The 67,455-nt window shown below is 66.0% G+C and overlaps 1 protein-coding gene across 1 annotated transcript; it reads left to right on the top strand.

The window, feature by feature from the left end:
• The first annotated feature begins 7,892 nt into the window (after positions 1–7,892).
• On the top strand, positions 7,893–45,720 carry KIF26A (kinesin family member 26A). The gene is made up of 16 exons (XM_060003835.1): positions 7,893–7,993; positions 8,348–8,593; positions 20,179–20,613; positions 27,124–27,314; positions 33,142–33,331; positions 37,594–37,806; positions 38,349–38,442; positions 38,724–38,986; positions 39,100–39,283; positions 39,419–39,581; positions 39,905–40,067; positions 40,687–43,561; positions 44,486–44,691; positions 44,798–44,818; positions 45,186–45,336; positions 45,532–45,720. Exons 1-16 carry the CDS (start codon positions 7,952–7,954, stop codon positions 45,711–45,713), a joined length of 5,619 nt encoding a protein of 1,872 aa, XP_059859818.1. The 5' UTR covers positions 7,893–7,951; the 3' UTR covers positions 45,714–45,720.
• Positions 45,721–67,455: the final 21,735 nt, after the last annotated feature.

Here is a 67,455-nt window from a genome sequence, read left to right as displayed (position 1 = left end):
CCCCCTGCCCCCATGTGTCCCTCTACCCGGGTCATTGCCTGTCCTCGAGCTAGAGGTTGAGCCCAGGTCTTTGAGGGGTAGGGGGAGACGGAGCAAAAACGGGGGTGAGGGAGGAGGAAGGAGTCGGGGTGGGCTGAGGCCTGTGGGGGTGGGGGGGACACAGGGAGGCACGTGGAGGGGATGCTGAAGAGGTCTCAGGGCTGGCACCTCTCACTCTCAGGGGTCTAAGCAAGCCCCTGCCCCTCTCAGGGCCTCAGTTTTCCTATCTGCATAAGAGGGAAACCAGACGGTTTCTCTCTTAAATATTGATGCATTCTTTTTCACCAGAGACTGTGGCCAAGGGGCGCCATCTGCCGGCCACAAGTGGCAGTGTCCCCATTGCAGCTGTGGCTGTGTGGACACAGGGGATTGGCTTCCCAGAGTCCTGGTTCCTGCCCTCTGACCCCATCAACCAGGGAGTCGGGGAGGAGGGGTCTGCTCCTGCTCCTTGGTGACCTTCCTGACTGGTTTCCTGTCTTCCTTAAACATTCACTGACACCTGGGAATCAGTGACACCTGTGCCCTGGAGGGGCACAGGAACATGCCAGGTGCGGCAGGAGTACCAGGACTGGGGGACTAGTTCTGCCTAGGGCTGGAAGCCTTCCTGGAAGAGGTGGCATCTGAGTGCACCCTGAAGTTGGAGTTTGTCAGCTATGAGGGGGAAGTCCAGGCAAAGAGGACAAAAGAAGTTGAAGGAGCGGAGCCCAAAGAGGAGGAGGTCCAGGCTGGGTGCCTTGCGGGCTGGCTGAGGGACCACCACTTTCTGTGGGGCACCTCAGAATTTCTACTGGGGCTGGGAGCCTTGCAGGCTGGGCTGGAGGGCCAGAGTGCTGCTGTCATGGTGTGGCCACTGATTACAGGGTTTGGGGACCACTCGGTGCCACGTACATTTCCTCTCGGGAGCTAGGGAGGTGCAGACAGATCAGGAATGCTTCCATCTGGGCCAGGAAGTGTCCTCAGGCGGGTCAAACCCGCTGACCTAGGGCTGGGCTGGGCGGGTCTGGGCAAGTCATCCCAGGGTCGGGGTCTGACCCTGCAGCCTTGCTCTGGATCGGGTGGGAAGGAGGGCCAGTGTGAGGAGGCCAGAGCAGACATCCAGGTGGGGGGCCAGAAGGGCTGCACCCAGGAAGGGGATGGAGGGCAGGGGCCCCTCTGCAATGGGACTTCACACAGGAATTAGCAACAGAAAGGATGCCTGGGAATCACGCATGCCTTTACTTCTTCAACAACCGTCAGTGGGTGTCCACCCTGTGTCGGGTATGAGAGGAACAGCCGATTTTCTAACGGGATCATGCGCAGTAAACAAGACAAATAAGAAACATTCATAGTAACACAGGGTAGGTGCTGAGGAGGAAAACTAAAGCATTGCAGTGCTGGGGAATATTGGGAGGGTTTGGGGTTTTAGGTAAGGTGGGTAGGGAGGGCTTTGCCAGGAAGGTGACCTTCCAGAAAAGAGAGAGAGAGCAGAGTGGCTGTCTGGGGAACAGCGTCCCCTGCAGAGGGAACAGGAATGAGCCCCTGAGGGGGCCGTGCTCAGCAACAGCAAGGAGTCTGTGAGGCTGTGGGACGCTGGGGCTCCCAGGGCATGAGAAGGGAAGCAAAAGTCCTGAGCAGAGAGGTGGTGTGGTATCACCCACCGGCTCGAAGGCACCCCTGGCTGCTGTGTTGAGAGCAGACCCAAGGAGGTGGCAGTGGTCACAGAGCCTCCAGTTAGGGGCCCCTGCAGTAAACATGACGGTGGCCGGGACAGGGCATGGGCAGGGCAGGCTGTGCAAAGCAGTCTGACTCTGGTCATTGTGTCAAGGGCGCGGGAACAGGAAATCCTGATGGATAGGACCCAAGGGCGCCGAGAGCAAGCAGGAGTCAAGGATGACTCCAGGGTGATTGAACTGAGTGAACGAATGAGCGAGTGAATGATGGAAAACCCAGCACCCAGGAGGCCCCTCCTCCACTGCCCTTATCTGAGCCCATCCCCACGTGACTTGAAGAAAGGGCCAAGGGGCGGGCCCTTGCGCCACGGCGCTGGCCGAGGTGCTGAAACCACGGTGCTGGAGGTGGTCCCATCTCTCTGGACCTGGGGCTCCTCCTGGCGTGGGGTGCTGGGCAGGGGTGCGGGGCAGAGGGCGGGGGGGGCTGGCTCAGTGACCAGTGAGGGTCCCTGTTCCACAGGGCGCCGGCCTGACTCTGCTGGTCTCTCTCTCTCTCTCTACTTGACACACCCTTATCCTGCAGCCCACTGCGGCAGGGGTGGGGGTGGGGATGTGATCATCCTCGCCTCCTGCTTCTGACCCCCGGCTGAGAACCCCCAGGTCAAGGCCATGTCCTGCCCTCCACAGCTGCCCTACTGAGGCCAGACGCTGGGGGTGAAGGGGCTCCTGCACAGACGCTGGATCCAGACGGCCTGGGATGCATTCTTAGTTCCCCACTCTGCCTGTTTCCTCATCTGTGTGCTGGGGGTCGCAGTAACACCCCCTGCTAGAGTTGTTGTGAAAATTAAATGAGTGGCCCCCAGCACTCAGCCACCCCTGAAGGAGAACTGGGAACATGGCTGATCTTCTCCTGACCTGAAGCCTGCCCCCCCAACCCCCCCGGAGACCCTGCCCTGAGCCGAGGTGGGCTTCCCTTGCGGACACGGTGGGGCTGTCATCACGGGCCGCCCTCCCGAGGCGCCCCTCACCCACCCCAGACATGAGCCCAGCCTCTTGGAGAGGTGCTGAGGGGGCGCCTGGCGAGCTGACCAGACTTGGAGAAGCTGGGAGGGTCCCAAGCCCCCCTTGAGATAAGGGGGAAGGTTTCTTTCCCTCCCCCACCCTGCCCATGGAGGGGAGGGAGGGGCTGCTCCATGCTGAGTGGGGTCCTAGTTCGAGGACCTCAGATCATCTTATCTCTGGCAGCTTAGGCACTGCAATCCTTTTTTTTTTTTTGCGGTACGCGGGCCTCTCACTGCTGTGGCCTCTCCCGTTGCGGAGCACAGGCTCCGGACGCGCAGGCTTAGCGGCCATGGCTCACGGGCCCAGTCGCTCCGTGGCATGTGGGATCTTCCCGGACCAGGGCACAAACCCGTGTCTCCTGCATCGGCAGACGGACTCTCAACCACTGTGCCACCAGGGAAACCCTGCAATCCTTCTTGAACTCTTTATTAAACACCCACACTCATGGTTTAAATGCCCTGCAAGAGTTAAAACCACACGGGGGGGGGCGGGGAGAAAGTGGAGAGAAGCCTCTCCCCGGCCCACCCTCTCCTCTCCGCAGAAGCAACAACTCCTACCTGTCCCTTGCGTCTCTCCCAGGAAAGGTCCAGGCCTTTATGGGCATAAGTGTTCTCTAGAAACGCAAACCTGACCCTGCTGCACACGGTGTCTGGGCTTCTTTCCAGGATCCCCTGGTTTTTGACCTGTGTCTACTGTCAGCGAGGATCGAGCATTAGGATCTGTTGGCCGTTTCCCTACTGGTCCCCTTTGCCACCAACATAGAGGCTGCTGCCAGGCATTCATCTTCCAAAGTGCAACGTGGACGCATGTCAGGATGCCGGCCCAGCTCTCAGATTGCTGGCTGGAAGGGCTTGGCCCCTCTTAGAAAGGCTGGCTGGGGGAGGGCTGGAGACCACCCACGGGAACTTGGGTTGCATGTGGAGCTGGGGGCGTTTCCCAATGTTCCCAGCAGGTCGTGGTGAGGTGGGGGTATGGCTCAGGCTCCCCATGCCCGGTCCAGGACTCTGACCACTGCATCCTGGTGTCCTCCCGCTGTCCTGAAATACTGCCATGTGGGGTCTGATTGGAAGCCGAGTCCAGCAATTAATCCTGTCAGAGCTCCACTCAACTGCAGGGGTTTCTCTCCTTTGCTCCCTTGGCCTAGATTTCCCCGGGGACAGCTCTGACTGGCCGCGGCGTGCTTGGTAAATTAAATGTTAAAAAAAATCCCCACGATGGCTTTAATCAATCCACTGAGAAGGTGGCAGCCCCCTCCCAGAAGAGCGGGGTCCACCGGAGGAAGCGCCCCAGGATCAGGGTCTTGGAGAGGTGGGGAGGGAGGAGGGTGGGAGGTCCCCAGGGTGGCCTCCAGTGGCCGACAGGAGGGGCTGAGGAGGGGGAGTGGGCGACTCCGGGCCTCCTTGTGGCTTTTGCCCTGATCTCTGCCCCAGGCCAGGAGTGGCCACGGGGATGGGGAGGCGGGCAGCTCCTCCCGGGGTGTCTCTCCTGACGCGAGGCCTGGGTGGGGCAGAGCAGTGGTAATGGCCAGCCCTGTGCCGGGCAGATAAGGTGTTTATGATGAGTCCTTCGGGTGCAGTCAGGTGGAGACAATGTCCTCCAGTTGCCACTGGAGTGTCAGGGGAGGAACGCCGTGAAGCAGGAGGGTCTCCCGGCGGCGGAAGAGGGGTGAGTAGGGAGAGTCCATGGTCCTTTCCAGGGGGCAGAGGGGGCTGCGGGGCTGGCCCAGCCCAGCTGTCATTTCAGGCCATCTGCGCACCTGTGCCTCTGAAAGGGCCCAGCGCTGTGACGTCCAGGCCCTCGCTTCTCTGGTCTTCTCTCCATGCCTGCTTACCTTCCGCATCCTGTTCAGGTCCATCTCCCCCGGCAGTGTTGCCTAATACCCACCCCGCTAACTCCCAAAGACCTCGCCGTGGGCCTAGGTTGTTTAGGAAACCCTGTCCCGGGGCTCCACCCTCCCCAGGCAGGCGTCCCGCCTCCTGGCCTGCGCCCACAGAGGGCGCCCGTCAGCTTGCGAGGCTGGGGGGCTGCGCACTGAAGGAGCGCGGGATTCGGGCCTGAGTTTGTATCCCGGTAGAACCCAGCCCCTGATCCCCGAGCGTCCCGCCACGGACTCCGAAATTTGGTCGCGCCTGGCGAATAGCAGGGATCCTCCAGCCCGCAGGAGTTCCAGGAACGGCCGGAGGTTCAGTTCAAGGGCAGAGAAGGCTGCAGGTGGCTGCGGAATGGGGGTGCTGGAGTGGAGGCGCTCTGAGGTCCTGGTGGGACGGGCCTTAGGAGTCCGTTGACCGAGGCTGGGGTGTGGGATGGGGAGCTTCCGAGGAGGGGCCCCAGACAGGAGCGCTGTGGAGCATGGGGAGAGGGGGGAGCGCAAGGTCACTGGGCTCCCTACACATGTCTAGGGACTGGGACCTCCAAGGCGCGGAGTCCCCAGGGCGGATTGGAGTGGGAGGGGTCACGACACGCCCCCTGTCCGCCGGGGTTTTGCGGAATCCCGCTAGGCGCTGCCGCCCGGACCCTGTGCTTCCCGGCCACAGCACCCGGTAGGAGGCGCGCGAAGCAAGGGGGTGCGGACCCAGGCCGGGTCCGGGCCCCCATCCTCCGCCCCAGGGCCAGCAGGGTACTCGCCCCCCGCCCCTCCTCCTCGGGTGTGCGTGTCCAGGAGTCTGGCTCGCCGCTCTGGCGGAGGAGGCGCTGTCGGCGCGGGCGGGCGGGGCCGGAGCGCGGGGGCGCGCGGCGCGGAGCCAGCGCAGGGGCCGCCGACGCGGGCCGCGGAGGACTGGGGACCTGGCGGGCTGCCCTGCGCGGTGCGGAGCGCGGCGGAGGCGGGCGCGCGGCCAGTGAGCGCGCGGGCGGGGAGGCGGCGGCGGCGGCGGCGGCGGCGGCGGCGGCGGCGGCGCCGCTGCTCCCCGCGCTCCGCTCTTCCATGGCGCTGCCGGGGCCGCCCGAGCCGCCCCGCGGCGCGCCCCGCAAGGCGCCCAGCCTGCTGGAGATGGGGGCGCTCTGCCTGGACTCGGAGATCATCCTGGGGTTCACCAGCCACCTCCTGCGGCGGCGAGCCAAGGTGAGGGCCGGGCGGCTGGCGGCAGAGGCGCCGTCCCGCTACTTTGCGGCGCGGCTCCCGCGGCCCAGGGTGCGGCGCCGGGAAAGAGGCGGCAGGTCCCGAGCAGCGTCGCGCAGGCCGGGCCGCACTTTTCCCCCTTAGTGCTGTCCTATCTCTCTCTCTCCCCTCAGCGAGGCGTCCTGAGCGGGGGACTGTCGGCGAGGGAGGAGAGCGCAGCGCAGGGACTCCGAGTCCCACCGCGCGCCTTGCTGGGGAGGGAAAGGCTGGGGGCCGCGGGTCTCGCGGCTGATCCCGAGTCCCGAGGTGGTCCAGGTTCCGCGGCACCGTGTCTGGCCGTCCCCGGGAACCCGGGTGTAGGGTGTGAGCGTGTGCTTCTGGAAGCGCCGCAGCCGTGCGGACAAACGAAGTTGCGGGTGTGGCCGGCCCCGGGCATAGGACAAGGGCTCCTGGGGCCGATGTGTTTCCGGAGGTGCAGGTGAGGAGTGTGTGCGTCGGCGTGCTATAGAGTCGCGCTTCCCGGGCCTGCGTATGTGTGTGTCTGTGTCCCAGAGCAGTTGAGGGGCGGGGGCTGCGATGTCCCGCGGTACCCAGATCCGGACGGGGGTGACGCCCCTTTCCTTCGCGGAGCTAGAAAAGGAGAAGAGCTTCGGCGTCCAGGCCGAGTGGAAAGGGGCTGGACGACGTGGGACCGTGGAGTGAGAGTGGGGACCCTTTGCCCACTTTATGCTCCCCTCGCCGCTTTGCAGGCCAAGAACAACTGGGAGAGCCAGGAGGGGCAGATCACCCCGCTCCACTCTTTTCTGGGGAGTGAGTGCGTAGGTGGAGAGGACCTTTCTAGTGAAAGGGAGGGTGGGCAAAACATAAAGGAGGAGTCGTTTTGAGGGGCTCAGGAGAGGCGGGGAGCGGCTCGAATCTGTGTGAGGGTCGCACTGCGTGCCGGGGAGCTGCGGTTGGGGTCTCCGCCTGGGCCGCGGTTTTCCAGCCGCCCTCTGCTCTGGCTCCGCTCCTTCTAGCCCCCCTCCCCCGGCGTACCTCTTCGCCCCGGACGTGTGGCGCGAGGCCCCTTCCGAGCCTCGCGGCGGCGGGTGCGCGGCGGCCAGCAGGGGGCGCTCGCGTCGCGAGAAACCGGGTGGCCGCGCCCGCGGAGCCCGACCCTGGATTTCTGGCTGACCCAGAGCCGGACCCGGATCCGCCTGCCGCCTCGGATAGCGAAGACACTTAGGGCTGAGCTGGAGCGGGAGCAACTGGTCGCCGGAGAAGGGGGGCGACCTCCCAGCCGGAGACTAACAGGCAATTAATTCCGGAGCTAAGTTCCCATCTGCCCGGCCGGCTGACAACAGGTCCCGCGCACACCCCCAGGGCCACCTCCTCCCTCTTCCCGGGCGCACGGCGCGCACACCGGCCTTCTTGCACACGCGCGGCTGCAAAGACTCGCGTGCCGTTTGCAGACACGCCTAGGCACAGATAGACTGGCATGGGCGCTGCACGTTCCGAGGCACAGAGCCCGGCGATGCTCACCCATGCGTGACAGTTAGACCCAAAGTGTGGCCACCGACACGCGGAGTGCGCTGGATTTTCAGGAAAAAGCGATCGGGAGCCTGGGGGCCGGGGTTCCCTTCCACTTTGTTGTGTGACCTTGGGCAAGACCTTCCCCTCCGCGGCCTCAGTTTTCTCGGCTGTAAAGTGACGAGTGGGTTGGGGCCTCCCAGGAGACCCCAGTGTCCCAGGAGAGGAGCAGGAAGGCGCATACGCGCGCGTGTACGGGGTATCTCATCGCGGCCCCCAGCGCCCCTCCCTCGGGCTGGGACTCGCCTAACAGGTTGGGGGCCTCGGAGTGGGTGCGGCCGCGGCGCTGCGGGACCCCCTCCCCCACACACTGCCGAGCGAGGGCTTGGGCGGGGCGGGACAGCTCTCCCGGAGCCCCGCCCCTCCCCGCCCCCGGAGTCCCCGGCCCCGCCCTCGTTTCCGAGCGCGCTCGCCGCCACAGCCATCGCGCTCTCCGCCACTTGCCTGCTCCGCGAACTTCGGAGCGGCCGGCCTCGCCATGGGGCCGTCCTCAGGCCGGATCACGTAGCCGCGGCGACCCCGGAGAGCCCTCGTGGCCCCAAAGCGACGGCCCAGCCCTTCCTGCGTCCCGGCCATGGGCAGCCGCGGCGCCCCCCTGTGTGCGGCGCAGCCCGCGGTACGCGCAGCGGGGCACGAGAGGGAGGCGGGCGACGGGGGGCCGGCGGACGGCCCGGGACCGAGCCCGGGACGCAGAGGACACTGGCAGGGTGCGCGGCGCCCCCTGGGGGCCGGGCCTGGAGCGGAGCGCGGGTGGCGACGGGCCTCCTGCTGGGGGGGGGGGGGCGGGCAATGAAGCCCTCCCGGGATGGAAGAACACGTTGCGCTGCAGGTTCGTGCCCAGCGCTCGTAACTTTGTCGAGTGAGTCACTCGGCCTGGGTCGCTCTGAGGTCTGGAGTCTCCGGTGCTGGGTACCGGGGTGGCGCCGCCCAGCGGCCCAAGCTCACTGTCCCCTTCTGCCCCCCCCACCAGGTGACAGAGGGCGGCCCGGCCCGCGAGACGTTGCAGCTGCTGGAGGTGCCCCCCCGCAAGAGACTGACCGCCGGGCCCGAGGAGGATCCATGCGGCAGCCGCCCTGCGCCCGAGGGCGCCGGGGCGGGCGCGGAGCCGGGCCGCTCGGCTGGTGGCGGCGGCTGGTGCCGCCACTGCCACACGAAGCTCGCCGAGCTCAAGCGACAGGCGTGGAAGCTGGGCGGCGGGCCCGGGACGCCCCTCCGGGTGAGCGACCCTTCCTCAGGCCGGCCCCTGGGACGGGGTCTATGCGGACACTTGGGAGTCTTCGGGGCCCGGAGGGAGGCGAGGTTCCACCGTGGATTTGGGGCCAGTCCCTTCCCTTCTCTGGGCCTCGGTTTCCCGTCTGTTAACACCTTGTGTGTGAGTTGGGCATTTCATCCTAAGAGGGTCCCACCGTCTGATGGGAGGGGCTGGGTGGGCGTTTCTGCTGCAGATGTCCCACAGCTGGAAGCCGAGTGTGTGTTTGGGAGAGGGAGAAGAGGGGGAGATGGCGGGGCCTCCACCCCGGGCGGGACAGCTCCTGCGTTGCCAGCGGCAAGAGGTTATTTGGTGTGTTGTTGCCCTTGGAGCACCTGGGCCCCCAGCCAAGTGTCTGGAAACTGCACACCTGGGGCAGGAGGGCTTGGAGGGCCAGAGGGTGGGCCAGCTGCTGCGAGGGGGGGGCCCCCTCCCTGTCCCCTCCCAGGGCCATGGCTAAGAGTTGCGTGTGGCCCACAGCCTGGGGCTCTGCCACTTTAGGCAGTGGCCACCCATCTGGCCCCCCAGGCTCCAGACCCAGCTGCCAAGGTGTTGGCCAGGGGAGGGCGCTCTGCCGACTTCTGTAGCCAACGGGCTTGCCCTGGTCTTGGAAGGAGCAGGGACCATTGTTCCAGGAACAATGCGCTCTGGAAGTTTGCACAGCCTGGGAAGCTGGGGGCTGGGGGGGGGGTTCTCCAGAGGAAGCCCTTCCCGCCCGACCTGCAGCCTTTCTGAAAGCTGTCCTGGGAAGTAAGCCTGCATAATCCCCATTGAATCTAAATATAGTTCTCCGAGGAGGCCCTGTTGTCTGGGCGAGACCCCGGCCTCCTGGGGTCCAGCGGTGTTCCCGTGGCACTGGGAGTGGGGATGTGAGTCTGGTTTGTGTCCTGGGCACCCTCGCTCTGCGGTCAGGGGAGGGGGCCTGTGGCCCGTCCTGGGGTGGGGCTGCACGCTCCCGCATCTGCTGCCCTGAGTAGGGTGCAGCCTTGCCACGCTCTGTGCCCCACGTGGCCTGAATCTGGTTGAAAAGACGTGAGAAGACCTTCACGGCCCCAGGAGAGGGTGTTCTGGGCTAGACGCCTGGGGGCCTGACAGGGCCACAGGGCCATCTTACTACCCCGTTAGGGGAAATTGAGGCCAGAGAGAGGAGAGGCTTTAGTGACTGAACTGGGCTTTGCCTGGTGGTGCTGGACATGTGGCCGGTGGGTCGCAGGTGGGCAGGGGATACTGGGGGAGAGAGCTGCAGGTCACACCAGTCGCCGGTGGATTCGGGGTCCCTCATCTGGAGCTCTCAGTGGTCGTTTCCTGCAGACAGCTCATCAGGGAAGGCCCTGGACCACCCACAGTGCTCACCTTCCACCTCCCCTGGCCTCCCCGAGTTTGGCGTTTGACACTGGGTACCCCTCAGTGCCAGGTGAGGGCTCACCCCCTTCCCCAGCTGTCCCTGGCACCCAGCGGCCTGTTCACGCAGCACACCAGGGTCTCTGGCTTTGTTGGTCTCTTTGGCCCCTTCCCCTGCTGCATTTCCTCCTTTGTCAGATGGGGGTAGCCTCCAGGGGCCCTTCTGGGGTGCTGTCCAACCTGTAGGGCGCTGTGCCTGAGGAAGGGAGGGCCCCGTCATCCACTGCTTCTCCAGAGAGGGTGGGAATGGGCCCAAGGGGGCTTCAGGCCCTTGGACTGAGCCACCCGGGCCGTGGGACATGGGACAAGGTGGCTGGGGCCTTGGCGGGTGTCATTGTCCTGTGTGGCCCAGGCTGATTCGCGCGCAGCCTGCAGCCTCACCCGGCCTGCCCCAGAGCTTCCTGCAGGGCAGGCTGGGGAGACGGTGCCCGGGCTGGGCTTGTGCAGCTGCTTCTGCTTTCAGTTTGCGAAGGAGGCTGGGGCAGCCGGGGGGACCCGCGTGTGCCCGGCTCTGGGTGAGCCCCAGGGGGGCCTCCCAGGAGTCTGGCCCGATGGTCCAGGGGCACTGGGCTCTGCTCTGAGGCTGACGAGGCACTGGAATGTAGTTTGTGGTCTAGAATTTTCCCTAGGGCCCTTTCTTGTTTCTCGTCGTGAGGAGATGAGCTTTGTGAGAACGGTACTTCACGGTTTACAGAGAACTTTGCTGGCTGTCATCTCACTTAGTCCCGTGCTTGGGGCATCTGGGGACGCCCCGGTCCGGAGGTGGCTTGCTGGGCTCCCATGGCCTGGGATGAGGGTGGAGCTGGGACCCCAGCCTGGCTGAGAGGCCCTTGCCCCAGGTGGGAGGGAGCCTTGCAAGGGTCGAGGGATGTGATGTTTCACGGCCACCCCATCCTCTGCCTGAGGCATCCCTGCCGGGGCTCGACTCCCCGCTGGCTTCTTGCCCACCCTCCTGCCAGCTGCCAGCTCCAGGCTGGGGCCTTGGGCAGGTTTGCTGAGAGCTCGTGGCCTCGGTTTCCCTCTCTGTACCTGGGACCACCTTCGCACCCCTTTCACAGGTGTGCTGGGCCACGTCTGGCACGGGCTGGCCCGTACGCCTCAGCCCTTGTTGCTTTTGCTGGGATGTAGGCTCGGGGGTCATGCTGTGCCCAGGTCTTTGGTGCCCATGGGAGGTGGGCGGGCGGCCTGGGTGGAGGGCCCGCCTCCCCCTTGCTGCCTCTGCTCCCTCCTCCCTGTGCCTGCCTCAGTTTCCGCACCTGGGCAGTGAGGATGACCGTGGTTCCCGCCCAGGGACCTCATCCATGCGGAGCAGATAGGACTGTGCCCCCTGCTTTGGAGCCCCAGTGTCCCTGGGGGCCGTGGGGGAGGGAACATGCTCTGCCTGCCCAGCTTGGAGCCCAGAGACCATCCTGCCTGAACTGGGAGGGGTGGTGGGCCTGGTTGTGGACGGGATGCCAGGCTGGGGCCTCTGGGCCTCCACGGAGCCACCTCTGCTCTCACCAGGGTCCAAGGCCTTGTCTCTGAGTGACCCCTTCGGACCCCTGCGTGGCCTGGAGCACGCCCTTCGGACTGTCCTGTGGCCTCCACGGGCCGCTCCTCCCGTGGGCCCCGCTGCAGATGCCCTGCTTCTCCCCAGGCCCCCTCCCCCTGCCCCAGCCTCCCCAGGTGGTCCTGCCAGTTCCCTGCTCTTCTCTCCCTGCCCCTGCCTCTGAGAGGCCTCTGCTGGGAGCTCCCAGAACCCCCCACCCAGGGACCAAAGCCAGGCCTTCCTCTCCTCCACGACTGAGCGCCCTCCAGCTTAGTACTGGCCACTCTATCCCCCGAGTCAGAACCTGAGGCCCCAGCCTTCCCTGGCAAACTGGTCACCAAGTTCCTGCAGGCCCCTGTCATTGTCCCCCGGCCCAGCCCACCCACAGCTGCCCGCCCTCAGGGCAGCCAGAGGGGACTCTCTGAACTGTGGAGCCCTCAGGAGGGTCCCTGGCCAGTCCTGGGTCCTGCTGTCCACCTGGACCCTGCCAGACTGAGCCCAGACCGAGGCCCCCCGAAAGGCACAGCCCCTGGGCACGGGGCCCCTTCTTCATTGCATGGTGGTCTGCCACAGCGCCCCTTTGGCAGACCCCCCCCCGTGCCCCTTTGGCAGACTCCCCCCCCCCCCGTGCCCCTTTGACAGACTTACCCCCCCACCCCCACCCATACTCATTTGGTGGAACTGTACAGCCTGAGTTGCCCTGAGCCCTGCTTGGGCAGCTGACAGTGGTGGGGGACTCGGACCTCACTGAGTGGCCTCACTTTGAGCTCCTGGCACAGAGCCTGGTGGCCCTCCATGTGCAGTGAACCTCTCCTCCCCTCCCCTCCCCCGAGCTTTCCCTCCCCCACATCTCCACCGTCCTCCCAGAGGCTACCCCTGCTGCCACCTGGCCCCGCCTTTTCTCAGCCCTTCCCACACTCCATGGCCACTGTGTGGTCTCTGTGGCCAGCGTGCTACCCCCAGGCCAGGAGCTCTGTCAGGGCAGGCATGGGGTCTGGGTCACCCAGAAACGTTTGTTGAACGACTGAGTGACCAGATCTTGCCTCCCACACCCTGCTGTGTTCACCCCGAGGGCTGCTGGACTGGACCTTGGCTCTCCCCGCCGCCCCATATGAGGCCCTTGTGGAGGATGGCGGTCCCCAGCCCCTTGCAGCTGTGGGGGGCAGGGATCCTGCTTGGGGATCTGCTCCAGCTGCCGCCCAGACGCATCGCGTGGAGGTGGTGACTCTTCTGGAACCCGTGACGTCCCCGTGTCAACACGGCACTGAATTGATTAGTGCTCAGATGGGGGAAGTGATCAGTTCTCCTTTCGATCTTGGGAATCTCTCGCTCACCCGAACAGGGGGGTCTCGTCCTCCCTCACCCTGCGAATTCCAGAACCACTGCCCACCCATGCAGCCCCAGCACTGGTTCGTGTTTTTCGCCAAGCTGGACAGCGAGTCTGAAGGCTGCCGGGAGGCCGTGGGCTCACCCCGGGCACAGCTCGGGGTGAGTGACCAGGCTTCTAAGGCTAGAGGCCTGGAGACCCTCCCATCTCTCTCTGGGGCCTCGCTCAGGAGTGGTGGGCCTCTGTCACCACCCCCAGCACGCCTGCGTGGTCTGTCCCCACCGCCCCCGGCTCTGACCGCACTGGTATGCCACGGTGGGGTCCCGGGGCGGCAGGGGCTTGGCCCTGCTGGTGCTGGACATCTGCCACCTGGGGTCACAGTCCCTGGGCCCGTGTCCCCCATGCTGTTTGGAGCCTGGCCTGAGCTCCACCAGCTTCTGGGGGGGCTCCCCGGGGCGGGGCGCCTGGTGTCAACAGCATTCTCCAGCTGAGCCAGGTGTTGGCAAGCCCCAGAGGCAGCTGGGAGGTGTGAGAGGGGCCGGTGCTCCCTGGGGCTGGCTGCTGGGCACTCTCCCAGCTGGTAGGGGACTGATGACTCAGCCGGGGAGGGATCAGGCCGTGGGGACCAAGCCTGGGCGGGAGGAGGGAGGAGGCCGGTCAGGCCTGGCCTTGCCACCTGGCCTCTGCGAGACCTCGGCCGGCCCCTCCACACCCTGCCCTGGCCCCCTCCTCCCTAGGTGGGCGGTGGTCTAGCTGGTGTCCCCTGCTGTCCCTGGGAACTTCCTCTGGTCCCATCCGTGTGCCCGTCTTGGGTCCTTGCTGGTCTGGGGCTTCGGGGAGTGAGGGTGGGCAGTGGGGGCGGGACTGAGCTTCGGGTCCTGAGCACCTGTCCTCTGAACGTCAGCCGGAGGCGGAGATGGCGCTTTGGGGGCCGGCTGGGGTCTGGGGTAGGGAGCTTCTTGAGGGGAGTCCAGTTGCAGTCAGCACTGGGGCTGAGCAGGGGAGTGAGTTGTGGTGACTTTCCTCACTGCCTCTCTGCTGAAAGGGGGAGGGTCAGGGTGTCACCCCTGTACCTTGGGCTGCTCAGTGCCTTTCCGGGGGCTTGTCTTGGTCTGGCATGGCTTAAGGGAGGGGGTCTGGGGCCTTCTCAAGGCTCCCTCGAGTGTCCTGAAGGGATCTTTTACTTGGCAGTTGGAAGAGCTGGTTGTCATCTTGAATGGCAAGGAAAGTCTAGTTTCCTTTTTCCTTTGCCTGCCAGGAAGCTCACAGCAAATGCAGTCTTCAGCTTCCGCCAACCGCATGGGCCCTTTCTCACACATCTGTGGGAACTGATCGTTCCTAGCTGCTCTAACATGACTGTCTCTAGTCACGTGGTTTCACTTCCAATTTATGCCGAGTAATTCCTGGAAGCCACCGCAGTTTTTGTGCAAGAAGGTGCGGGGTATGAATAAACAAACAGAATGGAAGTGGATCGAGTGTCCCTCAGTGCGTCTGGCCTCCGTCCACTCGTCTGCTTCCTGGGGACGGGGAACCCGTGCGGTGGGGGGTGGCATTCAGGGCCAGGCTGTCCCCTGTCAGGTTTCTGGAAGCAGCCAGTCTGGGCTGTCTGGGACCCTCTGGGAGCTGCTCTCTGGTCATGCACCCCTGAGCCCTGACCTCTGAGCCCCGTGATCTTCATTCCCGCTGGGTGGACGCGTGGCGGACAAGCCTCTCTCCCCAGCTCCTGTGGCCCCCAGCTCCTGTGGCCCCCGTTCCCGTGGCCCCAGCTCCCGTGGCCCCAGCTCCTGTGGCCCCAGCTCCTGTGGTGTGGTCGCTTCTTGGCAGGGCCTCAGCTGCCCTGTCTGGGAACAGCATCCTTGGGCTGAGTAGACTCTCTGGCCCCCTCTGCGTGAAGGGGCGCTTTCGCTTCTGGTGCTACGTTTTGTGGCCGAGGGACCAATGTGGACTGCAGGGCTCCTGGGAGGGCTCCCCGGACTCATCTGGTCTGGTCCCTGCCCCCCTGGGCAGCCTCCCAGGCTTCGGCTGTGGGCGCTGGGCTGGGGCAGGGGTGGGTGGACTCAGCTGGGTGCCTGGGGCTGGTGGATTTATGGCCCTACACGGCCCCGTGACAGGCTACTGTGTCCGCCTTGGGTGGACGTCCTTACACCGCCGTGTGCGTTCACCTCTGATCCCGTGTGATGGATGCTGGCCTGCGCAACTGCCTCCGTTTCCGGGTGGAGCGTGCCGGGTGCTGGCCCTGCCCCGTGCCCTGCTCGGGGGTGTGGGCTGCAGAGTCGGCTCCTTCCGAATTGCCCCGTCCTAGGCTCCCCGTCACCATCCTCCCCCACACAGCCTTGGTGCGAGGCCACAGCCCAGTTTTGCTTCCTGGAATCCCCGCCAGCCCCACATACTTGGCCTGTTCAAAACCCGTCACCAGTGAGCCGGCCTCTGGGAATTATGTGCTTAGCTCCACCACCCCACGTGCCAGGGGAGGAAGTAGCGGACACACGGGTGTGAGTGACTTGCCCGAGGCCACGCACCCTGGCTTCTCCACCTCTGAAGTCTGTGCTCTTAACCAAAGTGCCCTGGGAGGGAGGGCTCTGGAAAGGGGCACCCAGGAGGACCTCCTGGAGGAGGTGGTATTTGATCTGGGCTGGAATTAGCCCAGAGGTGGGGTGAGGGTCTCCAGGGGCGGAGCATCAAGAGCTCGAGGGTGGGGTTGCCCGGAGCACATGCGGAGACCGTGTCTTGGGTGCCCTGTAGGGTGACAAGGGGAAAGCAGGATGAGGTCGAAGGTAGGGAGGTGGGGTGGAGTGCAGTTGTGCTCCAGCCCTGGAGTAGAAGTGGGGCCTGGGGCGTCCTGGGAAGCCCTCCGATAAAGAGCCGTAGTTCCGGGCTCTTCTGGCAGCCTTGTCGGAGGGGCTGGTGGGCGGGGGTGGCCCTGTGTGCCGGAGAACACGGTATCTGGGGCCACCTGGGGGCAGGGGCCCCATTCAGCTTCTGCACCTGCCCCTTTTGCCGGGACTCAGAGCCTCCCACGGGGCATTGGGGGCCCTGGCCGTGGCTGGGCTTGCGGGGTGCGATCTGCCACGGCCCGTTGTCCGGAAGAGGAAACTGAGGTCCACAGGCTGTGCTCGCATCCAGAGGTGGACAGTCAGACTGAAGGCTGTGTCCGGCTGGGCGCCAGGCACCCCCTCCCACCCTGCGGCGGTGGACAGTCAGACTGAAGGCTGTGTCCGGCTGGGCGCCAGGCCCCCCCCCCCCCCCACCCTGCGGCGGGTGTCCTGGTGGAGCTGCTTCTCCACCACCCTCACCCGCTGAGGCCGTCCTGCCTGTCTGGCCTTTAGCCCCCCGGGCCCCCGCCACCCTGTGTGGCCTCGTGTGGAGGATAGAGAGGCCGTTGAGGGGAGGAGGTCTCAATGAGCTAGTGTGTGCCCCGAGCTGCCCAGCTGGCCGGTGCCTGGCACAGGGTCTTGGGGATGGGTGCTGGGCAGCGCTGGGTGGGCCAGGCTATGGCCCCCCTCCCCTCCCCCTGTGTCAGCTTGGGGCCTCAGAGCTGCAGGCCTGCAGGCCGGGGTGGTCTCTGGCGGCCTGGCTGGCAGAGGGAGGGTTGGGTTTGGGTCTCCAGGCATCCCACTGGACCCAGCAGGTGGTGGGGCCTGGGGCTGGGGGCCGGGCCCCTGGTGAGGCCCTGGCTGGGTGGGAGGGAGGGAGGGAGGGCCTGGGATGGCTGTGGTGTGGCTGGAAACCGAGCCCGCTGCACGCGACCTGGGAATGTCCTCGACAGCAGAGCCCGGGAGGGCAGCGCCCGGCCCGGCAGCCAGGGGTCCCTTCCTGGACCTGTTGTCAACTCCGGAAAAGGGGGCCGCGCGGGGTCACGGCCCAGCTGCTTTGTTTGTGGAGAGAAGGGAGGATGGGGCGGAGGGAGCTGTGGCTGGTGGGACCTTGCTCAGCGCCTGCTTGTCGAGCCTGACCGTGTGGCTGGCCTCTGGGCCCATGTGCTCTCCTGGCCGCCCTGCCAGCGGGTGCCCAGGCCCCCTTTTAAAAGACGGGGTGATGGGGGCTCAGAGAGGGTCGCCTCGTAGCCCTGCGGCCTGGGGGCTTTTCTGAATTGGGGAATAGAGCCCCTCCCCACCCCCTCCCAGGGGGGCATCCGTGGTGGTGGGGTGGGGGGCTTCTGGTCAGCTCCCCTCCTGCTGCCCGAGCGCCGCTTTGGCCCCTGTGGCGGCCCAGCCGCTGCTGCCTGGCCTGTCTGAGGGGCTCAGGGTCCGCTGGGCTCTCCGTGCGGTCACCCCAGGCGGGTCCCTCCCCCTGTTGGCCTTTGCCATCTCACGTGTGTGACAGGAGACGGGTTGGAGAGACGGGCCTGCCCCACGCCGGGAGCCCCTCGAGGCCCGGGGGATCAGCCAGCCTTCGGCAGTGATGATGGGAGGGTCCCCCAAGGGGTGGGCTCGGCTGCCATTGCTGCAAGGGGGTACTTGGCCCCTCAAGGGGGCTTTGGCCATGGGGTGGGCCAGGGTGTGTTGGGCCTGGCCCTCCTGGGAACTTGTGAGGCAGGACTCGGGAGACCTGGGGGGCCACGAGCGCAGAAACCCCCTCAGTTGGCTCACCGAGCAGGTGGCCGGGCAGCCCTGGGCTTGTCTCCCTGTGCGGGGTGTGCTTGAGCTAGGGGGGCCCTCTCCCCCCGGAGCAGACCCCTGTGGTTCCCACGTAGGGCTTTGATGCTCAGAGCCTGAGGCCTGGGGCCGCTGGGGCCTCCCTGGCGCCCCACCTGAATTCCTCGGGACCGGCTGGGGGCGGGGCTTGGGCGGGGGGGCTGCCGTGGCCGCGCGGTGGGGATCTGGTGGGGGCCCAGGGCTGTTAGCAGCCCCCCATGCCCTGCGCTTCCCACTTTCCTTCCGCCTCCTCTTGTGCAGGCCGTGGAGGGGATGCCAGGGCTCCCCGGAAGCAGAGGCCCTAGAACAATGGGCAGCTGGGCCTGGGCCGGGCGGGGCCTGGGCCGCCTTTCAAGTTGGTTAATGGCTCTAGCGGCCGCCCTCCCTCGCCCTCTCACCAGCCCACCATTAGCTGCCTCCCGCTGAGTGGAAAAACCAGAGTCATCAGGGCTGGGCCTGGAAAACTGGCGGGGTTGGGGGTGGGGGATGGAGTGACAGCCGGCCCGTGGGAGCCAGGCGTGGCTGGGCTGCCGTCTGGATTCCATCTGTGGCCCACGGGCAACACGAGTGGGGTCCCCGCGGCGTTTCCGGGCCTCCCCGGGGCCCCACGGGGGAGCAGCAGGCGGGGGTGGTGTCGCTGATTGGGACCCGACACGCTGGGCGCTTCCGAGGCTCTGGGGCCCGCCAGCCCCTGCTGGAGAAAAGCCAGGCCTTCCGGAGCGGCCCGTAAATCAGGTAGCTGGCAAGGCCTGGCCTGGCTGGGGTCACGCTGTCGTTCGACCGGGCCTGCCCGGGGGCACGTGAGGGGGCAGCTCTATGGCCGAGCCTGCCGGGAGCGCGGGGCGGCGCAGGCTCACCCGGTTGGACGTGCTTTGCTTTGCTGCGCTTCACAGGTGCGCTGTTTTCTGCGAGCCGAGGCCTCGTGGCAACCCCGTGTCCAGCGAGTCTGTCAGCGCCGTTTTTCTGACAGCGTCATTTTTTAATCCGTGCTCTTTTTTAAGATTGAATTGTTTTGTTTAGACACAATGCTACTGCACGCTGAAGATTACAGCGTGGTGTAAACATAGCTCTTATAATTGGGAAACCAAAACCTCACGTGACTAGCTTTATTTCAATACTCCCTTTATTGCGGTGATCTGGACCGAAACTGAAATATCTCCGAGGTCTGCCTGTCCTGGGGACACGGAAGCAGAGCGATGCCCTCTGATGCTGGACCGGCAGAGTGGACTTTCACGGCAAGCCACCCTGTCCCAGCTGTCACCCTCTGGAGCCCTCCCAGGCGTCTGTGGACGCTGGTCAGGCTGGCCACAGCTCAGGCTTGGGGAACCCTGCTGGGATGAATGAGGCACCCCCTCCTGCACGATGCTTACGGCTTCTGCATCTGAGGGTTTGGGGAGGTCGTAGTCCTTTTTTGGCCAAGAGGGCCGCTGGACTGGAGCCAGGCCTTGCCTAGAACCTTTTGGGAGAAGTGTGGCCAGGGAGGGGGGAGGGCCCCGGCTCTGCAGACTTGCGGCGGGTCCAGGCTGTGGTGATGGGGAGGGATGGGGCCGGCTGAGTCCCCCAGCTGGCCGAATTGGAGACCCAGGCCCGCATTTGGGGTTTGCTCTGTCAGGTGACACTGGGGAAGTCCTGGGTGGTCACAGCCACGGCTGGGCTGGGCTCATGCTCTGCTCAGGGGGTGTCCCAGCCAGGCACCTGTGGTTGGGGCTTGCCCCTCGGGGAAGGGGCAAGGATGCTGAAGGGCTGGTCCCAGCATAGACCCAGAGCCCTGCGGGGCTGCCCCGGGGAGAGGCAGAGGCAGAGCCTGGTGGGGGGTCGAGGTGCAGGGGCTGGGCCCTGGGAATGGGACTCTTAACAGCTTCCCTCCAGTGAGTTTCCTTCTGAGGATTGGCTCCCTCCTCTTCTTTCTTCCAGAGATGTCACCTCCTCCAGGAAGCCCTCCCTGACCTCCAGGCTAGGCGAGGACCTCTTCTGGGCTCCCCTGGCTCCTGTTCTTAGCCCTCTCTGGTTACCAGGCTTGCAGTTAGACCCGTGTGTCCCCCTCAGTGCAGGCCAGGGGGTGGGCTGCAGGGACCAAGTCCATGCCCGGGATGGAGCGTGGAGGCCATCGAGCCTTGCCTCCTGTCTGTGCTGGCCGCGCTTGGCCTCTGTTTTCCCGTGGACTTGGAATCACCAGCTCGGCCCTGTGGAGCAGGGCTAGAGATGCCGCAAAGGCAGGGGGAGGGTCTCCAGCCCCCCGGCCCCACCTCCACTGGCTCTGGAATAGACGTTGCTTCCAGCCGGGGCCCTGGTGCTGGCCGCCCCCAGCCCGCCGTGGATGCCTTGTTCTGCCGGCCCCCTGGCTGCTCCTCGGCCGGGCGGCCGCGGCCTTGGCTGCACGTCGGGGAGCGTGCAAACGCCTCCTTAGCTGTGAGCGAGCGTGGTGGTGACGGCAGGAGGAGCTGGGCAGTCGTCAAGGGCGCCGCAAGCCTCACCCTCAAGCCCCGATGATTATTTCCTGCTGGGTGTGTGCTGACGACACAGTTCGGGGCTTATTAGTCAGCTACGGATGGTGCGGCGGCCGCCACGCACGCTGGCCTGGCGCCGTGGACGTGAGGGCCAGGCGGTGAGTCCTGGCACCCAGGCGCTGATCCCTTTGTCCCTTTGTCCTCTGTTCCCCCAGGACCCGTGCCTCTCCGCTCTGCTTCTTGACGAGCTGCCTGCGTGTCGCCCGGAGGCTGAGCGCCGCTGTGACGTCTGTACCACGCACCTGACCCAGCTCACACGGGAGGCTCTGCGGCTGCTTCAGGCGCCCGCCAGCCGCGAGGACCCTGACGCCCCCCATGGAGGCCCCGGACTCATGCCCCCCAGCCCCGGTGCCGCCACCGGCCCGAGGGATGGACCGGCGCCGGTGGGCCCGGTGGGGCGGCAGCTGGGCCGAGTGGGGCCGGGCAGGAGGAAGGGGCTGGGCTGGCCGTCCGGGCCCAGCGTCCAGGTGTCAGTGGCACCCGCCGGCCTGGGCGGGGCACTGAGCACGGTCACCATCCAGGCCCAGCAGTGCCTAGAGGGCATGTGGAGCGTCTCGAGGGTCAACAGCTTCCTGCCACCGACGTGCCTGGTGAGTGCCCGGGGCGCAGTGGGCCGTGGGCCCCCTGGGACACCAGGCAGGACGCTTACAGCCGGTCAGGGCTGGGCGCTCTCCGGGGCTGAGCGCCCAGCTCAGTGGGTGCCCTGCAGCACGGCTCCCCCTAGAGCAGGGGGGCTGTGCCTTTTGGAGGAGGCCCCAGACATTCCCAAGGCCCTCGTCAAGTCAGCCTGAGGTCACTGGGGGGCAGGGTCCTCTTGTGTACCGTGGAACATCGCTTCCACCTGGCACAGGCCTGTGGTTGGGGACGGTTTGGCCACTCTGAGAGCACGCGTGGCGCCGTGGGCTGATGGAAGGGCCCTGGGGGCTGCTGGGGCAAGATCAGAACGTCATCCAACATCTCCTCCTGGTGACTCCCTGTCCAGGCTCTCCTGCCTGGAGCGCAGCAGCCCTGGGTGACACAGCCCTGCCCCCTGGACAGGTGACAGAGCCTGGAGGGTAGCGGGGGGCCTGCAGATGGTAGGGACCCCGTTCCCACTTACACGGGGTCTGGCCTCTCAGGAGCTGCCTCTTTTTGGGTGACTGCGGGATACCCCCCTCCCCGCTCCGGGGCTCCCCTCCTCAGGCCCACCAGATTGTCACCCACAGCAGTGGCATAGCTTCCGTGGAACCAGCTCTGGGCACCAGGGGTGCCGGGGGTGCCCCAGACCTGGGCTGGGTGTGCCCAGGGAGGGCCCCGCGGCCTGAGATGACCCCAGCTCCGGAGGGTGGAGCTGGGGGCCCGGCCCCGCCTTGGTCACAGGGCTTCTCTGGTGGGAGTTTCTCCCAAGTGGCTTCTGTGTCCCCCCAGTCTTCCTTCTAAGAGAAGGCGTACCAGGGTGGGGGGGGGGTCGGGAGAGGGTGGGTTATTGGATCAGGGGTCTCCTGGGACGCTGGAGGGAGTTGCTTTGGGTTTGGTGGTACATGGGACTAGGTGTGCTGGGCGCCGGGAGGGCCTTTCCCCAGGAGGCCCAAGCCCTGCACGACATGAGGGGGGGGGGGTGCCTTCTCCTGGGGGCCCAGCCGTGCCCGGAATAGGGGCTCACCAGGCGACAAAGTAGAAGGGACCCTGTAAGCAGAGGGACTGGTCTGTGTGCATGGAGGTGGGGAGGCCTTACTGGGAGACAGAGCTGGGGGTGGGGTCGCGGCCGGGGGGGAGCAGGTGGCGGTGCGGCACAAGTGTGGCTGTATCGTCCGCCCCCCGTGGATCCCCAGGGGCAGGGAGACGGGTGCGTGGCTGTGAAAGCCTTTCCAGTCGCCACAGCGCCAGCTGCACCAACTCGCCCAGCAAGTGTCTCTGAAATAGAGCACGAGGCAGATGTCTCCTGGGGTCTCCGTGCCCCCTGGGGCTGTGGGACATGGAGGCACGAGGAGGGCCCCCAGCTCTTGGGGCAAAGTCCGTACAGCCCCTGGGCGGGACTGACCCCCGCCCTGCCCCCGCCTCTGGGCTTGCTGGCCCCTCTGACGGCACCGAGATGTGCTGGCTGGACGTTGCTGCCTCCAGGGTGGCCCTTGGTGAGACCCTGCCCTTGCTGGGAGCTGGCCCCCTGTGACTCGCTGCTGGAGCTGGTCCGCCTGAGGCTGCCCTGTCCTTGGGGCCTCCCTGGCCCTCAGTAGCCTGGGGTGCACAGGGGGCTCCCAGGAAGAACTTCTGGGTCTGAACTAGCCTCCAGTTGGTGTGACAACGCCCCCTGGGTGTGGCCTCACTGTTTCCGACTCCTGCATTTGTTAAGTCCTGAGTGAGGTCAAGAAGAGCGAGGCCAGCCTCTGCCGTGCCAGTCCCGTGGTGCCTCCTGGCCCGAGAGCTGGGCTGCCCGGGAGGAATGTGCCGAGGGGCTCGAGAGAGCCGGGCGGCTTCCTGGAGGAGGTGGCATTGAGCTGGGCCTGGAGGGAAGTGTCAGAGATGGTGGGCCCAGCGAGAAGTATATGGGGGCAGAGGAGGCTGCTGGGAATAGCCAGGGGGCTCCTTACCTGGGAGGGAGCTGAGCGCAGTCTTGCAGGTGGAGAGACGGCTTGGCCGCGGCTCTGAGGGCTCCAGGAGGCGGAGGCGTGGGGTGAGCGGAGGTGGGAGAGGGCGGGATGGCACAGCGCCCCGGTGCAGCCTCCCTGCGCTGTGGTGGGGTCACTGGCCTCTAGCTGGGCAGCCCCGCCGGTGGCCTGCACACCGTAAAACGTGAACATTTAAGGCTCCCTGTTGGTTTTATGTGTGCATTGATTGCGTTCAGGGTGGGTGGGAGTGGATTTATAATTAGACAACAGTCCTGGCGATCAATAGAGAGATTATTAGAACCATAAATAGAACTTTTGGACTCAGATGAGGTAATTTCCCCTGAACCGGGGCATTGATCGTTAGAGGCAGCCCTGGAATGTTGAAGTACTGCATGTTAGGCTCTAGAATTAAATACCTCTGGAGAGACGTGCTGGGAACCTCCAGCACAGCCCATCAGCGGCCCTGGGCGCCACAGTCTCTAGGCAGACTTGGATCTGGGCAGGCGAGGTGGGTGGAAGGCCTGGTGTGTTCTAGGCGCCGTGGCTGGGAGCCTGCCCCGTGGGCTGCCGGGGGTCGTTCTGTGCGCATGGCTGTCTACTGTCCGGAAGGAGCAGCCCTCAGCCAGCCACGCTGTTGTCGAGACTGCAGCCCGCTTCCCCGTCCAGAGCACAGAGCTCGGCCCTTTCCGGGTCATTCACCTCCCGAGCGTCCAGTGATGATTCCCGGCAGTGGGAGCCGCCCAGCGGGACAGTCGGGCAGTTGCTTTCCAGACTGTGTCAGGTAGAGGCACTTCTGCCACTGTGGGGGATGAGGTGCCCGTGGGCCACCCCAGGTGCTCTGCCCTGGCCTGCTCCACGGGGACACGGCTGTGAACCGTGATGTCTCCCCCATGTTGGCAGGGCCCCGTCAGATGTTCACAGGACATCTGCACTCATTTTACAGCCGATGCCAAGAGATTGAGGCTTTGGCCTCCTGACCCCACGGTAGGCTAAAGGTAGCACCGCCTGGGGCGGCTGAGGGTGGGACTGAGTAACTGGGTGAAGGGTGCAGCTACCTTGGGTCCAGGCTAGCAGAGCCTGTGCGAACCTTCCCTAGTCTTGTAGACATAGGCCGGGCCCTACCCAGGGCCCCACAGTTCGTGGAGGAGGACCTGGAGCAGAGGGTTCCCAGCCTGCCGCAGGGGCTGGGACAGCGGAGGCTCGGCCTGGACAGGGAGGATGGAGGGCTTCCTGGAGGAGGTGCTGCACGCTGCTTTGAGTGGGAGGTGAGGTCATTTTTGGTGGAGCCAGGATTTCCCTCTGTCCATGGAGGCTGGGTGGCCCCGGCTTGGGGACCTGGCTCCTGCTGCCTGTGTGCCAGCCTGCTTGCCTCCCCCCACTTCCTGTGAACCCTGGCGGGGGTCCCTGGTGGGTGCTCACCTGTCCTCGGGGACAAGGCCGAAACGGCGTGGGATGGAGGGAGATTTGTCCCTCTGACCTGGCTAACCCGTTGCTGGTGCCCCCTCTGGGCCTCAGTTTACCCGCCCGTGGAGTGGAAGTTGGACAGATGGGCCCCCACTTCCATGTGAGGTGCTTCTGTGACACGGGGGCGGGACAAGGCACCTGCAGAGGCTAGGACCGTCCCAGCCCGGGGCCCTCGGGGTGACCGGGCAGAGCTTTGAGGGGGCCCGGCACATGCCCAGTGGACGATGCCACTCGTGCCCCCTGCAGGGCAAGATTCAGCTCTGGCCGCCCCTTAGCCACCTCCTCCTCTGCCTCCCCACCTTTCCTCTGGGCACGAAGTGGCCCCCGGAGAGGTATTTGTCCTGAGGAGCTGGGGAACGCTGTGCTTCACGGGCCACAATCTTGCAGATGCGGAATGCAGGCCCAGAGGGCTCCTAAGGAATGGGTTAGCTTGGTGTTTCCCAGGCCGTGCTCCTTGGCACCCCGGCGCCCCGTCGTGGGCGCCCTGCAGAGGGGTCTGGAGGCTGCTGCGGGGGCCTCCCGGGACGGCGGGCCCTCCTTACGCTCCTCTCCTCATGCTTTTCTTTCCTTGCTGCTGTGGCACCTCCATCACGTTTTCTGTTTGCCCCCCCCCATCTGCTGTCCCCGTGTTGTGTCGTGTCGTGTCTTCCCTCCCCCGCCCCCTCGGCTTCTTTGGGCGCGTCCGGGCTCTGCTTCCGGCAGGAACCTGCAGCTCGTGGGCCGGCGGAGCCGAGGCGCGTGCGGGACCCCCGACAGGTCAGTGTGGGGCTCGGCCGGCCGTAGGCAGGCTGGGTGGCCTGCACCGTTGCTGGTGGGGCCGGACGTCCTGGCTGAAGGCAGAGATGCTGGCGTGGGAGCTGGGGTGCTTGGGCCCCGCAGGAGTGGGTGGAGGGCCGTGTGGGGCCGTGACCTCACAGCCCTGTCCCCTGCCATCCAGGCGGCCTTGCTGGCCTGCGTAGCCGGGCCAGCCTGGGCTGCTGGGCCTGGGCCCCGCCTCGGGCCGGTTGGGGCAGTGGGCACCCGGGGTGTTGCGGGGGTGAGCCCTGCCCCGGCCCCCGGGAGCCCCCGGCCGTGCGCTGCTCGCAAGGGGTTGCTCAGCCAGACCCAGGCCAGGCCCTGTGGGTGACGCAGCTTTTAACATCAGTCCTGTCCTCCACCGCTCTGCTCGACAAACGAGTTTAGATCTCTCACGGGGAGCACGTATGTGAAGTGACAGAAAAGGGACTGACGTTTGAGGTGAGGGAGCATCGCACGTCATGTGCGTGTAAGGCCGCAGGGGAAGTGGGCAGCGTCCAGGCTGTCGGGGACCTTGGCTGCCCCGCGTCACTCACATTTGCCTTGAGCTCCACAGCTGCCTGGAGGAGAAGCAGCGTCCGGTTCCCGTTACCCAGGTCCAGGCCTGGCTGACCACCCCCCCTTGTGGAATGTTCCCTGTGATCGGGTGCCCCTCTGCTCCTGCAGCCCCCCCCCTTGCCCTGGGGCACAGGGCCCACCTCCTGGCCGTGAGCTCCGCGTGTCCCTGCCACGCCTTGTGCTCCTGGAGGACAGATTTATTGAACACCTACTATGTGCCAGGCAAGGTGCCATGGATGTGGAGGAGACCGGGCAAGTGGAGAGGCTCCCTCCGGGGCCTCCTGATTCCTGGCATGCACTAGGTGCTCATGCAAGCTTGGGGGATCGGAGAATATGGTGCTGGGTAGTTGAGCCTGGCCTTGTTTCTCTGTGACTTGGCAGCACTACGTAGACTGGGGGAAGCTGGGGGAGGTCTGAGGGCTGGGGGAGGCCAGGGAAGGCACAGGGAGTGGCCTGGAGAAGGAGAGGGCTGGCCGGACTGGGTTCTGAGGGATGCATAGGAGTTCCTGCCCTATAGGCAGATGCGAGGCAGGTGGCAGGGTGTGGTGCGCTAGCACAGTGCCTGGCGAGGGCCTGGACTATTCCAGGTTGGCCCTTCTCTGCCACTGACCTGTCCTTGCAGCCTTGGGGGTGCTGCAGGGGGGCCAGGTGGGGGTGCTTGGCATCCATCCAGCTTAAGGTTTGGGGCTCCCTTTGAACTTCCTTTGCAGACATGTTTTTGCTGTGTCCCTAGGGGGGTTTTGAGAGCTGGTGCTGACCACGGGCTGGGTGGGGTGAGACCCTCTGCCGTGGTGAGGAGGGATGCTGCTGTGAGGTGGCGGGACCTCCTGCCAGAACGTTCCTCCTGGGGCCCATGATGGCTTATTCTGCTGAAGTGCCACCTGACGTGGCTTGTGGCCGTGTCACTTGGGAGACCCCGAGGACGCTAGGCCCCCTGGAGTGTGGCTGCCCCCTGGCTTCCTCACAGGCAGGCTCACCAGACAGGCCCCTGTCCTTTCATCCAGGTACAGAGGACTCCCTGGACAGGGCTCAGGGCCAAGTGAAGCCAGAAGCCCCAGGGACCGGGCTGTGGTGCCTGGGGAGCCTTGGGGAAGGGGATGGGGCTGGGGTGGCCGACGTCCATCCCCCTCCAGGGCCAGGTCTGGCCTGGGGGTCCAGGGCCCGACGCGTGCGCGTAAATGTAATGTACAGTGGCGGGATCTCAAGTCCGCCAGCGCCGTCCTGGGGCGCGCTTAATTACCTTTGTGCTTCGCTGCGAGGCTGTCTCCCTTTCCGGAATTTATTTTAGCTAATGAGTTGGAAATGCCAGAGTAGTATTTCAGGTGATGGGAAGACAATGCATTATCACACGTGGGGCAATTAGCGCTCATGACAAATATTTATTGTGGTTCCTTCTCAGTCGTGCCTCTGGGTGCTCCCAGACAGATGGCCCAGGGGTGAGGGGGTGGTCCCTGTCCATCGGTCCTGACCACTGTGGTCACTGTGTTTGTGGAACTGGAAGGGGGAGGGGCTGGAAAGTCCAGTCCCTGGGCGGGCGTCTGTGCCCGCTTCTGCTCCAGCCACTCCCCAAGCCGGCTGGCCCCATGCGTGCAGGGCCCAGGGAGCTTGCTGGGCTCCGGGGTGCACGGGCCTGCTTCCCCAGCTCCCCGGTGAGGGACGGGTGCCTGTCCCTCATGTGGGCTCCCTGCTTCCCTCCAGGCTGAAGCAGCGGTGGCCGCGGTGGCCGTGGCAGACACGGTCCGGGACGGCCCTCCGTCCGTGGGCCCTGATGGCGCGTCGAAGACGTGGAGCCGCGGCGGGGCCTGCACCACGGCCCTGGTCACCCCAGCCCCAGGCATCCCAGCGGGAGCCTCCACGGGCCCATCAGCCGCAGCCTCCTTCTTCCTCAGGTACGTTCTCCTGGGGCAGGCCCGGGGCCTGGCTTGGGGGCAGCTTGGGCGCGGACAGTGTGAGGGGGCCTGGGGACCTCAGCCTCTGGCCTGGCAGCCTGCGGGCCTTCCCGGGGAGATCTGTGGCCTTGCGCTGCCGGCAGTCGAGCAGAAGGGGAGCTCGCAGCCGTCCTTCCGTCCGTCCGGCCTCTCAGGGCGCCACATCGATGGCAGTGTGAGTGGAGGCCTCTCGCCCTGGGGGTGGGGTACAGCCAAGGACAGGGTTCGAACTCTGCCGCTCCGAGCTGTGCAACCCTGGGCAGGTCACGTAACCTCTCTGTGCCTCAGTTTCCTCAGAGGTGCAGCGAGCTGATGTCTGTGAGGCCCTGAGAGGACGCTGGCCCAGCGAGAGGACGCTCAGCCGTGGGTGGTGGATGTCCTCGGGCGGCCCTGAGCCAGGGCCGGCGGGAGGGGGAGGGTGGCCGTGGAGGGGAGGCAGATGAGGCAGGTCTCAGGGCAGCTGTTCCTGCAGTCGGGGAGCACAGGGGTGGAACGGGCCCGGGGGAGCATCCCTGGGTGACCGAGGAGGCTGTCCTGGGCGCCGGCTGTACCCACACCCCACCTACCGGGCTCCCCCTCCTGGGGGGCTGCTGGCACACCCCCTCACGGCTCTGCTGTCAGATCTGGCTCCACCGGCAGCAGGAACCAGGTGGGTCCCCGCCCCAGCCCCGAGCTCCAGTGCGCAGGGCCGACCGGGCCGTCCGCGTCCCCGGGATGCCTTGCGTGGCCCCGCAGACACCAGGTCCTGGGCCGTCGGTTAGCGTGGACGAGGCCTGGCAGGCCGGGGCGCTGCGTCAGCAAGGTGCAGGGTGCGGGGGAGTGGTGTGTGGGAGCAGGGGGTCCCTTCTCCCACTTGTGCGCCCCCCGGCGATGCCCTTGGGTTCCGAGCTTCCCCCTGTGGCGTGGGGAACGCAGGATGTGCCGGTGGTAATGAGCGGTGATGGCTGGCCCGGCACGGGTCACTGTCCCATTAGCAGCCCCTGCGGGCGCTAATCTGATCCCCTGATCCCAGGAGCCTGCGCCGCGTCAGCTTGGCCCAGTGGCGGGCACACGGTGGGGTGTTGGGGGGCGCCAGGCTGGTGAGCACAGCATCGTGGCCCTGTGCGGGCTCACCACCCCAGCTAGGTGCAGAGAGCCCGGCTGGGACTCTGGCTACGGGGCAGGTGGGGCCTGCCTGGAGGGCCCGGGAGCCCTGTGGAGGGGACGAGAGGGGCAAAGCGGGCCTCGGGAGGTGTCCTGGCCCGGGTAGGCTCTGCCCCTGGGCTTTGGGCAGCGGCCGCGCTCCATCAGGCCATGCTTGCTGGGGGATTTCAAGCCTGAGACCCTCTGAGGACGAAGACCAGCTCTGGGGGTCTGGGGGCCACACTGGCTCCTTAGCAGCCTAGGGCCCGCAGGAGGGGTGCGCCTTTTGTCTCCAGCTGAGCTAGGCTGCCTCCACTGACCTTGGGAAGTTACCATAGAAACAAGCACTGGGGGCTGGTTTACATGGCATGGGGCGGGGGTGGGGTGGGGGGGACACTGCCGGCTGCCATTACTTCCAGCCTGTTGGATCCCCCAGTCACAGCGGCTTCCGGAGGGTCCTGGGCCACGTTGTGGGGTGGGTGTTCCTGATGGGAACACCGTCTCCAGCTCGTGCCTGATTTGGGCCCGAGACCCTCTGCCCTTTGGGGCTGTGGCACCCTTCACTGTTGGGGTGAGGGGGGTGCTCTCAGCTGTATGTGCCCTTCTTTGCTTTGTGGGGCTGTGGCTCAGAGGGGAAAGGGGCTTGTCCAGAGTCCCCAAAGACCAGGAGCTGCTGGACCCCGGGGGGCCTCGGGCACGAGCTGAGCGCGTGTTCCGTGCTCCCACCTGCATCCCTCACTGGGCATCTGGGGGGCAAAGCTGACACCCAGCCCATGCCCTGCCCCTCGGAAGTTTCTGGTAGTCGGGGTGGGGTCTGTCAGCCTTTGACAGCAGCACGGAGCCTTTGAAGGAGCCGAGCAGTGTCGCAGGACACAGACTTTGAGGGTTGAGTAGGAGTCCGGTGTTTGCCAAGTGGAGACGGGATAGGGTGGGGTCAGGATCTGGGTTCTCCACCGGCCCTGAGCACTCCCTGCGGGCATGCTAGCCGCGGGCCTTCCCGACCACCTCCGAGCCCCTCACCCTGCTGTGGGCAAGCCAAGGTGGGGGTGATTCTGTGGGTGGCTTGGTGCCCAGGGTCTTGTTACAGGGCGTAGGGCACAGGGGTGAGGCCCGGCGCCCTGCACGCCTCAGCTGGGCTGGGTGGGTCGCTCGGGCATTGCAGCCACAGCTGTGACCGAGAGCTCAGCGTGCCAGCCCCCACCAGAGTCCTGAAAAGGCCGGGCCGCCAGTAATTACATTTTCTCCGGAGGCTCTGGTGACCTTGACTCCCCCTTCCCGAGTCCTCGGGACGCTGTGTGATGTCCCCGTCCTTCCTGTCTCTGCAGCCTCTCCTCCCCCGAGATGCGTCCGTTAGCGCTCTCTCCTACCCGCGCTTCTGGGCCTCTCCGGGGCTCACCTCCTGGACCCCTGAATCTAGATGGCGTGGGAAGAACTGCTGGGGGGTCTTCTGGGCAGGTGCAGGGCAGGGCGAGTGGTGGGTTCCTTCGGCGACAGGAGCCCCCTGCACTCGTAGGCACCCCCGCCGCCCCATTGCAGCCTCAGCGGAGCCCCCTTCCCCACGTCAGCCCGGGTGCCCAGGCCACGGAATGTCAGCCCGGGTGCCCAGGCCACGGAACGTCAGGTGTGGCACCTGGCAGAGGCCCAGAACCAGAGCGGGTGCTGCCCGGAGGTGCATGGGCAGGAGGGCCCCGCGGAGAGGTGTCCGTCACCGGCAGGGTGCGTGAGGCAGCTTCGTAGCCGCAGCGTAAAGTTCCCAGGTGATGTGCAAAATGCAAGCGGGCCATGGCAGGGAGCAGCGGTCCAGGTCAGGGCTGCTAGGACCTTGGGCCTCGGCCTCGGAGGCGTAGGCCCCCTTAGCAGGCAGCTCTGAGGGGGGGATGCAGGCGTGGGGCGTGGCATGTGGCATGTGGCTTGGTCCGCCGGCCTCCAGGCGGCCCAGGCAGGAAGCCCTGGGTTGGCCGTAACTGACCCCCACACACATCCAAACAGGCCTGTGTGTCTCCTCAGGGTGATTAAGGACCTCACCGTCAAGGCCAACTGCCTGTGAAATTACCTTCTTGTTTGGAAGAGGCAATTTTTCTTTGTAAAAAGGCAAATATTTTCTTTTCTGTTTATGTGAATTAATGACCCGGGCCAGTGAGCCTGGGGAAAGGCCTCTGGGATTAGGTGAGAGGGCTGGGGGCTCAGAGGGAGGTTGGAGGAGCTCGGTCCCTCCCTCATTCATGAGTTCACTCCCTCCCTCCTTCCCTCCCTCCGGGCCCCATCCTGAGCTTCCCTGTGTTCTAGGCCTGGGCTTGGCAAACCCCTGCCCTCCAGAGCCCCCACCTGATGGGACACAGCCGTGTGAACCTGTGGCTCAGGGCGTGGAATGGTTCCCGTGGTAGCAGCAGGCACAGGGTTTGGGGAAGCCCAGTGTGGGGGCATCAGGGAAGGCTTCCCGGGGGAGGTGTCCTCTGAGGACGAGGAGAGCTGTGCGTGCAGGTGAAGTTCCTGCTTTTCCAAGTCTCCTCTCTAGAGCCAGACCACTCAGACGTGCCCACCCGCCCCCTGCAGGTTCTGCCTTGAGCACCCCGCACCCCAACCCTGCTCCCCAACAATGCAGTGGGTGTTCGGGGTCCTGAGTGTGGTGCCTGTGTGTTCTCTTAGCCTCTGTGAAGCCTGGTATCACTTCCTCCCCCACCCTCACTGCCTGGAAACCAGGTCTGTGCACCCAGAAGGCTGGGACCCTCCCGAGACCACCCCCAGGCCGTGTGAGCTGAGGTGCAGTTGCTCAGTGGCTGACGGGCTCGTCCCGGTTTTGAAGGGAGCTGGATTTCATCACAGGAGACAGTGCTGTCCCGAGGCCTCTGAGTCATGCCCAGTGAGGCAAGCCTGTAAGAACAGAGAGCTGGAGGGCTGGGCAGGCTGGGCACAGCTTCTCAGCTCCCAGCCCCGCGGGGGCTGACCCAGGGCCAGGGAGGGAGGAGGGGGTGCCCCGAGTTAGGTCAGACCACGGGGCAGAGACGCCCAGCCAGTACCGTTCCAGCCTCGTGGGGCTGGCGGGACTTCAGATGGCTCCGGGCCCAGCCTCTGTCCAGGCGAGACCTGGGCGTGTCCAGCGGGGAAGGACGCCTCCCTGTGCTCTGCTGCTGGGACCTGAGGGTGACGGAGGGGGCTGAGGTCTGTGCTGGACACCCTGGTTCCTGAGAGGGTCACAGAGGGTGCAGAGCCGTCTGTGGCCTTGAGCAGCAGGCAGAGCACTGCCTTCTGGTGTGGCCTCTGCAGCCCGATGTCCTGTCTCCCCCAGCGCCTTACCCGTTCTCCTGGCCTTCACGTCCCCTTGAGCCTTGGGGGGTTCAGGGTGGCCCCACCCCAGCCTCGGGGACCCTGGGTGGCCCTGCCCGACCTAGGGAGGAGCAGGGAGCCAGCTGTGACAGGAGCGGGGGACACACCTCGGCCGTGGTGGTCTGCTGACCTGTCCAGTCTCCTCGAGGGCCCAGCCGGTGCCTCCCAGGACAGGCTGGTGCCGGGCAGTTCCTGTGCTGCCCTTCCCCCACGTCTTGGGGACTTCTGTTCAGGCGGTTTTGGGTTTAGGGCACATGCGCTCAGGCAGGAATCGGGGCCGCGTCTCCGGCTGAGGGCCCCGGCCCGAGTTGTCCGGGCAGCTTGTGGGTTCCGCTCACAGGCCCCCGCCCCCGCCAGGCGTGCACCGGCCGCCCCACTGAGTTACGAAGGGTCCGCCCCGCACCGTAGATTACTTTTATTTTCCTTGATGACACCTCGCTAGGAGGAAAGCCGTCCCTGGGGTCTCTTAAAAGACAGCTCCTATGAAAGATGAGAGGAGTTAAGCAAAATGCTGGTAGCTGCTCCGAGTGGGAGGCGGGCTGGGGGCCGTGTGCCCAGAGGGTGCAGGCCCTCCTGTCGGGCCCCTTTGAGGGGCACAGGTGAGACTCAGGGGCCTGGGGGCTTTGGGAGAAGGAGGGCGGGTGCAGCAGGACCGGGAGAGGGGCAGCTGGGCGGGGCGGCGGGGGGCTGCCTGCAGGCCTGGTGGGCAGCTTCTTTCAGCCCTGAGTTGGCCCTACTCTGACCTCCAGCCCATTTCGCCGGGAAGGCGGGCGGGGTGGGGGGGCTGACGGAGGCCTGGGCCATCTGGAACCAGGGCCACCTGGACCCAGGCCCGTCTGTGTCACCTGTGCTGGGTGCCTTGAATGCATTCGCTCCTCAGGGCTATACACGAGGGTCTCTGGTGGTCATGTCATCCCATGTTAGAGATGGGGAAATCGAGGCACAGAGAGGCTAAGTCACCACGTGTGGGTCACACAGCCTGTGAGTGGCTGATCCCAGCATGTGCCGTCCCGCCCCAGCTGCTGAGTTGGGGACTTGGGGCGGCAGAGGGTGGGGGGAAGGGGATGCCCTCAGTGCGGGGTGTGGAGGGGGGCCGGGGTCCCGTGTCTGCCTGGGGCCTCTGTCGCCTGGCCTGTACTGGCAGGGCTGCCAGGGGCTGGACATGGTGGCCCCAGCCCCGGGGGCCCCTGCTTGGCTCGGGGGGAATGACCTGTGGCCGTGTAGCCGCATTTAGGGTGGGGCGGGTGGCAGGACAGCTCTGAGGACCCGCACCCGCCTCTCCTCCCTTCCCCCCCCTCCCCACGCCGCCCGCCCCTGCCCTCTCCACCCCTCCCCTCCCCAGGGCTGCCCAGAAGCTCAGCCTGGCCTCCAAGCGCAAGAAGCCCCGCCCGCCGCCGGCCCCCGCTGCCCGCGGAGCCGCCACCTACCCCACGGACTTCAGTGGGGCCCTGCAGCTGTGGCCGCCGCCTGTGCCCCCCTGCCTGCTCAGGGCCGCCTCCAAGGCCAAGCACAACCCCAGCAGTGTCGGAAAGGTAGGCCCTGCCCTGACTTGGGGGTGACCCTGGGGGGTGGCACGAGGCTGGGGTGTCTGGGCAGCTGCGGGATGGGGTGCGGGAGGTGGAGGGGATGCTTCCTTCTCCTGGGCTGGACCAGGCTGGTGAGTGTACAGATGGGGCGACGGAGGCCCAGGCCCACCGTGACGGCTCCAGGTGGTGGCAGGGAGCCTGGCAGACTGTGGTGGGCCTCCAGGGAGTGGGTGGGAGGGTCCCAGGGGCACGGGCTGGTCTCAGTGTGGGGCGGGACGGCCAGGGCTTCCCGGACTCAGGGGTGGGGTCTGGCCCCAAGAGCCCCCTTGCCTCGTCTTTGTTGGTGTGCTGCCCTCAGGGGGTCCGGGGGGCAGGGGTGGGACCCCTCAGCTATCCAGAGTCCCGGCAAAGCCCAGCCGCAGCCTGACCTGAGAAGTGGGGGAGCAGTTGAGTCAGGACGTCCCAGCTTCAGGTGGGGGCGCAGGCCCGGAGTGGAGAAGGCCTCGCCCGGTCGCAGGCTGGCTGCCCCCTGGCTCCTGTGGCCTTTGGCTTCAGGTGGGGACGCAGGCCCCGAGTGGAGAAGGCCTCGCCCGGTCGCAGGCTGGCTGCCCTCTGGCTCCTGTGGCCTTTGGCTGAGACGGTTTCTGTCCTGGTCCCATCTGGGCTGCCCGTGACGGCCCCCCAGGTCTGGGTCGGCTGCCTGTGCGGCTCTGCGTGCGTGCATTAGTGGGGGATTCTGTGCCTCTGGCGGCACAGCGGGGTGGGGCCTGTCACCAGGGCCACACGGCTCTGGGGTGAGGACAGGACCCCAACCCTGAGCGTGCACCCCATCGCGTTTCCCTGGCCTTCTGCCCGCTCTGCCCCTCCCCGAGAGTGGCGGCTGCCCACCGGGCACTGGGTCCGGCCTTTCCAGTGCCCAGAGGCCCAACCCCTGCAGAGCTGGGGGGGCGGGTTCCACGCACCCCTGGACTCAGTCTGTCCTGCCGCCTAGGACACGCCCCAGGGGGCTTCTGCTCCTAGTGACGGGTCTGCAGAGGGGTCTGAGGCATCTGCAGGGGTCACCCTGCCCGGGCCCGAGCTGCTCCCCAGGCCCCCACCCCACCCTCCCCCTGGCCCTCCTGCTGTAGCCTCTGTGCTCGGCCTCCCGGAGGTCAGTCCCCGTGTCCGGACGTCCAGGAAGCCTTCCCTCACCCCATCACCACCACGCCCTGAGACGGAGGTAGACGTGTCCCCCGGGAGCTTGCTGAAGTGGGGAATCTGGGCCCTGCTTGGGCGGTGGGAGTGCCGGGGCCAGAGGGAGGACACCGCGAGCTGGTCGTGGGGAGGGGGCTCTAAGCAGCTCTGGGCCTGGTCACTCGGCCCGTCTGGGGTGGGTGCTGGGTGGCTGGAGGGTTGGGGGGGCTCGTGGTGCGGACCCTGCTTTCTTACCGCCGCCGTGTTACTTGGGGCTCCAGCAGGCCTCCCCGTCCCCCTGGGGCCAGGCCCCCCACCCAAGTATTCCAGGGCAGGGGCTCCTCCCCTCTCTCCGGCAGACCACCGCTGTGCCCTGGTCCCCTGCGGCAGGGAGCCCGTGGCCGCCCGTCCTGGTCCTCTCACCGTGCCCCCAGAGCCCCCTCCCCAGCTCCCTGGATGTTATTTGCATGAAGAGCACATAGTTAGAAATGCCTCCTGAAAGGCATTTAATATTGTCAGAGGAAAGAAAGTTAGATTACACTCGATTCCTGACATTAATGTACCACTTAAGGTAATTCATCATCGTGCGGTATTAAAGGAGACAGCCCCTCCCCCCAGGGCTGCCTGGGCCGTCTCTCAGGAGTGGAAGCCCCTTTTTATGCAAAATGTATTTTTTCCCTACCTAGCTGCTATTCAGCGGGGCTCTGCAATATCTGAACATTTAGGGGGGAGACGTGCTTGTGTGGCGCAAAGACCCTGTCATTTCCCCGCGGTAATGAAAGGATTCTCGCAGACAGTGACCCAGGCATTTAGCTGGGATGGTGGCGCGTGGCGTGGGGCTGGCGCACGCGATGTCCCCTCCCCGCCGGGAACGCTCTCCAATCCGCAGAACCCATTTGGCTCCTGAAGCGGCCAGGAGTTCACGCTGAAAAAAAATTGCCCAAAATTACTGGGAAATGCACGTTTTCATCTGCTTGGCAGTGGCGTTTGGAAATGAAATAGTTTTGTTCATGTCGTCGGGGAATAAGAGAATCGATTCTCGGCTAATGGAGCCCAGGTTCGGAGGAGCTCAATAGAAAAGTATGTCTTTCCGCGTCTCCCCGGAGGACCCCCTCTCCTTACGGCGGCGCGAGTTTGCATGTCAATTTGCCACATGCCGAAGGGACGGAGATGGGGCCTCGTGCGAACTACCCACGGTAAACCAATTTCGCCGGAGTTATGTATCTGTCAGTTACAATTAAACCCGTGAAAAATATTGGCTCTGAGATGAGGCTGGTAATTTGATTTACACTGTACTGGAGAAATCAGAGATTTCACCGGAGAGCGGAGGGCGGTGTCCTCCAGCGGAAACCGGAGTCTGGTGCCTTCTCCTGGGAGGGGCCCCCCCCAGGGTGGCTTGCCCTGTCAGCACTCAGCCCCCCTTGGCCACACCCAAGATGCGCGGCCCAGGGTGTTTGTTCTCCACGCGGGTTTGGGGGTGTTTGCAGTGTCACTTGTTCTGGGCTCCTGCATCTTGGTTCCTGGCTTCCCTCCCCTCTGAGCTTTCTGTTCCCTTGAGGGCCTTGGGGCTGGTAGTCAGCCCCAGGAGCTGGCATGAACGTGGGTAGGGAGCACGGGCAAGCCTTGTATCTGCTTTTGTGTTCGGGGGACTCACAGTGGCAGAGGCTGCCTGGTGGCCTGTTGGGCCCTGAGCTGAGCCGAGCCCTGTCCAGCTCTGCTCTGTCCCCACCCCGGGCCCCCACCCCAGCCTTTGTCTCTCCACCATCTCCCCTGGCCTGGGGATTCAGGATTCCCGTGTCCTCTGGGATCATCCCGCCCTCTTCCTTCTGGGTTCTGTGCCAGTGGGATTGCCTCTGGTGTCCTGCTGACCCGGAGTCCTGCCACAGGTGTCCGAGGGGTTTGAGTCTCCCCAGGTGTCCTTGGGGTTCCGAGCGGCTCTGGGGTCAGAAGCACCAGATCCCGTTTCTCCCCGAGGGCACCGCAGGCGTCAGGCCCGTCCCCCTCCGCGTGTTTGTCCGTCCTTCACTCCACACACTCCTGCCCACCCACCGCCTGAGGTGCAGACACGGGAGGATGTGCCCAGGGCTCTGAAGGCCTCTGGCTTGGGGCTGGGAGCTGGGAGGAAGGGCTCCCTGGAGGAGGTGAGGCTGGACAGACACGTGGGGGGCCGGGGTGTGGGGCACTTGTCCCTCCGCTCAGCAGGGAGGCAGCTGCTCGTGCGGCCCGCGCGCCCCTCGCCTGCCTGGCCGCGGCGCACGGCTGTCTTTCCTCGGGGCTGCACCTTGCTGTGCGTGGAGCCCGAGGTCGGGAGCTGGGGGCTGTGGGGAGGCCCCGGCTGTGAGGCAGCCCCTGTCCTCCGCATCAGGGGTGGAGGACACGCCTTCGGAGGAGCGTGCGTGGGGCTCTGAGGGGACCCTGTGGGCGGGGCCGGGGCCTGTGCCTTCCTGTCTGGTTGGGCCGGGTCTTGCCGCCCCGATCTGCTTGCCCCTCTCTCTCCGCCCTCAGATTTGGGGTTTGGGATTTCAGGAGACCCCCTGGCAGGCTGTGTGACACGGGTGAGACGGTCGACCTCTCTGAGCGTGTTCCCTCCCCCTTCTGAAGCCTGTGCGGGCCCGGGGGTGGGTCGCCATGGCGGCTGGTCCAGCGGGGAGCTGGCGGGCCTGGGGTGGGCCTGTGTGGGGTGACCCTGCTCTCAGAGGCCTGCCTTTGGGTTCAGCGAGTCAGCGAGAGGGTGCGGAGGAGCCCCAGATCGAGGTGGGGTGCGCTCTGGGTCCCGTCCTCGTCCTTCTGTCTCTCTGCTCGCTGGGGCAGCTGGAGTCTGCTCCCTCTGTCCTGCCCTCCCTCCGCCCTGTGCCCCCCGCGCTGTGCTGACGCGCTCTGTTCCCGGCCAGCCTCTCCTCTCGCTGGCCCTCGTTTTCTCCCTGCATGGCTGACCTCATGTGGGAGGCGCTCTGGCCCGGAGCTGGGGTGCCGGCGCCGCGTTCCTGCGGCGGGGACCCCACGCCGGGGCCTGGCCCACTGTCCTGACTCGCGTGAAGCCCCTCCTGCCGTGTACTTAGCAGCTGCTCAGATGCCCGCCCTGCCCACCTCCCCAGGTGAAGGTCATGCTGCGGATCTGGCCTGCGCAGGGGGCCCAGCGCTTGGCCGAGTCCTCGTCCTTCCTGAAGGTGGACCCGAGGAAGAAGCAGGTGACCCTCTATGACCCGGCCACGGGGCCCCCAGGCTGTGCGGGCCCCCGACACGCCACCACGGCTGCCGTTCCCAAGATGTTTGCCTTCGATGCCGTCTTCCCCCAGGACTCGGAGCAGGTGAGGGTGACAGTGGCGGCCTCGGGTGGGGGCGGGGCCTTCTCGTGCAGAGCCGGGGCTGGGCGGGGGTGGGGGGGGTGGGGAGGCCGGCTGTGTTTCCCCTTCCTCGCTGGCCTCCCAGCCCTCGTGGTGTGTCCACCCAGCTCCTGGCCTGGTTCTCAGGCCAAGTTTTTCAGAGCCCATGCCGCATGGAAGCTTTCCGAGTGGTGCTTTGTTTCCCAGAGATGCTCCTCCACGTGTCCCGTGTGTGCCGTGCGTGCGTGCAGCATGGTGTGTGCCCGGCGTGGCCGCAAGGGCACTGTGACTTCTGTGTGTGTGCGTGCGTGCACACTGCGTGTGCCTGTCAGCTGTGTCTGGCTGGTTCATGCTGTGAGTGTGTGTGTGTCCATGTCCGGTCCGTGTGTGTCTTGTGTCCACGTGGCGATTTTTGTGTCCTTGGTCTTGGGCGCCCTCCCGGCCACCTCGTGGACTCACTGTCTGTACGTGATGAGACAGAAGTGGCGGGAGGCCGGTGGCTGCCTGACTCTGTGCCTCTCCCCCAGGCCGAGGTCTGCTCGGGGACAGTGGCCGACGTGCTTCAGTCGGTGGTCAGTGGGGCCGATGGCTGCATTTTCTCCTTTGGCCACGTGAGCCTTGGTAAATGCCCCTTACCATCCCCTCTCTGCAGTCGCTGGGCGCCATTTCTGGGTGGGGTGGGGGGTGGGCATATCCCATATGGGCAGCAGGTGGGCACCTGGGGCGGGGGGCTGTGGAGAGGAAGCTGAAACCCTGTAGCCCTAGAAGGTAGAGCCGTGGAGTGGGTCGGAAGAGGCCCCCGGGGTCTCAGCGGCCCCAGGTTGGCCTGAGGGCCCCGGGCGGGGCCAGGGAAGCAGCTGCCGGGTCTGCTGGGCTCTGAGGGCTTGTCACGCTGGCCCCAGGCAAGTCGTACACCATGATCGGGAAGGACAGCTCGCCCCAGAGCCTGGGCATCGCGCCCTGCGCCATCTCCTGGCTCTTCAGACTCATTGACGAGCGCAAGGAGAGGGTGGGCGCCCGCTTCTCCGTCCGCGTCTCGGCCGTGGAGGTGTGCGGCCGGGACCAGAGCCTGCGGGACCTGCTGGCCGAGGTGGCCTCCAGCAGCCTGCAGGACGCCCAGTCCCCGGGGGTGTACCTGCGGGAGGACCCCGTCTGCGGGGCACAGGTACGCCGAGGCCGCCGCGCGGGGAGCAGGGTCGCGGGCTTGGGGGCCGCGTGGGGGTGGCGGCTCGGCCCCGAGCCACTCAGGCGCCATCCCCGCTGTCCCTCTGTCTGCAGCTCCAGAACCAGAGCGAGCTGCGGGCGCCCACGGCTGAGAAGGCGGCCTTCTACCTGGACGCGGCACTGGCTGCGCGCAGTGCCAGCCAGGCCGGCGGTGGCGAGGGCGCCCTGGGCGGCTCGCACGTGCTCTTCACGCTGCACGTGTACCAGTACCGTGTGGAGAAGTGCGGCAGGGGCGGAAGTAGGTGGCCGTGGCGCCTGCGTGGTGTGGGTCCGGCCGCCCTCCCTCTCGGCAGGACTGTCCCGGGTGTGGGCTGCAGGGCAGAGTCTGGGTGCCCTGCGGCCGAGCCGTCACCCTCCTGCCCTGTGGTTTCAGTGTCTGGAGGCCGCAGCCGCCTGCACCTCATCGACTTCGGCAGCTGTGAGGGGGCGCCTGGCAGGGGTGGGGAGGCCCCCGGGGGCCCGCCACATCTGTCCTTGTCGGCTTTGGGCAGCGTCATCTTGGCCCTGGTCAGTGGAGCCAAGCACGTGCCCTACAGGTGAGTGGTGGGCTCCTGGCCGGGGCCCTGGGGACCCAGCCCAGCCCAGCCCACGTCAGGCGTGTCCAGCTTGTCTGTGGTCCCTGAGCCCCTCAGTTCTTTGCTCCTCCATCACCTGACGGGCCTTGCTGCCCGAGGGCTGGGTGGGGGGGTCCTGGCGCCCAGGGCGTGGGGAACAGAGGTCGGGGTCAGCCCTGACCCCGAGGCTCCAGGCCTGGCCCTGGTCCAGCGAGAGGCCCTGCGGCAGCCCACGCGCCCAGCCTCCCACCCGGCATCCCTCCTGGGCCCTCAGCCCCTGCCCCCCGCCCCTCCCCGGCCCCCAGGGAGCACAGGCTCACCATGCTGCTGCGGGAGACCCTGGCCACCGCCAGCTGCCGCACCACCATGATCGCCCACGTCTCCGATGCGCCCGCCCGCCACGCCGAGACGCTCAGCACCGTGCAGCTGGCCGCCCACCTCCACCGCCTGCGCAGGAAGAAGGTCAAGGTTGGCTCCGCCTCCCGCCTGCCCCTCCCTCTCCCCAGGGCCCCTGCCTGCATGGTGGGGGTGCCGGGCCCCGCGTCCTGGGGTCACAGGGCTGTGCCCACACGGCCTTGCCCAGAGGCGGCGGGGCCCAGGCTCGAGGTCGCCCCAAGCAGAACCGGACCTGCTTGCGCTGGGGGCTGTGGTTGTCTGGCCTCTATCTGCCTGGCCCAGGGGTAGGTGTGTGCTCAGGGCAGCCTGGTGGGATTTCCGTGGCCTGTACCCCTCCCAGGCCTGGTCCAGCAGGGCACGCCCCAGGCAGCCCTCCGTCGGGCCGGAGGGTGGAGTTAGGGGCGCCCCGGGGTGCGCTGGGTCTGACTCCGGGGTTTGCACTTACGCGCCATGTGCTGAGGGCACGTGTTCTCACCCCCCTGTGACTCGGCTGAGCGCTTCCTTGGAAGTGGCTGAGGAGGTCCGGTTACGCTCGCGGCCTGAGGCCTCTCGTGCCGGCCCAGTGCTCGATGGGACACGGTCGGTGGCTGCGCTGTCACTTCCTTCACTGGAGCGTGGTGTGTGCGGCTGGGGTGCGGGGGAAGGGGGGGCAGGCGGGGAGGCCGCTCAGGTGGGCCTGCTCTGTTCCCAGTACGCGTCCAGCTCCTCGGGTGGGGACAGCTCCTGCGAGGAAGGCCGTGCCCGCCGCCCCCCGCACCTGCGACCCTTCCACCCGCGCTCTGCAGCCCCAGACCCCGCCCGCCTGGCCCCCAGCTCGCCCGGCGACCCCGACTACTCATCCAGTAGCGAGCAGTCCTGCGACACCGTCATCTACGTGGGGCCGGGGGGGGCGGCGCTGTCGGACCGCGAGCTCACGGACAGCGAGGGCCCCCCCGACTTTGTGCCCATCATCCCCGCACTGAGCCGCCGCCAGCCCTTCCGGGGCCCGCGTGACGCTGACCACTTCCGCTGCAGCACCTTCGCGGAGCTGCAGGAGCGGCTGGAGTGCATCCACGGCAGCGAGGGCCCCCCAGGAGGCCTGGGTGGCACCAGCGGAGCCCAGGCTAGCCCGGCCCGCGGGGGCAGGAAGCCCTCGCTGCCCGAGGCCGCGGCCCCCAGGAAAGCCGTGGGCTCCCCACTGGCCGCCAGCACGCCTCGCGGCAGCCCCGGCCCAGATACCCACCGGGGTGCCCCAGAGCCCTCCAAGGCTGGTGGTGACCAGAGAGAGGACGGCAGTGCCAGACCCGAGCTGCCTGTGCCGGATAAGGCCACGGGGGGCAGAGGCAGGAGGCCGCTGCCCAGCCCGGCCCCCCCACTGCCTCGGCAGCTGGAAGCTGGCGGGGCCCCAGAGGAGCCTGGGGGAGCCGACGGTGTGGGTGTGGTACGGACACCCCCCGTGGGCATGAGCGGGCAGGAGGGCTGCCCCCGCCCCTCCGCACGCGGCCAGTGTCTGGAGCGGGGCCTGCTGACCACCACGGTGACCTTGCAGCAGCCCGTGGAGCTCAACGGCGAGGACGAGCTGGTGTTCACACTGGTGGAGGAGCTGTCCCTGGGGGGGCTGGCCGGCCCCGGGCGCCCCTCCAGCCTGGCCAGCCTCAGCAGCGACTGCTCCCTGCAGGCCCTGGCCTCGGGTTCGAGGCCCGTCAGCATCATCAGCAGCATTAACGACGAGTTCGACGCGTACACCTCGCAGGCGCCCGGTGGGGCCCCGGACGGGGCGGCCGAGGCTGGCGGCAGCCACGGCTCCTCCGTCAGCTCGTGGCTCAGCGAGGTCAGCGTGTGCACGGCCGACAGCCTCGGCCCCGCCCCGCGGCCTCCCTCGCGGGCCAGCCCAGACCCCTTCAGCCCCGGCTCGCCAGCGGGGCCTGAGCCTCTGGGCTCCCCGATCCTGGATGGCTCCTTGGAGGGCAGCAGCTTTCAGTTCTCAGAGCAGGACAGACTGGACAGTCCCGGCCCCGCCCAGAGTCCTCGTCCCACGGAGGAGGCCACGGCAGCTGCCAGCCGACCTGGCCGGGAGCCCCACGCTGCGTCCCCACGGCGGGCCGCCCCAGCACCAACCATCCACTCCAGCCTTCCCCGCAGACCGAGGACTACCTCAGCGGCCGGTCGTGTGGGCTGCCCCCGCCTGGCCCCGGGCCCGCCTGGCCCCGGAGGCCTCTTCGAGGACCCTTGGCTTCTCCGGGCGGACGAATGTGGCCTGCTGCCCCTGACCTCTGCCAGCAGGGCCCCCGGCCTGGCCCCGATGCTGGCTTGTGCCCGGAGGGTGGTGGACGGCTGTGAGGTGGGCAGGGCAGCGCACAGGCCAGAGGCCGTGGCTCAGATCCCACCGCTGCGGAGGGGAGCCACCACGCTGGGTGTGACCACGCCCTCCACATCCTTCGGGGACGCCTCGGCCGAGGCAGCGGCCTGCCTGGGCAGCCCAAAGGCCACGTCCAGCAGCAAGAAGAGTGTGGCCTCCAAAGGGGACCTCTGCCCGCGGCCTGGCGGGGGGGCGGCCCCCCCGGCCCCGCCGGTGCGCAAGTCCAGCCTGGAGCACAAGAACAGCCCGGCGCCGGCCCCTCCCCAGGCCGGGAGCCTGGCTTGGGCCGGGGCTGCCACCTGCCTCCGAGGGGAGGGGGAGGCCAGGCCTGGCGGCCGGGCCGACCACTCCATCCCCAGGGCCACATCCAGCCTGAAGGCCCGGGCTGGCAAGGCAGAGGCAGGGTGCCGTCCTGCCACTCACGGGTCTCTGGAGCGGTGCGAGGAGGGCCTGGCGCACGGCAGCAGCAAGGCCAGGGAAGGCCCCGGGAGGCCGGCCCGGGCCGTGCCTAGGTTGGGTGTGCCGCCTGCCAGCCCCACGCCTGGGCCCGCCCCTGCCGGTAGGAGCAGCCCGGCCAAGGGCGTGGGGGCCCCCAAGCCCCCCACCAGCGGGGGCAAGGGCCGCAGCCCGGCGGCAGGCGGGTCCAGGGCTCTGGGTGCTTCGGTGAAGCCGCTGGCTCCTGTGGCGGGCAGGACCCCTGGGGGCCCAGTGACGGGCCCCAGGGTCGCCCCGCGAGCGGTGCCTTGCGTTGGGGCCAAGGCCAGCCGGGGCACCATCATGGGCACCAAGCAGGCACTCCGGGCCGCCCACAGCCGTGTCAATGAGCTGGCGGCCGGCGGAGGCCATGGCCGAAGTGGCCCCTTGTGGGGCTCGGCTGACTCGGACAGCGGCAACGACAGCGGTGTGAACGTGTCCGAGGAGCGGCCGCCCGCGGGCCCGGTGCTGCCCTCCCCGTACAGCAAGGTGACGGCCCCGCGGCGGCCGCAGCGCTACAGCAGCGGCCACGGCAGCGACAACAGCAGCGTGCTGAGCGGGGAGCTGCCGCCCGCCATGGGCCGCACGGCCCTCTTCTACCACAGCGGCGGCAGCAGCGGCTACGAGAGCATGATGCGCGACAGCGAGGCCACCGGCAGCGCCTCCTCGGCCCCTGACTCAATGAGCGACAGTGGGGCCGCATCCCCGGGCGCCCGCTCCCGCAGCCTCAAGTCCCCCAAGAAGAGGGCCACAGGTGGGTGTGGCCCAGCCCCTGCAGGGCCCCACCTTCGCAGATCCCAGTGTAGGCGGCCCTTGACAGTTTCACAGACGTGCCTGGGGCTGTTCAGGCTGTAGGTGTGCTCAGCCCCTACCAACTGTAGACGCACCCAGCGTGCGCCCTTCTCCGGTCCCTACGCTGCCTCTGAGGCTGGTCCCCATGCCCTCAGAGCGGGCTGGCAGGGGTGGGCCCACACGGGGCACCCTGCTGAGGCGTGGGGAGCCGGGAGAGGACTTGGGTCTGGGGCTCCAAGCCTGGTGTTCCCCCCCCGCCGGGGCTGGTGCCCAGCTGCCTGGGAGCCCCCTGCTGTGCTGTTCCTGCCTCCAGCCCCTGGCCCTTCTGTCTCTGGGGACCTGGGGAGTGGGGGCCTGTTGCTCATGCTGTGTGTGGCTGAGGGGTTTGGCCACTGGCTGCTGTCCTCCGGGAGGGCGGGGGAGGCACGCCGTGGCTGAAGGTGGGCTGGGAAAGCAGGAGGCCGGCGTGGGGAGCAGGGAGGGGTGTGCTGGGAGATGTGGCTGGTGCCGCAAGCATGGGCCTGGCTTGGGAGCCTGTCCGGAGGCGGTGCGGTAGAGACGGTTGCCATCAGGAAGCAGCGTGGCCCCTTAGGCCGTCGGAGGGCTGCCTCCAGGGCTGGCGGGTGTGACCCTGAGGCTGCTGTCTAGCGGGGAGGGTGTGGCCGTCCCAGGCCGGCGGGGGAGGGGCTGGGGGACAGGAGCCCATCTCTCCCACCGGGCAGGCAGGGGCAGCCGGGTTTCCGGCCGGCGCAGGCTGAGCATGTCAGGATTGGGAGGGCCCCCGTGGGCTCTGCCTGTCAGAACCGCAGCCAGGTGCCCCTCTTGGTCCTGGGCTGAGGGCTGGGGTCCGGCCTCTGCTCACCCAGCGCCCGGCTCTCTGTTGCAGGTCTGCAGCGGCGACGGCTGATCCCGGCCCCGCTGCCCGATGCTGCTGCCCTGGGCCGCAAGCCCAGCCTCCCCGGCCAGTGGGTGGACCTGCCACTGCCCCTGGCTGGCTCGCTGAAGGAGCCCTTTGAGATCAAGGTGTACGAGATTGATGACGTGGAGCGCCTGCAGCGGCACTGCCTGCCCCCGAGGGAGGACCCGGCCGAGGTCGGGGCTGGGGCAGTCCGGGGGCAGGCGGTCCTGGGAGGGCAGGGTGGGCCCCTGGGCTGTGGCAGGGCAGCCCACTGACCTCATCTTGCCCTCTTGTCCACAGCCCTCCCAGAATGCAGAGAAGGTAGGAAAGGCCCCGCTCGCCCCTGAACCCCTGGCATCTCCCGGTGGCCCTTGTGGGCCGAGTGGGGGGCTGGAGGGGTCCTGAGGCCACCGCTCTCGTGCCCTGGAGTTACGCCGGGGTGTGGGCGTGCTTCCCACCGCCGTGCCCGCTCGTCCTGGGCCCGGGTTCCAGACAGGCACGGGCTGCTTTGGGAGCACGTGGCGTGAGCTCCCTCGGGCAGGAGGGGCCCAGGTCCTACCCCCTGCCTGCCTTTGAGGCCCTGCTGTTTGCCTGCTCGGGCCCGGGGGGTGGAGCGAGGCTCACGGAGCCCCTGGGAGCAGGCCGTCCTCCGTGCCTGAGCCCACCCGCCGCCGTCCCCGCCGCCCAGGGCCCGGTGTGCGTCAGTGCGAAGTTGCGGCTGGCCGAGCGTCGGCAGCAGCGGCTGCAGGAGGTGTGGGCCAAGCGTGAGGCGCTCCGCGAGGAGCTGGCTGAGACCCAGGGCCGGCTGATGGTGGAGCCCGGCCGCTGGCTGGAGCAGTGTGAGTCTCCCCGCTCATCCCCCCACACCCCGGGAGGCGCAGGTGCAGGACCCCAGGCTCTGCGCCCCACCTGCGCCCCCAGTCCAGCCACTTCACCCCGTCCCAGGTGGGGACCCAGAGGCTGGGAGGGTGAGAAGCATTTCCTGGGCCTTGCGGGGACCCCGGCCTGACCAGCGGTCTGCCGTCCATCCCTAGTCGAGGTGGACCCGGAGCTGGAGCCCGAGTCGGCCGAGTACCTGGCGGCCCTGGAGCGCGCCACGGCCGCCCTGGAGCAGTGCGTGAACCTGTGCAAGGCCCGCGTCATGATGGTCACCTGCTTCGACATCAGCGTCGCCGCCGCCACCGCTGCCCCGGGGCCGCAGGAGGTGGACGTCTGAGGCTGGGCACTGGGACACGGGGGAGGGGGTGGGGGTGTCGGGGGCTCGAGGACGGGACGTGGGACGGAGCGAGGATGTGGCGGGGGTTGGAGGGACGAGGATGCGGAGGGTCCAGTGGGGACCCGCGGGTCTTGGAGGCGATGGAGCGTGAGGCAGGGGAGGGGCCGGCCGAGCACGTGGACGGAGGAGCGAGTGAGCAGGACACGGGAAGACTATCGCCCCCAGACAGCAACGCAAGTGCCTTTAACCTTGGACTGGATTTCTCTCCTTTTCGCGTTTGGTGCTAAGGACTCGAGACACCAGCAGACGGTGCGCTGGGGCCGCCGGCCCGACTGATCTGATCGCGCCTTCTTTACAGCCAGGCAGTTCCATGTAGCAAGACAGCCCCAGGCTCGCCGGGCTCCGGGTTAGGATTCAGGGTTGCTTTTCTTTCCTAGCTGTTTCCTCTCAGCAGAGCCCGCCTTGGTGGTCTCCAGACCTCGGCCTGCGTGTGTTCTCTGCGCAGATCGAGCCGGTGGGGTCTTCCAGGCGGGGATGGCCGACCCTCCTCTCCCCAGGACCTGCTCTGTTCTGAGGTCACCGGGAGGGCGGCGCCCAAGGGTTGAGCTGAAGGCACCTGGCGCCTTCTTCCACGGCAGGAATTCTTACCAAAACCACAAGCAAAAAACAAACCAACACACACAAAAATGGGAGGGGGAGGGGGAGGGTTTTGTAAAGGTTCTGTTAGGTTCGTATTTTTATATCGTTTTGCCTATAACTGAGGTATTTGCAGTTGGAATTTGAAGACAAATGGTCTATGTTTTTATGGTTTTCTATGGAAGGTGTCACTCCGGCCGGGCTCTTTCTGGGGGTCCCCAAGCAGGGCAGGGGTCCTCAGAGCCACTTCTTGCCAAATGTAGACCAGGGGTGAGCCCGCCGGCGAGCGGGGCGCTCCCGTCACTGCGGGTTCTGTTTTCTGATCGTCATGTGTTTTCTAGGGTTGTCCAAACGTTTGTACAAATGTGTAGATAATATCTTGCTCCAGCTTTTATTTGTGAATAAAAGATGCACCCATTGTTCACGCGGCTCCTGAGTTCACTGGGCGTGCAGTCCTCTGAGGGTCCTGGGGCGAGGGGGCTGCGGAACGTTGGAGGGATGCGTCCACGGGGTCAGCAGGGGACCCTCGCTCTGCCCACAAACCCTACAGCATCCCCATGCAGGGACCAGCGTTGTAGGCGAGAAGGCACTGGCCGGGAGGAGGTCCTCCTGCAGGCTGGGATGCAAGCCCCCATCTCCTCTCTGTCCCCCTCCCCAGCCACTCCGTCTCGAGTTGCCCGGCTCTCGGGGTCCTGAGGCAGGGAGCCAGGGGCAGGGGCTGGGCTGATGGGAAGCAGCATTTTCTGGTGGGCTCCTGGCCCCCTTCCCAGAGCTTATGTTAGCTGGGGAAATCCTGGCAGCGGCCATGGTGACCCCGCGGGAGACCCCACCTGCCTTTCCAGGACGTAGACGAGCAGACACTCCACGGGCACGTCAAGGTTCAGGACCCCCTGAGCTGGAGGGGGTCCCCGCCCAGCACAGCCGCCCTCCCCACTCCGCCCCTCTCTGCTGTGCTCAGGCCGCCCTACCCGATGGCCCTGGCTGCCCCCTGGCTGCCGCCCCCGCCCCATCTAGGTGTCCCCACCGCAGGCAGCCACGCGGGCACCTCGAGGCCCCTCCCAGCCAGCCGGGCCTCTCGCAAACCCCTACGTACGCCTGGAACTTCTCCTCCGGGCGGCGAGTGTCAGGGCCCCTGCTTGGTGGCCTGGCTGCCCGGGGCTGCATCCACCCGGCACGTCACACCCGTCTCCTGGCCTCGATGGGGCCCCTTGGGGGCGTGGTGGGGTCTGAGTCATGGCTGCACCCCCTCGTCGGGCACAGGGCTGAACCCCAGTGGGGCCCCGGCGGCACATGCTGGATGAATGAACGAGCAAACAAGTGAACGAGGCCTCGCCTCGAGGAGTGTCCCTCTGGGATAGAGCAGCGCCAAGACCGAGAGCACTTAACAGCTTGCAAGCTGCTTCCCTGAACCCTCCCCGGGCCGCTGCTTTGTGTGGCCGTGTGGCCCCCGAGCCCCGCCCCGGGGTCGCCTCCTTGCTCGCTGCTGTCGATGGCATTTGGGGCCCCTGGGATCGGGGTTGCACGTCGGCCGAGCGGCACCGGGACCCTGGACCCCCCACCCCACCCTGCAGGCTCTCCCTCTCTGTTCTGAGGCCAGCCTGATGCCTCCCAAGGGGGGTTCTGGGGGGTTGGGACAGGTGTGGTGGGACTTGGGGGGGGATGGGGAGATACATCCTTTCAGGACCTGTTGTCTGAAGGGAGGGGCTGAGAAGACCCCCTGGTCTGTGGATCCGGTGATCCAGGGTCTGACCTTCCTGTGTGGAGGTGCTGGCCCGGTGGCCCTTCCATCCTGAGGGACCAGGGCGCGGCTGGGGTCTGGGTGGGTCAGGGCTCCATGCTCAGGGACCAGGGCTGGCCTGTGAGCCCGGGATCCATTCTGAGGGCTGTGCTCTTGCTCCCAGCATGCCCTGCAGCATCTCACCTGGGCTGTGTGGGGGATGGGATGGTGCGTGGGGCACGCTGGGTGGGTCCCTTTCTTCCGCGCAGAAACCCCTGCTCCCCTACCTGACCCCCAGTCACTGAGGGGCCCAGAGCCTGCTTCTCACCAAGGAGGCCCCTCCTGCCCTTGATCCTCCTGGGCCCCCGCCCCGGCACCTGTCCTGGGGGGGGCGGGTCTCTGTGGAGCGGGCCCAGCCTGGGGCAGTTGACCTTTGGGGCCAGCGGAGCCCTCTTCCCACAGGCCAGGGTAGGCTCGGGAGGGCAGCGCCTGCTCTGTTGGACGGGAGCCCCTGTCCTGGGGCTAGCCTGGGAGCCTGGGCGGCCTTTCATCGGGACCATCAAAGCCCTCGGCCCTGTCATTACAGGCTGGGAAGCCAGCAGGGGAGCAGCTGTGAGGACGAGAATGCCCATTTTACAGATGGGAAAGCTGCAGCAGCGCGGGACCCAGCTCCGTGAGCAAAGCCCGGGCCGCCCCCTGTCATGTTGCGGGCAGGGGTCTGTGGGCGTCCTTCTCATTCAACATCTGCAGAAGCCGACACCCAGAGTGGGCAGGTCCCTCCTCCTGGGAGGGGAGGAGGAGGGGCGCTCCCGGTGGAGGCCCGGGATCAGCCGGGTCTGGGGTGGAAGCAGAGGGCGAGGGCGGGGCTGCCTGGGCCGCTCGGGACAGGGGAGTGAGCCCACCCAGGTGAGGTCCTTTGCGGCCTCTGAGGTGCCCGCCTGCCTCACTCTGTGAGTTCAGAGTTCAGGCCTGCTCCGCCCGCCCCCCGCCCCAGCCCTGGGCACCAGGAGGCCACGAGGGGAGGTGGGGCTTGTGGGGGGGGTCGGGCTGGGCTGGGTGGCCAGGGGCGGGGGCCTTACCAGGCCCAGCGGTGGCTGGGAACAGGCCTGAGCCAGGGAGGGTGGGCGGAATGACGGGGCGGGAACTGAGCACCTGGCCCGCGGCCCCCGGGGGAGATTTGCCCGCTCCTTCCTGGGCCTCATCTGGACCAGGGGGCGTGCTGACCCCCACCCAGGGCTTCAGGTGCCAGGAGAAGAGTCTGGATCTTCGAGAGCGAGCGTTCAGTCCTCTGAGCCTCCTCCTGTGGTCGCCCAAGCCGTGGCCCTGGGGAGGGTGACAGCAGTGGGGACGGTGGCGGGAGGGATCAGAGCAGTGGCAGCAGAGGTGTGGGAGCCTGGCAGACTGCCCAAGGCCTTCTGGAGCCCGGGCTGCAGCAGGCTTCTTGCCTGCCTCGGGCCCTTCTCTGCCCGTGAGTCCGTCTGTCTCCTGAGCTCCGGCCCCAGTGACGCCAGGTGTGCGGCCTTGTCCCCTCCTGACCCGTGTCCTCCCTGGGAAATGGGGGTGAGGTCACGTCAGCCGCCCCCGTGGGGCTCCCACTGGGCCTGAGCCCTGTGGCCTGGCAGGGGTGGAGTGGCGTGCCCTAAATGAACAGCAGTGGCCCCGCCGCCCGCCTGCCCCTCGGGGGGCACCTGGCGCTCTCCTGAGGTCTAGGGCAGGGGCAGCGGAGGGTAGCGGCCTCGGTTCCCGCCTCTGTTTATGCCACCGTTTGGGTGCTCACGGCTGGGCGTCTGTCCCACCCCTGGGTCTCCCCCCAGTGCCCAAGGCCCTGGCCAGCCTCCTGGTGCACGGTACCATCCACGGGTGCATGCACCACCCGTCTTGGGGTCCCTGGCCCCATGGTCCCGGGGGAGTTCGAGGCCCCCAGTGGATCTCCCTGCAGCCCTGGGTGGGGGAGGGTTTGTCTCACGGGTGGAGACCCCGCTACTTGCCCCAGCAGGGTGCCCGGAGGCCCCGGGGGCCGGGGCTCGGCCCTGGAGTCTGCGCCCAGCAAACAGGAAGCGCGGAGGGTGACTTCTCCCCAATGATATTGTGTTTACCAAGGCGGGATCCAGGGTCCGTTTCCACACAGGAAGCCCAGGAGGCTGGGAGGGGGCCGGGAAGGAATTCCCTGGGCTGGCCAAGAAGTCAGGCTTCCTGTGGTCAGGTCTGTAGAGTGGGGGGTGGGGGTGGGGATGGAGCCGCCAAGAGCTCAGGGAGGCCCCTCCCCACTCGGAACTCAGGGCTGGGGACCCTGGAAGGCCTGTGCCCCCCAGCCCCTTGAGGCTGGGGACAGGAAGGCCCAGGCCCAGGGCCTATCTCCCTACCAGACGGGCAAAGGGCCAAGGGGCATTGCGTCTCCCCCTCCCGAGTCCGGCGTGGCCTGGCACAGGGGCAGGTGGGCTCACAGGGACGTTGGAGGTCTCGGGGAGGGGTCTTCTGGGAGGGGGTGGGAGCTGGGGCGGGGCCTCCACAGGCGCTGTACCTGGAGCCTGCCCTGTGGGCCCTCCCTCTGTGCCCGCCGCCCTGCCCGGGGGCCACCTGCCTCTGCGCCCCATTCCAGCCTTGGGCAGCCAGAGGGTCCTTCTCAAACTTCCTCTCACCAGGTTACTTCATCTCAGATTAAAAACCACCGATGCTCTGCTCAGCCTTCCAAACAAAGGCGGGCCTGGTAGCCAGGCCTGGAGGCCTTCATGAATGTATGTCTTCCTCCTTCCCCTGCCCTCCCCTCCCCTCCCCTCCCCTGCCCTCCCGTCCCGTCCCCTCCCCTCCCCCTCCCCTCCCCCCCTTTACCTGGAGAAACAACCCCCACAGAGACAAGCACAGAGTTTCATTATGCACCCACCACCCAGCTGCACCAAACCTTAGCCTCCTGCTATCTTGTATTTGTTTCAGAATCACCTTTCGAAAATAAACTTTATCTTAGATTTATAGAAAAACTCAGAAGATAGTACAGAGAGTTCCCGTCTGCCCCATACCCAGGTTCCTGTAATATTAACATCTTACGCTAGTGTGGTGTTGTACATTTGTTATAATGATAATTATTATTAACTGAAGTCCATTCTTTGTTCAGATTTTCCCTAATGTCCTTTTTCTGGTCCCGGGTCCCACCCAGGGTAACACCGTGAAGGGGCGGTGGCACCTACGCAAACGACTTGGAATTATCCTACACACGCGAGCTGTTAATTATCCTACACACGCGAGCTGTTATTGCACCATCACTCGCGTCTGCTGGTGTGGACTTGCGGGTATCTATTTTATACTTTGGGTTATAATCCAATACTACTTAATTTTGTTACTCAAATCCACTGGGAGCCCTTGCATTTGGCCGGAGTCATTTTTAAAGTCCTCGATGGTTGCATGGAGGCCCTTGTGCCCTCCCCAGGTGGCCCAGTCTGGAATGGGCAGCCCACCAGCCATCCCGTGGCGAATTCGGGGCCCCCTCCCCGCCCCGGCCCGCCGGCCTGGCCTTTCTGCTGACTCTGTGTCGGTGGCCACAGCGTCCTCACCAGCCTCCCACTGGACATTATGTGCCCGTGGGCCTGGCTCTCCAGCACTGGGAGGCCCCGAGACCCTGAGATGACAGCTGTGAGGGCTGAGGCCCTGGGGGCGCTGCAGTCTCTGAGTGCCCAGGTTGGGAGAGCAGTCAGCCTAGGTCCCCTCCTGGGGCTTCCTGAGCGGAGGGGAGCTCCAGGGGACAGGGACTGTGCCGGGGAGGCACCCAGGCCCCACCTTTGAGCAACCCTGGAGATCTGGGAGTGGTGATGGCATCCTTGGGGGTTGCCCAAGGCGGGGTCCGTCTCCTCCAAGGCCAGATGCCAGGCTCTGGGCCTCACAGTGGACTCAGTGGCTGACGCAGGAGGCAGCCTGCTGGCTGGAGGGCTTGGGGCTGCAGCCTCAGTGCCGACGATGCTGGTCTAATAGCTGGTGTGACCTGGCCACCTGGCCCGGCCCCGGGGCTGGAGAAGGGGCAGGGACGTCCCTGAGAACCCATAGGGTGGCTCCAGGGCGAGGTCACCCTATACCCGACTTCACGCTCTCATCACTTGGGGAATGTGAGGTCAGCTGGGACGTGCTGCCCACCCCCTGGGCAGCCAGGCCTCCTGCCATTGGTCATCTGGTGTGCCCACCGCCTCCAGCCATCTCCAGGGACAGCCATTTGCCCACACCCCCAATCTGGAGAAAGGCAGCCTCTCCCCCACTGACTCCTGCTTTTCTCAGCTATTTGGGAAAACATGGTCCAGGTTAATAAATGGTTTCAAATGTCCTCTGAAGATGACCTAGATGCTCCACTGAGAGAAAACTCCCAACCTGGGGGCAGCTGGTGCCCCGAGCACCCCCAGAATGGACCCCTGTGGGTCCCAGGCAGGTCCCCCTCCTGTGCCTTGATTTCCCCTCCAGTGGAAGGAGCCACTGCCGGGCTGTGTCTGAGACGCCCAGACAGCGGACACAGACCTCGTTGGTTTGGAATAAATCTCTCCCGTTTCTCCAGCACCTGAGACGTGGGGCCGCATTTCTTGCAGCCTCGGTGGCCACCTGGGGGGGCTGATCTGCCTGGCAGAGGGGTGACGCTCTAAATGCAGTGCCCGGGGCTGATCTGTGCTGCCCAGGGCTTGCCGGCATCTTTACGAGGCAGGACGAGCCCCGGCTGAGAACTCGGGACTGGACGGGGAGGACCTACAGCTGAGCCGGCCCCGCCTGCCCATCCACCAGCCACGCTGTGTCCCCTGAGCCGGGCCCGGCTCAGCCACCGTCTGGGCCCCAGACTGAGGTCGAGAAGAGGCTGGTGCTCTCTCCACGTCCTCGCAGTTTGGCTTCAGGGAGGAATCTTGTGGGGACTTCCCAAGCCCTGTGCGCCCAGCCCTGGGTGGGGCCGAGCCAAGGGGGACAGAAGGTGGAGACCCAGTTCCTGCCGCAGGGAACCGGGGCTTTGGGCGCAGGGGCAGGAGGGATCTGTGGGTGGTGGCCTGGAGCCTGGAGACGTGAGGAGGCCGTCCTGCACTGCGCTTCCCAAGGCTGCCGGCGGAGCGTCAAGGCACCAAGCCTGGGTGCGGATCCGAGCTCTGCACCTGGGGTTTCACCGTCTCCCAAACAGGGCAACAGGGCCATAGTGAGGGTCACGGGGGCTCCATGTGCACAATTCTTCGCCCGTGTCAGCAAGCGCCCGTCTCTGTTGTTCTAACATCGGTGCAGGGCTGACTCACGGTCCCGCCCCCATCCACCCAGGGTGCGCAGCGCACCCCGGAAGCCAGGCTCCCCCAGGGGGTTCCCGCATCGCTCCAGCCCCCGGGGAACCTGCTGCCTCCTTCCCAGGAGCAAAGGTCCCGGCTCCACTTCTCGCCACTCATGTTCGGGTGATTTCATTTGCCCAGAAGTGACCTGCCGAGCTCTGGGGCTCCTACGGGATGAGTGGAGCTGAGGGGGAGGGGCAGCCCATGGAGGGAGGGGCCGCTCCAGAAGGAGGGTGGTGGGTCCAGCGTAAGGGTCAGCCTCTGATGAGGGCCCTGTGGGTCTCCCGAGGGCGTGTGCAGCGGCAGCCCTGGGATGGGACACTGACCCGCCTGGGGGCCCGCTGAGCTGTGAATGTTACCTGCCGGTCCCTGCTGGTCACCACGCGTCAGTGACTGTCCTAGCAGGACGCGTTTGGAATCCCCTGGGTCTCCATACCTGTCTCACCCACCCCTCCTTGAGCTCCCACCAAGCCCCAGCCTCCAACCCCGACAAGAACCTCAGCCCCTCTGGGTACCTGGGTGGTCGTTGCCTGGATGGGCTGCAGGGAAGATCGCTGACCAGGGCCTACGGTGCCCCCAGGCCTGCTGGCCACTCCTGACTTCAAGACCACCCGCTGCCTACATGTGGGGCCCATTTCTGGGGTCCTGGTCCCTAAACCGCCCTGCAGACAGGGGGACCCTGTTCTTGCCTCTGTAGGGGATGGTCTGCCAGTGGCTCCCTCTGGCTGAGCCCGACTTTCCTCCGCGGGGATCCAGGCTCAGCCAACACACTCATCTGCTGACTTTCCTCCGCGGGGATCCAGGCTCATCTACTCATCTGCTGAGCCTGTCACAGAAGGCTGGTCTCATGCACATGCTGGCGGGCATCCCTCCCACAGCCAGGAAGCGCAGTGTTGCCCCAGTTCCGTTTCTGGAGCAGGACAGAGCCAGGTCTGTGTCCTGGTTCCTGCACTTCCTGCTGTGTGATGCTGGGCCGGGGAGTGACCTCACCTCTCTGAGCCTCAGTCTCGCCACTGGGAAAGTGCAGAGGATAAGCAGACCGTCCCTCAGGGTGGCAGTGTGGGGGACCGAGGGAGCATTCAGGGACCCAGGGCCTATCCTTCGAGGTCAGGCACCTCCCGGCCCTGCCTGGGCTTCAAGGCCACACTCAGGCAGCTGTGGGCTGGCATCTCTGCTCCCTGCATCCGCTTCTGGGCTCGGGTTTCTGGGGCCTTCTGGGGGTTTCCCGGCTTTTCTGGAGGCCGGGCAGGACTGACCCTTTCAGGGACGTGAGCCTAGATGTTCACGTGTCTCTCAAGCCTCCGGACCCTGCACTGGTCCACTCAGAGGGGTGCACCGGGCAGTGGGAGGCCTGGGATCTCCCAAGGATGGACTGATCTCGGCTGTGTCACGCTGGGGGAATGCTGAGGTGCCCCCAGGGCCTGGTGAGCTCCAGCTGGGGACTCCCGTTCTCGAGCCCTTTGGGCCTGGAAACCCCAGCCTGACGGAGGCCCCGAAATCACACCTCCTGGTCCCCAGGTCTGGGGTGGGGTTGTCTCAGAGCAGCAAAGCAGATGGCTGTGAGCTGGGCGGCCTGGCAGGTGACCCCTCCTCCGAAACCCAGGCACCGGGGCGGGGGGTGCATCTCACGGTCCCATCTCCCTGCTGGCCCCCTGCCGTGCTCTTCTCTCTCTCCTTGGAGAGAAAAGCATCTTCTCCTCCATCAGCCAGAAGGGAGTCGGGAATCCGGGAAGCAGTGGCAGCGGGACAAGCGGGCTGGTGCCCCTGCCTGGCCTGGGAGGGCAAGGCTGGCCTCATGTTCCATCCCTGTGTGAGCCGAGGGTGGGCCCTTCTACCCATAGTTCACTGTTTCCCTATAAACACCACGGTGACCCCGAGGGCCTGCCCTGAAGACCCCCAGTTAGCTTCACGCAGGGGCCGGGGTGGGGGGCAGTTTCCCAGGGCTGGCAGATGTGTGAGGGGAACCAGGAGGTCCTGGGCACAGTCCCGGGGACCCCAGGCCCCTCCATGGGCCGTGACAGGCAGTGAGGGCTGGGAGTCTGGCACGGCTCTGAGCCCTCGCGGAAGGTCCAGACTCAGCCAGTCCTGGGCAGGGCCCAGGGCTGGGGCGGGTGGGTGGCAGGCGGGGAGGCGGCCGCTGGCCGAGAGCGGCTGGAGCACCGCAGGGTTCACTTATTTCACATTATGCTGATCGGATGGCGAGATTTCATCCCGGGGGAAACGCGTGTCAGGCCATGCGATTTGTTAATAAGCTGAGGAAGAGCGTGAGCTTGGTGGGAAGCACGCCTCCCCCGGAAGGACAGAGTTGTTACTCGGCGCCACGGGCACACATACACGCACACACACACACACGCAGGAGCGCACACACACGCGTGGGAGTTTGGCCCCAATGCTCTGTGCTTGTCACGTCAAAGTTCTTGGAATCCCGATGCTGGGGGCGTCTTTCCCACCAGGAGCCCTGCTCTCGGCCCCTTTCCCCACCTGCCCCGGTCCTGGAGGGCCAGCCGGCCGGCCGGCTCAGGGGCTCAGTGGCAGGAGTGGTGACCTTCCAAGCAGTGAGCATGTGACACTCGGGCAGAGGATGGGCAGGCTGGGTGTTGCCTGGGGCTGTTGGGGTGAAGAGTCCAGATTCTGGACCAACAGGGCAGCAGGAGGGCCCCTGAGCTGCAGCTGGGAAGAGGGCGGGGCTCTGTGCTGCAGCTGGGAAGAGGGCGGGGCTCTGTGCTGCAGCCGGGCTGGGCAGGTGCCGTTGGCTGACGCTGGGGTTGAGAGAGCAGGGCCCAGTGGGCACCTTGGTCTGTGGAGGCCAGTGGACCAGCTGCCCCTCATCAGCCTCCCCGCTGGGTTGCATAGGGGTCTTTAAGTGTCATTTAAGAACCCCGCCCAGTTAGCCACGCTGGCTGACAGCAGCTGAGCTGATCCCGGGCCAGGTGGGATGAGAAGCCCTCCCTCCGTCTCCCCTGGGGGCAGGCGGGGGTCCAGGCTCCTGGCAGTCAAAGCTGAGGTGATGAACCTCTGTAGGGGAACCCCTCCCTTTTGGAGCCCCCCAGGGGCTGGGGCCGCGGGGCTGGGAGGAGCGGGGGCCCAGGAGGCTGCAGGAGATGGGTGTGGGTGGTGGTGCTTGGGCCCCAGGACCGTCCAGGGTGAGGGCAGCCACCTGGCGGGCCGGGTGGATGCCGTTTGCGGGGCACCTTTAAAAAATGATTACTTCCTCATCCTTTCTCTGGGTTTGTTTCTCCAGAAATGTTCATCTCCAGAGCCCCTGTGGCTCCACGGCAGAGAGGGGCCGGGCTCCAGAGAGGGCTGCCCCCCAGTTCCTGTAGTTCCTGCTCTTTTCCCGGAGTCTGGTGGAGGCGAGGGGCCAGCTGTCAGCTCCGAACGGCAGAGTCTGGACAGCCTCATTCAGCAAGGGGAGGGCAACTGAGGCGAGGGACGCGGGCTCGTGCCAAGGTCTCCCGGGCAGTTAGAGGGGCCAGGACTGGGCCCAGGCCGAAGGTCTCCATCAGCTCCCTTTCCTGTCCTGTCTGTCCCCCTGCCCTTGTCGGCTTCCTCTTGCCCTCCCTCTGTCCCTCATGGTGGGCTCTGTCCCCGGCCCGCTTAGTGTCGTCACAAGCCATGGTCACCGGCCCCAGTCCTCCCTGGCCGGCCCTCCCTGGGTGCCGTGAGCCAGGACCCGTGCGTCTGGCTTCCAGGCCTGGTCCTGGCACTTAGATCACAAGGTGGCTTCTCCCCAGGAGGTCCCCTTTCTGTCCCCAGGCACCAGGAATGGGGCAGCAGGAGGAGGGGGTGGGTCTGGGGGCTGCTGGCTCAGGCTGCCCCCCCCCCCACCTCAGAGCCAGGCTCCACCGGCCATGCTCTCTGGGAGGCTCTGGCCTCCATGCCTCCCTCTCAGCCCCCATCAGCACCCCCTCCTGAAACGGGGCCTCGGGCAGCAGGGCAGTGTCTCCTGCCCCCCAACTGGCAGGTGCCCTGTGTCCCCTCGCCCAGTGCTGGGGTCAGGACAGCCTGCCTTGCAGGGAGGAAGGTGTAGGTGAGATCTGAGTGAGGCACAGGTGAGGGCCGTCCCTTTGGGTGGCTGATGGAAACTTCCTGAAGTTTTTCATCTACTCCCGGCCTTCACCGCGAGCTCTGCTCAAACCGTCAACTCCAGTTCCAGCTGCTCCTCGGTGGCTCCTGGGGTAGTGAGACCTTCCTGCCTCTGGCCGTGGGGGCACTCTGTGCCTGTGACGGTCTGGGGTCTGGGGTCTGAGGGTCTCAGGGCAGGTATGGGGGACTGGGGGCCTGGGGGCCTGGGGGCCTGAGGGTCTGGGGACCTGAGGGTCTGGGGGTCTGGGGTCTGGGGTCTGAGGGTCTGGGGACCTGAGGGTCTGGGGACTTGAGGGTCTGGGGGTCTGGGGGTCTGAGGGTCTCAGGGTCTCAGGGCCCGCAGGTATGGGGGCCTGGGGGCCTGGGGGTCTGAGGGTCTGGGGGTCTCAGGGTCTGAGGTTCTGAGGGTCTCAGGGCCCGCAGGTATGGGGCCTGGGGGCCTAGGGGCCTCAGGCTCTTGGGCTCTGGGGCAATGAGGCTCTAGGTGTCTCAGGGTCTGTGATCTGAGGGTGGGACGATTTAGGAATCTGAGGGTCTGGGGATCTGAGGGTCTAGCTCAGGTCTTTGGGCTGCTTTGGAGTTTCCGTTGAAGGAAGCTGGAGTTTGGTACAAGGATTTTCTGTTTGAAGCTTCTGTTGGCCCCAGCTGGCCATGCAAGGGGCAGGTGGGCCTCCAGAGGCCCCTGGCCTCCCAGTCTAGAGTCCTGGGCAGACTGGCCCAGACCCCAAGGGCATCCCCAAAGGCGGTGGGCCAGGGGTCCCCATGGAGGCAGCAGGTGTGGGGCTCGGAAGGGGGCAGTGAGGGAGGGGCCGGGAAGCTTCTAGGGCTGGAGTCAGGATGGAGCGGGCAGGATGGAGGGGAGGGGGCAGGGCTGAGATCTATGCAGTCCCAGAGCCACTCTCGGGGTCCCCACTGTGCTCATGTCCAGCTGTGGCCACCTTGAAGTTCTCAATTCCTAGCCCTGGGGGAGTGAGGCCCCACCTGCTCCCCGCTCTGCGGGGGCGCCGTGACGGGGAAGGGGGGAGGCAGGGTGGAGGTTGGCCCCAACGTGAGCTGCGGGAGGTGGGGAAGCAGAGTGGGGAGACAGCCCTGTCCTTGTGTGTTCCCAGCCCCCTCTTCCAGGAAGGCCCCTGGGCCCCAGCCTGGCCTAGGCTCTCTCCCCACACCTTCCTGCCTGCCCCTTGGGGGCTCTCCCTCCTGGCTCCTGCGCTGTAAGCCGGGTGAGGAGGGGCCGCCATACTTGTGAGCTTAGAGACACAGCTCACCCAGGCAGGCATCTCGGCTCTGGCTCTGGTGCCAATATATGGGGTGTGAAAGGCAGAACGGAGCGGGGCAATTAGACTTGCAAATGGACCCACAGCCCAGGAGCGGGGCCTAGGGTGAGACCCAGCCCTGCTAGCGGATGTCACCCCAGGGCAAGGCAGGAGGGGTTGGGGCCCCTTGCTCAGGGCCGGCCAGCCTCCCCTTCCCCACACCGAGGTCCCAGACAGGCTGCAGAGGAAGGTGCCCCATGGTGTCACTCCTGGCATCTGGGCTCCTCCCCTCCGTGCTTTGCCTCCTCCCGGGGTGTTCCTCAGCCGCCCCACCCTGTGGGTGTCCTTGCTCTGTCCTTTTGGTGGCCCTCCTCCCTCTCCCCTCTCCCCCAGGACCACCTTGCTCCGCCCTGTGGCTTCATGTCCCCAGATCTGTGACTCTGTCGCCCCTACCCCCAGCCCTGGCCTCTGCCCTGTGCCCCTTGGACTCCCCAGACCTGCGGGATCCAAACCAGTGCTTTCTCTTCCCTCAAACCCACCCCTCACCCTGCCCTCCGCCCCACTGTGGGAACTCCATCCTCCTCCCAGAACCTGGGGTGACCTGGGCTCCCCACTGCCCCCTGAGGCCTCCAACCCAACCCCATGGCCACACCAGTCCTGACCCTCGGCTCTCAGGCATGACCGGGAGAGACCCAGGTGTCTCCATCCTGGGGAGGGAGGAAGGGCGGGGGGTCTCCCGGTGACAGGCCAGAAGGTACTCTGTACTCGCAACTCAGCATCTCGCTCACAAGGACAACGTATCCCCGTGAAATCTGGGCTCTGCTCTTTCTAGTCTGCTTTTGCTCATTGCTTTGTTTGCCGGGTTGCTTCCCGGCGTGGTCGAGCCGAGCAGTCCCGCAGTGGATTTCGCCGTCCGTCTGATGTGCTCCTCATGGATGCACCTGAGGGTCTCCTGCTCTTTCTCGAAACAAATATTTGCATGGAGTCCTCTGTTGCTCAGCTCAGCCCCAGGGAGCTCTGCGGCCGAGGGGGACGCCATACCCTGTACGGTGAGCGGTCAAGGTCGGGCTAAGGCTAGGGTGGTGGGGGCACCTTCCACAGAGACCCAGCTTCCGCCCCACAAACCCAATCGACACGGGAGTGATGCTGTGCCTTTGGCGAGAGGTGCCTGTCCCACCGCGCTCAGGCTGAGCTCCCGTAGGTCCTAGAAGCAGAACGTACGGTCCAGCAAGTGACCTGCAGTCTGGGAGGCGATCTAGGCCAGGAGAGAAGTCAGAGAACGTATGTGGGGGGACTCAGACGAAGGGAGGTCCTGGGGCAGGGGTAGTCAGGGAAGGCTTCCTGGAAGAGGAGACAGTGAGATCCTGGAAGGCAGAGAGGACTAGACAGGCAGGGCTGAGTGTCCTCCTGGCAGAAAGGATGCTAGGTGTAACTGCAGAGGATGTGCATGGCGAGGCGGGCAGTTCAGTCCACTGCTGTCTTGGCTGCCGGGGGAGGGGAGGCCCATCCGGGGTGGCCAGGCTGAGATGGGGCCTCGGGAGGAAAGCAAAGTGCTGTCCACCTCCCTTGCGGTCCACTGAGCACCCGAGACCTCGTTCAGCCCCCGCAGCATCCCTGCCCTGCAGCTCCAGGTCTCTCCGTAGACCCTCCACCAGCGGATGGGGAGCTGGACCCAGCACGCTGCTGGTGTTTGGCGTGCTGGGCCTCTGGCCACGGCCTCACCCGCGGTCCTTCTGGTGTAGGAGGCTGGTGAGGTGGGAGCCCTGGGACTACAGGATTGCCCACGTTGCTTTGGGAACCTGTTTAGTCTGAAATGCTTTAGACAGTCCAGGGAACCCACAGGCAGCTCCAGAAGGAAGCTTTGGGCTGAGACACAGAATTCGTCCGTTCATTCATTCATTCATTCATTTATGTCAGGCAGGTATGGAGGCAGGGACCATGCTGGGAGCCGGCTCCTCTTGGCCAGCGAGAGCTGCTAAGTTTTCAGGACTTTCATGAGCCATTTGTGAAGCATGTATGTCGTCATGCTGGGCCGTGGTGCCGGGTCTGTCTCACCCTGTCCCCGCCGCGGAGCCCTGCGCGAGGCCAGTCCCTAGAAGTGGTCAGATGGTCTGAAGAGGGAGGGCTCTGCCACCCGGGTGTGGCAAGCCCCTGGCAAGTCCCTCGACCCCCCGAGCTTCAGTTTTCTCCTCTATAAACTGGGGACAGCAATCCAGGGCCTCTGCGCACACCGGCCCGGGCTCCCTGGGGCTGACCGCATGGGTGTGTGTGGTGGGGGTGCCACAGAAGGGCCACTGGGGGCTCGGGGGGCTCCAGAGCCTTGGCAGGAAGCCCTGGGGTCTGTGGCTCAGGAAGCCACTCCTGCAGGCCTCGAACTCGCTGCTGCTCCCTGGACCTGCAGGACTGAAGCCAGAGGTTTCCTGCAGAGGGCGTGGGCCGTGTGTGCGTCGACACACGCGCCTGTGGACAGGCATGGGGCAGGTGTCTGGGTTGAATACGTCAGATCAGGAAGCTCTTTTCAGTGCGGGGGGAAGCAGCATCAGGAACAATCATTTGTGCAGACCCAGGGATGCCCGTTTCTGCTTTCCAGGAGAGGGCACTTAGGTTCCCAGCGGAGGTGACGCCCTCGGGGTTCCCACAGGGGGCAGGTGGTGGAGCCTCTGGCCTGTGCCTCTCGTGGCCGGCACGAGGGTCCCCCTGAGCTGCCCTCCAGGACGGGTTGGCCTAGTGCAGGGGTGCAGGGCGCTCGGGCGGTCGTGGCCCAGACACAGGCTGAGCCCGTCCCGGCCCTGGCTGAGGGCATCATGATGACCGAGGCGGGGCACCGAGGAAAAGCGCTGAAACTTCACGCCATCCATCTCTGGGTGATTTGCTGTGAAGCCGGCGAGGAGCTGCGTCCTGAATCATGTCGGGGGGTGTTACACACGCATCGCGAACAGACTGGCTCCTAAATTGTCTTTTATGAGCACCCGCGGGTCTGCGGGCAGCGGGCGTCTGGACCCAAAGCCCGCCGTTATTTGTGGTGCAGACGAGGAGGCGCTAATTACGGATGCACCAGCCCGCCTCCTCGCCACCTCCAGTGAAAATTCATGGTCCGGCCACGGGCAAATATTGATTCTGACCCTTAACATTATTATAATGAGGGATAAAAATCAAATTGCCTTCCCTGAAACTCAATCGTTCTTCCGTGCCATTCCTCATCGATCTTTCTTTCCCCAGGTTTTGCCGTAAATTATTCTATTCAATTAAGTAAACTCGCACATAATGGCATTTTGCAAACTGAATAATTTATTGACTGTGTTTGGTAAAAGTCTGCTTCGGGGTGGGTCAGGGAACGGAGGGGATTTGGTCCCCAGCTTGCGGAGGCCGGTCTGGGCTGGGGGCTCCAGGGGTTACCTTCTCCTCCCCGAGGGGCTCTGAGGCTGTGGGGTGGGCGGGACACAGAGCAGTGACAGTGAGGTCCTTGGGGAGACTCTGAGGAGGAGGGCTGGACCTGGGTGGCTTTCAGGAGGTGAGGGAAGGGAGGGGGCGATTCAGGCTCAGGGCCTGGGGCTGGGGTCCCGGTGGCCCTGGAGAGGGGCTGAGAGCGGTCACCTGTCTGCCCTCTGCCCCGCCTTGGCCTCAGCTTTGTGTCTCAGTATAAAACATCTGTGTTCGCCTTCTCAGGGCCGCTGGAACCAAGTACGCAGCCCGGGCGACTTGGGTAACAGACATTCATCCTCTCGCAGTCCTGGAGGCTGGAAGTGTGAGATCAAGGTGTCGGCAGGGCTGGCTTCTCCCGAGGCCTCTCTCTGCGGCTTGCAGATGGCTGTCTTCCTGCTTTGTCCTCACGTCCCGTGCGCCTGCGAACCCCCGGCGTTTCCCTGTGCATCCAAATCTCCTCTTATAACCAGTCAGACTGGTTTAGGCCCTGCCCTAAGGGCCTCGTTTTCACCCAATCCCCCTTTCAAGGCCCTGTCTCCAAATGCCGTCACATTCTGAGGTGCCGGGGGTCGGCTTTGCATGGGAGCTTGGGGGACACAGTTCAGCTCATGCCAGTATCCTTGTGGCCAGCTTGGTCCTCTGACCAGCCTTGGTGTCTGGGTCCAGCTGGCTTCTCCCAGCCTCCAGCCTCGTCAGCTGCTTCTGCACAGGAGACCGAGGGGACGGTCCCACCCCGTCCCCAGGGGCCTGGCTGCCCACCCCACCACTCACTCAGCCTGTGCCCCACCCCAGTGTCTCCTGCGTCCCTGCCCTCGGCCCGCAGTCTGAGGGGAAGCAGGACACGTGGGGGCATCTCCGCACACCCCTGGGCACTCTGCGGACAGCACAGGCGGGCGGGCCCTGGGCTTCCTGAGAAGCAGCTTCCGCAGTCCCGTACGGCCAGCTCCGGACTGTCCCCTCGGCTGTCCCTGCTGCTGCCCTCACCCACCTGTGCGGCCCCGCACAGCGCCGTGGCCCGCCGTGGCCAGGACAGCCTCAGCCGTGCCCTCCGTCCACACCGCCACCTCCAGCTGGTCCTGCTGTTTAAACTCCAGGTCAGGTGTCCAGCTGCCCTTTGCCTGTGTCCCCTGGACACCCCTCTGTTTCGACACACCCCAAAGAAGACCATTGCTCCCCCCGGCCTGCCCCCCCCCTTTCCTGGGATCCCGGTGCCAGTGGAGTGGTCACCGTTTACCCGTGGTCCAGGCCGGGAAGCTGGGATCACCGGGCGCCTCTCTTCTTGACCCCCCTCCACCCCCATGGCCCCCGAGCGGTGCCAGGGCGGCAGAAGCTCTCGCTTTGGGTCGGGGCAGGGTGGGAGTCAGAGACCCACCTCTAGGTCAGCCCTGGCCGGGCCTGATGCCACCTCGGCCAGGGCTCGGCTTCCAGCTCCACCCCACCCTGGAGCTGCCCCTCAACCTCAGATTCTCCTTGAGAGGCGAACAGGTCCCCTCCCTCCAGGTAGTGTGAGGTCAGGGAGGGCGTGGAAGGACCCTGAGACACAGGAAGCGCTGGTGGGCGTGGGGCAGGAGCCCGCACCGCTGTGGTCCGTGGGTGGGGTCTGGGTGGAGCCGGTAGGGGGGTGTGCGAAGGGCGGAAGGGGGAGCTAGCCTGAGCCTTCTGGAAGCCGGCTCCCTCTCCCCTGTCCCCCCCACAGACCGGCTGGGCTGCCGAGGGAGCCAGGCTGCAGACCAGGCCCCTGCTGCCGCCTGGGGGACGTCACGCAGCCCAGCCTCGACTTCTCCTTCATGGGCCTGGGGGCGGGCTGGGGGCGCGGGGACCGGGGCTAATTACAGTTAATTGCTCCTGGATCTGGCCCTGCAGAGGCTGCCCGGGAAAGCTGTTAGCACTCATCAAATCGATAATGAGCTGCAGTTGGCAGGGCTCTTAGGCTGCGGGCTTTCCTGGGGAGCCCTCCTCTGCACCCTCCCCACAGGCGGGGGCCCTCGCTGGAGAGAGCCCGATGAGCGGGCCCTCGGTGGGCGGAGCCGAGGGGAGGCTAGGGCTCACCCTGCCCCCCAGAACCCTCATGGGGAGGGGCATCCTTGGGGTGGATCCCTGTTGCTGCTGTGGGGTGAGTGAGTGGATGGGTGAGCGAGTGAGTGATGCCGGCCTGAACTGTGGGGAAGGTCCACGGGGTCCTGGGGCAGAGGAAGCGCCCACACTTCTCCAGTCTCTGAACTTTGCCCGGGACACGTCAAGCGCAGGGGCACAGAGAACGCTGGACCCTGAACTCACGGTGAAAGCCAGGGGTCTGGGACACTCGGGCTGTGGAAGCTGCTGGATGCTGGAGGAAGGGGCCACTCCTCCTGGAGGGCGGGAGGGGAGCTCAGGCCTCTGTGGGGCCGGGGGGCCGGGTGGGCGTCCTGGGGGTCCCGTGAGCGGCACACCGTAAGCCACCCAGGCTGAGAACAGTGTGTGAAACGCTAAGTATAGAAACACTGGGCCCGACAGAGCCACGCTTTTCCAGATCAGCAACTGCGGGGAGGGGGCTGGAGTGGAGCCCCGAGGCGGGGAGTGTGGGCTCCTGGCTGTCTGCGCCCCACGGCAGAGGCCGGTGGCTCGGACCAGCTTCATTCCTGGGCAGAGTCAGCTCCGGGTGGGGACACGCTGGCCACCAGTGGCGCCGGCCCGAGGGGAGGTGTGCAGGGGGCTTTGGGGATGTGCTGCGCCGGGGCGTGGGCGTGGCCTTCCTCCACCTCTGCCACCGCCGCCGCCGCCGCGTGAGGCCCTGGTCTGGTGGCCTGGCGTGGTGGGGACACGGAGGGGTCCCCCACGGCCCTCTGTGTCGCCAGCCTCAGCACTGGGCGAGCGGTCTCTGCGGCCTCTGGCTTCGGGGCTGGCGGTGTGCGGACCCAGGGCAGGGTCACCCCGCGGAGTCAGCCCGGGGCAGAGCCGGGCCCGGCCCTCCACCCGCACGGCGGCTGTAGGGAACTCGTGTCCTGTCTGTGTTTACGGTGCCCTGGCACGTACCCTTTAGGAGTTGTTCATAGAACAGCGACAGAAGGGGACAGGAGCAAGGTGCCAGGAGGGGGGCTCTGGCTGCCCCGAAACTCTGAGTCCCAGGGGAGCAAAGACCGCGGGGGCCGGCTGGGGGGGATGACGCTGGTTTAGACCTGCAGGTTTATCCTGGGACAGCGCATCTGGCCTTTTCTGTGTTGTTCGGATTTTCTACGATGACCTTGAGCTGTTTTGAAACAGATGGAAAAAATGTAAGAAAGTGAAGGGATTGCACCTAAAAATGTGACTTGAAGAATAAGGTTTCCTTTCTCATAGCCAGTAACATTTTCACTTATCCCGGGCCTGAGCAGAGGAAGCCGGACCGGCTCAGCCCTCAGACTCGCAGTTTAAGCCCAGTGCCGGCAAACCCCTGGCGCAGCAGGTGGGCACACGGCGCGGGGGAGGGGCGCTGCCGGGTTGGGGGGACAGCTGGCAGGAGCCTGGCACATCCGCTCATCGGGCATCCCAGGCCCCCGAATGCTGAAGGTCACTGCAAGGACATTGCACAAGAGGTGTGTCCCGGCTGTGTTCGCGCTGGACGGTGGGCACACACAGTCCTTATTTCCAACCGAGAGACTTGAAGCCCCGCAGCGAAGCCCTGGCGCCTCACCGGAACATTCGCATTTGGAGCGCGTCTGTGCGCGGTTGCCAGAGGGAGGGAGGCGTGTGCTCCACAGCGCCAGCTTTCCTCCACTGATTGAATCACTCAGCGAACAGCAGCCCGCGTGGGCTGGGGTTCAGCATGTGCCCGCCTTGTCCTGTCCCCCCCATGAGGGGAGGTGGCAGGGGGGGCGAGGCCCAGGCTGCCCAGCGATGGCCTGGGATTGGGGAGGGGGGCCCTCCAGTGGTCCCACCCTCTGCCTCTGTCTGCTGTTGGGTGGGGGACAAATACCGGTACTTGAGGAAGAGTTCATTTTAGGTGTGCAAAGGCCACCTGGGCTCGGAAGCTTCCTGCCTCCCAGGCCGCCCGGAGGGGCTCAGCTGGCCCTGCCCCTCTGGCTGTGGGCAGGGGGAGGGCCTTCTGGGGGGTGGCCACTTGCTCCCAGGGGATGGCCTTGGGCCACATATCTGAGCAGAACCCGAACCCCACGGGCCTGCGCGGTGGGTATGTGGGGGGCAGGCAGAGCGGGGGGCCACCCCCAGCCCTCTGTCTGTTCTGCTCCTTCAGAATGAGCTCCCGAGGCACCGCTCTGATCGTGGCCCGCGCTGCTCACGCACCTTCCGTAGCTCCCTACCACTTCGGCCACCCAGCCTGCTCTCCCAGCATTCCCCGTCCTTCCCCGACCTTGGAGTCTGCTTAGCTGCTGCCCGGCACACCGTACCAGGGCCTGGGGGGCTTAAACAGCAGGTATTTATTGTTTCAGCCCGAGCCATTGTGGGGGGCTGGGGGTAGACTGGGTGAAGCAGCCCCTGAGAGCCTGTGACACACCCCCACCCCACCCGCCTTATGCTCTAACCCCTCCCTCCCAGCTCCACCTCCATCCCTTGTGGAGGTGGACGGCCCCAGGCAGCAGGCCTGTGGAGCAAGGGTCTGGGGGTCAGGACGAGGGGCGGCGGGGGTGGTGGGCCTGGGAGAGCCAGGCCGTGGGTTCCCGTGGAGCCATAACAAAGACTCCAGAACTCCCTGCCTCCTTTAGGAGGAAGGGGGCGAGGGACCAGTGGGCCGACTGCACCATCTGTCGAGTGTGACCGGCCTGCGGGGTGCCAGGGAGGTGGGCAGAGGGCCGGGCAGACAGGGCGGCCCCCATGCCAGAAGCCCCGCTCGGCGAGTGGCCAGCCTGCAGGTCAGCATGCCCAGCTGGGTCATTCCTGGGCCTGGGGCTCGGAGGACGGTCCCCAGCGACCCCAGGATGGACTTCCAGGGTGAGGATTAACTCGTTTCAGGCAGTCAAGCGGCAGCGAGGCCGGTAAGTGAATTTCGCTGGGGGAGGCCTCCCGTGAGGGCTTCCGGGCTGGCTGGTGGCCTGCCCTTCACCGCGCCCCCTCTTACGGGTCCTTTAGCTCTGTCTGGCTTTTGTCCTACTGGGTGTCCTGGGGGTGCCACCTGGGAGGTGAATTAGGGGAATCTCCTGGCCAGAAATAACATCAAGGAAAAATGGGTCTTGGACCATCTTTTGGTTTTTCCATTAAATCCTGTTCGTTTCCATTTCGCAAAATGGTTTTCTAATCCTATTTGTGACATGCCTGTAAGCCACAGATAAAAATGGGACATTTGCATCGGGGAGTGTGTGGGGCGGGCGGCCCTCTTCCCTAAAGATAACATCAGGTTCCTTAATGCACGCGCGCTCCTGGGGTTTAAAATTTTTATATGGAGGTTTAAA

Source organism: Delphinus delphis, chromosome 2 (genome assembly GCF_949987515.2).
Source record: "Delphinus delphis chromosome 2, mDelDel1.2, whole genome shotgun sequence".
Lineage (NCBI taxonomy): Eukaryota > Metazoa > Chordata > Mammalia > Artiodactyla > Delphinidae > Delphinus > Delphinus delphis.
This window is presented reverse-complemented; position numbering and strand designations above follow the sequence as displayed.

Excerpts from the sequence above, each read along its gene's own strand:
- KIF26A (XM_060003835.1), top strand. The coding sequence starts at position 7,952 with ATGGGCAGCCGCGGCGCCCCCCTGTGTGCGGCGCAGCCCGCG. Across the intron at positions 39,284-39,418 it reads GAAGTGCGGCAGGGGCGGAA|TGTCTGGAGGCCGCAGCCGC; the intron begins GTAGGTGGCCGT and ends CTGTGGTTTCAG. Across the intron at positions 40,068-40,686 it reads TGCGCAGGAAGAAGGTCAAG|TACGCGTCCAGCTCCTCGGG; the intron begins GTTGGCTCCGCC and ends CTCTGTTCCCAG.